The sequence below is a fragment of the Oncorhynchus mykiss genome, chromosome 28, assembly GCF_013265735.2.
Source record: "Oncorhynchus mykiss isolate Arlee chromosome 28, USDA_OmykA_1.1, whole genome shotgun sequence".
NCBI classification, from domain to species: domain Eukaryota; kingdom Metazoa; phylum Chordata; class Actinopteri; order Salmoniformes; family Salmonidae; genus Oncorhynchus; species Oncorhynchus mykiss.
Window position 1 is genome coordinate 6,121,841 of NC_048592.1, and position 72,089 is coordinate 6,193,929.

Sequence of the window (72,089 nt, forward strand, 5' to 3'; positions counted from 1 at the left end):
GGCTCAAGAACATCACTGTCACAGGAAGGGTGGGCTCAGGAACATAACTGTCTCGGGAAGGGTGGGCTCAAGAACATCACTGTCTCAGGAGGGGTGGGCTCAAGAACATCACTGTCTCTGAGGGGTGGGCTCAAGAGCATCACTGTCTCAGGAGGTTGGGCTCAAGAACATCACTGTCTCAGGAGTGGTGTGCTCAAGAACATCACTGTCTCATGAGGGGTGGGCTCAAGAACATCACTGTCTCAGGAGTGGTGTGCTCAAGAACATCACTGTCTCAGGAGGGTTGGGCTCAAGAACATCACTGACTCAGGAAGGGTGGGCTCAAGAACATCACTGTCACAGGAGGGGTGGGCTCAAGAACATCACTGTCACAGTAAGGGTGGGCTCAAGAACATCACTGTCACAGGAGGGTTGGGCTCAAGAACATCACTGTCTCAGGAAGGGTGGGCTCAAGAACATCACCGTCTCAAGAAGGGTTTGCTCAAGAACATCACTGTCACATGAAGGGTGGGCTCAAGAACATCACTGTCTCAGGAAGGGTGGGCTCAAGAACATCACTGTCTCATGAGGGGTGGGCTCAAGAACATCACTGTCACAGGAGGGGTGGGCTCAAGAACATCACTGTCAAAGGAAGGGTGTGCTCAAGAACATCACTGTCTCAGGAAGGGTTTGCTCAAGAACATCACTGTCACAGGAAGGGTGGGCTCATAGCAGGTTTCTATGGTATCTTATCAGCATAGCAGGTATCTACGGTACCTCATAAGCATAGCAGGTATCTACGGTACCTCATAAGCATAGCAGGTATCTATGGTACCTTATCAGCATAGCAGTTATCTATTGTACATCACAGCATAGTAGGCACTTGTGCAATAATCACTTTCCTTTCAACAGTCTTCCAACGACCTCTCACCACCACCAACTGAAGTCCCATCATCGGATCCCCATTCTCCCAGCATAGGGCAACCTGTCATCAACATCTGGCTCTGAGGAGCATTCCTCAGAGACGAGGTCTATGTCACGACTCCCACCGAAGGTGGCTCCAATGCCTGTTCGGGTGGTGCTCTGTGGTCGTCGTCGCCGGTCTACTAGCCGCCACCGATCCCTTTTTCCTGCCTGTTCGGGCGGTGCTCGGCGGTCGTCGTCGCCGGTCTACTTGCCGCCACCGATCCCTTTTTCCTGCCTGTTCGGGCGGTGCTCTGCGGTCGTCGTCGCCGGGCTACTAGCCACCACCGATCCCTTTTTCCTGCCTGTTCGGGCGGTGCTCGGCGGTCGTCGTCGCCGGGCAACTAGCCACCACCGATCCCTTTTTCCTGCCTGTTCGGGCGGTGCTCGGCGGTCGTCGTCGCCGGGCTACTAGCCGCCACCGATCCCTTTTTCCTTTTCTGTTAGTTTAGTGTTATTAGTTGCACCTGTTCCTTTTGTGTTTCTTGATTTTTGTTCTATTTAACACTGTTAGGCCCGCTTAGGTTTGTGCGGGATTTTTTGTGTTCTCTGTCGGTTGTGGATGTGTTTTTATTGTTCTCCAGATCGTTTGCCCTGTGTTTGAGCTGGTCAGTGTTTATGCGCCCTGTATTTGGCGTGACCGTTTTGTGCCAGAGAAATAAATCTACAAATCACTGAACCCTCTGCTCTCTGCGCCTGACTCCTACCCACCCCTCCTAGTAACCTGTAACAGCCAAACTATTCAATAAATTCCATATTGTAATCTGTCTCTGCTGTCATTCAGTTAAGCATGCACTCGGTTGAATTGTCTATTACTTATAATTCATGGGAAAAGATTACATTTTGTGGCAAGCTGTGACATACTGTGCTGCCAACTCCCTCTCTCTCTCCCTCTCTCTCTCTCTCTCTCTCTCTCTCTCTCTCTCTCTCTCTCTCTCTCGCTCTCTCTCTCGCTCTCTCTCTCTGTAGAGGAAGCAGGAAGCTGTCAGGAATGTCAGAGGGGGAATTGCTGAGTATCCCAGTGGTTGACAATGCCAGGAAGAAGCGTCAGAGGAACCCTCGCGATGAGAAACTCACCTCTATACCAGACAGCTTATTCTTCAAACACCTGAACACAGGAGACAAGCACACCACGTGGACCCACTGCAGGGGGTTAGTACACACACAAACACACACACACAAACACATTGGGGCTGGGCAAGATGGCCAAAATATATCACAATATTTTTCTTATTTTTTGGCAGTATTGTGGTATTTTACCGTATTTAAATGTTCTGAATATTAAAAGTTCTAAATATGTTTAATGAGTAGTGACTGACCTTAGAATGGCAACTTCTTAATTCTAAGGGATTTTACAGTTTTTCATGATTGATAAGACACTTTTAATGAAACTGGGGTCCACTTGATCTCCATCATAACCTAATGAGCACAACAGTATTATATTTTGCAAAACTGTAAGTCACTTCTCATTGCTTTCATACACACATTTTAGCAAAACAGTAAATACAACTCTCTACAAAATACGCAACACTCAGTTGAGTAAATCATGCCAAAGAAAATTAAACATTTGGTCACAGCTGAAACAAAAAACTCTCATGAATCTGAACCTCGTCTGCACATGTGCCTAACTTCTTTGCACAATTGTTCAATCAGCAATCAGTCCTTATTCATGCATAAAGAGGTCACCTCTGTTGCTGTTTGCAAGAATGTACCAAGTAAAAGGCAGAGGGCAAGGACAAATGAGAGGTAAGAGAGGCCCATAGAGGAAAATAGCTCAGCTCTCAGTTAAAATGGGAAAAGATCAAATAAGCCATTTGTTTCTGGATATTCATGATCTTGAGTGACATTGTTTCTGCATTGGTCATCTTCTGTAAAAATCATTTTAGGAAAAAATAATTAAGCCCATGCTGTGATATTATGTTTGCTTGCCTTTTATGGAGCATACTAATTTATAATTAAAGTATCAACAAATGGCACAGACATTGCTAGGGGTATATTGATAGTTGATTTGTGTCATGTATTTCATGTTTTGATGGAGGATGTTGATTTGTGTCATGTATTTCATGTTATGATGGAGGGAGTTGATTTGTGTCATGTATATCGTGTTTTGATGGGGGTAGTTGATTTGTGTCATGTATTTCATGTTTTGATGGAGGATGTTGATTTGTGTCATGTATTTCATGTTTTGATGGAGGTAGTTGATTTGTGTCATGTATTTCATGTTTTGATGGAGGATGTTGATTTGTGTCATGTATGTCATGTTGTGATGGAGGGAGTTGATTTGTGTCATGTATTTCATGTTTTGATGGAGGTAGTTGATTTGTGTCATGTATTTAATGTTTTGATGGAGGATGTTGATTTGTGTCATGTATTTCATGTTTTGATGGGGGTAGTTGATTTGTGTCATGTATATCATGTTTTGATGGGGTAGTTCATTTGTGTCATGTATTTCATGTTTTGATGGAGGATGTTGATTTGTGTCATGTATTTCATGTTTTGATGGAGGTAGTTGATTTGTGTCATGTATTTCATGTTTTGATGGAGGAAGTCAATTTGTGTCATGTATTTCATGTTTTGATGGAGGATGTTGATTTGTGTCATGTATTTCATGTTTTGATGGATGGAGTTGATTTGTGTCATGTATTTCATTTTTTGATGGAGGATGTTGATTTGTGTCATGTATAGCATGTTTTGATGGGGGTAGTTGCTTTGTCTCATGTATTTCATGTTTTGATGGAGGATGTTGATATGTGTCATGTATTTCATGTTTTGATGGAGGTAGTTGATTTGTGTCATGTATTTCATGTTTTGATGGATGTAGTTGATTTGTGTCATGTATTTCATGTTTAGATGGAGGATGTTGATTTGTGTCATGTATGTCATGTTGTGATGGAGGGAGTTGATTTGTGTCATGTATTTCATGTTTTGTTGGAGGATGTTCATATGTGTCATGTATTTCATGTTTTGATGGGGGTAGTTGATTTGTGTCATGTATATCATGTTTTGATGGGGGTAGTTGCTTTGTCTGATGTATTTCATGTTTTGATGGAGGATGTTGATTTGTGTCATGTATTTCATGTTTTGATGGAGGATGTTGATTTGTGTCATGTATTTCATGTTTTGATGGAGGTAGTTGATTTGTGTCATGTATTTCATGTTTTGATGGGGGTAGTTGATTTGTGTCATGTATTTCATGTTTTGATGGGGGTAGTTGATTTGTGTCATGTATATCATGTTTTGATGGGGGTAGTTGCTTTGTCTCACGTATTTCATGTTTTGATGGAGGATGTTGATTTGTGTCATGTATTTCATGTTTTGATGGAGGTAGTTGATTTGTGTCATGTATATCATGTTTTGATGGGGGTAGTTGCTTTGTCTCACGTATTTCATGTTTTGATGGAGGATGTTGATTTGTGTCATGTATTTCATGTTTTGATGGGGGTAGTTGATTTGTGTCATGTATATCATGTTTTGATGGGGGTAGTTGCTTTGTCTCACGTATTTCATGTTTTGATGGAGGATGTTGATTTGTGTCATGTATTTCATGTTTTGATGGAGGTAGTTGATTTGTGTCATGTATTTCATGTTTTGATGGAGGGAGTTGATTTGTGTCATGTATTTCATGTGTTGATGGAGGATGTTGATTTGTGTCATGTATTTCATGTTTTGATGGAGGATGTTGATTTGTGTCATGTATTTCATGTTTTGATGGAGGATGTTGATTTGTGTCATGTATATTATGTTTTGGTGGAGGATGTTGATTTGTGTCATGTATTTCATGTTTTGATGGAGGTAGTTGATTTGTGTCATGTATTTCATGTTTTGATGGAGGGAATTGATTTGTGTCATGTATTTCATTTTTTGATGGGGGTAGTTGATTTGTGTCATGTATATCACGTTTTGATGGGGTAGTTAATTTGTGTCATGTATTTCATGTTTTGATGGAGGTAGTTGATTTGTGTCATGTATTTCATGTTTTGATGGAGGATGTTGATTTGTGTCATGTATTTCATGTTTTGATGGAGGGAGTTGATTTGTGTCATGTATTTCATGTTTTGATGGAGGTAGTTGATTTGTGTCATGTATTTCATGTTTTGATGGAGGATGTTGATTTGTGTCATGTATTTCATGTTTTGATGGAGGGAGTTGATTTGTGTCATGTATTTCATGTTTTGATGGAGGTAGTTTATTTGTGTCATGTATTTCATGTTTTGATGGAGGATGTTGATTTGTGTCATGTATTTCATGTTTTGATGGAGGTAGTTGATTTGTGTAATGTATTTCATTTTTTGATGGGGGTAGTTGATTTGTGTCATGTATATCACGTTTTGATGGGGTAGTTAATTTGTGTCATGTATTTCATGTTTTGATGGAGGATGTTGATTTGTGTCATGTATTTCATGTTTTGATGGAGGGAGTTGATTTGTGTCATGTATTTCATGTTTTGATGGAGGTAGTTTATTTGTGTCATGTATTTCATGTTTTGATGGAGGGAGTTGATTTCTGTCATGTATTTCATTTTTTGATGGAGGATGTTGATTTGTGTCATGTATTTCATGTTTTGATGGAGGATGTTCATATGTGTCATGTATATTATGTTTTGATGGGGGTAGTTGCTTTGTCTCATGTATTTCATGTTTTGATGGAGGATGTTGATTTGTGTCATGTATTTCATGTTTTGATGGAGGGAGTTGATTTGTGTCATGTATTTCATGTTTTGATGGAGGTAGTTGATTTGTGTCATGTATTTCATGTTTTGATGGAGGTAGTTGATTTGTGTCATGTATTTCATGTTTTGATGGAGGGAGTTGATTTGTGTAATGTATTTCATGTTTTGATGGAGGTAGTTGATTTGTGTCATGTATTTCATGTTTTGATGGAGGTAGTTGATTTGTGTCATGTATTTCATGTTTTGATGTAGGATGTTGATTTGTGTCATGTATTTCATGTTTTGATGGAGGATGTTGATTTGTGTCATGTATTTCATGTTTTGATGGGGGTAGTTGATTTGTGTCATGTATATCATGTTTTGATGGGGGTAGTTGCTTTGTCTCATGTATTTCATGTTTTGATGGAGGATGTTGATTTGTGTCATGTATTTCATGTTTTGATGGAGGTAGTTGATTTGTGTCATGTATTTCATGTTTTGATGGAGGAAGTCAATTTGTGTCATGTATTTCATGTTTTGATGGAGGATGTTGATTTGTGTCATGTATTTCATGTTTTGAAGGATGGAGTTGATTTGTGTCATGTATTTCATGTTTTGATGGAGGGAGTTGATTTGTGTCATGTATTTCATGTTTTGATGGAGGATGTTGATATGTGTCATGTATTTCATGTTTTGATGGGGGTAGTTGATTTGTGTCATGTATATCCTGTTTTGATGGGGGTAGTTGCTTTCTCTCATGCATTTCATGTTTTGATGGAGGATGTTGATTTGAGTCATGTATTTCATGTTTTGATGGAGGGAGTTGATTTGTGTCATGTATTTCATGTTTTGATGGAGGTAGTTGATTTGTGTCATGTATTTCATGTTTTGATGAAGGTAGTTGATTTGTGTCATGTATTTCATGTTTTGATGGAGGATGTTGATTTGTGTCATGTATTTCATGTTTTGATGGAGGGAATTGATTTGTGTCATGTATTTCATGTTTTGATGGAGGATGTTCATATGTGTCATGTATTGCATGTTTTGATGGGGGTAGTTGATTTGTGTCATGTATAGCATGTTTTGATGGGGGTAGTTGCTTTGTCTCATGTATTTCATGTTTTGATGGAGGATGTTGATATGTGTCATGTATTTCATGTTTTGATGGGGTTAGTTGATTTTTGTCATGTATATCCTGTTTTGATGGGGGTAGTTGCTTTGTCTCATGCATTTCATGTTTTGATGGAGTATGTTGATTTGTGTCATGTATTTCCTGTTTTGATGGAGGTAGTTAATTTGTGTCATGTATTTCATGTTTTGATGGAGGATGTTGATTTGTGTCATGTATTTCATGATTTGATGGATGGAGTAGATTTGTGTCATGTATTTCATGTTTTGATGGAGGATGTTGATGTGTGTCATGTATTTCATGTTTTGATGGGGGTAGTTGATTTGTGTCATGTATATCATGTTTTGATGGGGGTAGTTGATTTGTGTCATGTATATCATGTTTTGATCGGGGTAGTTGATATGTGTCATGTATTTCATGTTTTGATGGATGTAGTTGATTTGTGTCATTTATTTCATGTTTTGATGGAGGTAGTTGATTTGTGTCATGTATTTCATGTTTTGATGGAGGGAGTTGATTTGTGTCATGTATTTCATGTTTTGATGGAGGGAGTTGATTTGTGTCATGTATTTCATGTTTTGATGGAGGATGTTGATATGTGTCATGTATTTCATGTTTTGATGGAGGGAGTTGATTTGTGTCATGTATTTCATGTTTTGATGGAGGATGTTGATTTGTGTCATGTATTTCATGTTTTGATGGAGGATGTTGATTTGTGTCATCAATCAAATTTCAATCAAATTTATTTTATATAGCCCTTCGTACATCAGCTGATATCTCAAAGTGCTGTACAGAAACCCAGCCTAAAACCCCAAACAGCAAGCAATGCAGGTGAAGAAGCACATGTTTTGATGGGGGTAGTTGATTTGTGTCATGTATTTCATGTTTTGATGGAGGTAGTTGATTTGTGTCATGTATTTCATGATTTGATGGAGGATGTTGATTTGTGTCATGTATTCATGATTTGATGGATGGAGTAGATTTGTGTCATGTATTTCATGTTTTGATGGAGGATGTTGATGTGTGTCATGTATTTCATGTTTTGATGGGGGTAGTTGATTTGTGTCATGTATATCATGTTTTGATGGGGGTAGTTGATTTGTGTCATGTATTTCATTTTTTGATGGAGGGAGTTGATTTGTGTCATGTATTTCATGTTTTGATGGATGTAGTTGATTTGTGTCATTTATTTCATGTTTTGATGGAGGTAGTTGATTTGTGTCATGTATTTCATGTTTTGATGGAGGGAGTTGATTTGTGTCATGTGTTTCATGTTTTGATGGAGGGAGTTGATTTGTGTCATGTATTTCATGTTTTGATGGAGGATGTTGATTTGTGTCATGTATTTCATGTTTTGATGGAGGATGTTGATTTGTGTCATGTATTTCATGTTTTGATGGAGGTAGTTGATTTGTGTCATGTATTTCATGATTTGATGGAGGATGTTGATTTGTGTCATGTATTCATGATTTGATGGATGGAGTAGATTTGTGTCATGTATTTCATGTTTTGATGGAGGATGTTGATGTGTGTCATGTATTTCATGTTTTGATGGGGGTAGTTGATTTGTGTCATGTATATCATGTTTTGATGGGGGTAGTTGATTTGTCTCATGTATTTCATGTTTTGATGGAGGATGTTGATTTGTGTCATGTATTTCATGTTTTGATGGAGGGAGTTGATTTGTGTCATGTATTTCATGTTTTGATGGAGGTAGTTGATTTGTGTCATGTATTTCATGTTTTGATGGAGGATGTTGATTTGTGTCATGTATTTCATGTTTTGATGGAGGGAGTTGATTTGTGTCACGTATTTCATGTTTTGATGGAGGTAGTTGATTTGTGTCATGTATTTCATGTTTTGATGGAGGGAGTTGATTTGTGTCATGTATTTCATGATTTGATGGAGGTAGTTGATTTGTGTCATGTATTTCATGTTTTGATGGATTATGTTGATATATGTCATGTATTTCATGTTTTGATGGAGGTAGTTGATTTGTGTCATGTATTTCATGTTTTGATGGATGATGTTGATTTGTGTCATGTATTTCATGTTTTGATGGATGGAGTTGATTTGTGTCATGTATTTCATGTTTTGATGGAGGATGTTGATATGTGTCATGTATTTCATGTTTTGATGGAGGTAGTTGATTTGTGTCATGTATTTCATGTTTTGATGGAGGATGTTGATTTGTGTCATGTATTTCATGTTTTGATGGAGGATGTTGATTTGTGTCATGTATTTCATGTTTTGATGGGGGTAGTTGATTTGTGTCATGTATATCATGTTTTGATGGGGGTAGTTGCTTTGTCTCATGTATTTCATGTTTTGATGGAGGATGTTGATTTGTGTCATGTATTTCATGTTTTGATGGAGGTAGTTGATTTGTGTCATGTATTTCATGTTTTGATGGAGGAAGTCAATTTGTGTCATGTATTTCATGTTTTGATGGAGGATGTTGATTTGTGTCATGTATTTCATGTTTTGATGGAGGATGTTGATTTGAGTCATGTATTTCATGTTTTGATGGGGGTAGTTGATTTGTGTCATGTATATCCTGTTTTGATGGGGGTAGTTGCTTTCTCTCATGCATTTCATGTTTTGATGGAGGATGTTGATTTGAGTCATGTATTTCATGTTTTGATGGAGGGAGTTGATTTGTGTCATGTATTTCATGTTTTGATGGAGGTAGTTGATTTGTGTCATGTATTTCATGTTTTGATGAAGGTAGTTGATTTGTGTCATGTATTTCATGTTTTGATGGAGGATGTTGATTTGTGTCATGTATTTCATGTTTTGATGGAGGGAATTGATTTGTGTCATGTATTTCATGTTTTGATGGAGGATGTTCATATGTGTCATGTATTTCATGTTTTGATGGGGGTAGTTGATTTGTGTCATGTATAGCATGTTTTGATGGGGGTAGTTGCTTTGTCTCATGTATTTCATGTTTTGATGGAGGATGTTGATATGTGTCATGTATTTCATGTTTTGATGGGGTTAGTTGATTTTTGTCATGTATATCCTGTTTTGATGGGGGTAGTTGCTTTGTCTCATGCATTTCATGTTTTGATGGAGGATGTTGATTTGTGTCATGTATTTCCTGTTTTGATGGAGGTAGTTAATTTGTGTCATGTATTTCATGATTTGATGGAGGATGTTGATTTGTGTCATGTATTCATGATTTGATGGATGGAGTAGATTTGTGTCATGTATTTCATGTTTTGATGGAGGATGTTGATGTGTGTCATGTATTTCATGTTTTGATGGGGGTAGTTGATTTGTGTCATGTATATCATGTTTTGATGGGGGTAGTTGATTTGTCTCATGTATTTCATGTTTTGATGGAGGATGTTGATTTGTGTCATGTATTTCATGTTTTGATGGAGGGAGTTGATTTGTGTCATGTGTTTCATGTTTTGATGGAGGTAGTTGATTTGTGTCATGTATTTCATGTTTTGATGGAGGATGTTGATTTGTGTCATGTATTTCATGTTTTGATGGAGGGAGTTGATTTGTGTCACGTATTTCATGTTTTGATGGAGGTAGTTGATTTGTGTCATGTATTTCATGTTTTGATGGAGGGAGTTGATTTGTGTCATGTATTTCATGATTTGATGGAGGTAGTTGATTTGTGTCATGTATTTCATGTTTTGATGGATTATGTTGATATATGTCATGTATTTCATGTTTTGATGGAGGTAGTTGATTTGTGTCATGTATTTCATGTTTTGATGGATGATGTTGATTTGTGTCATGTATTTCATGTTTTGATGGATGGAGTTGATTTGTGTCATGTATTTCATGTTTTGATGGAGGATGTTGATATGTGTCATGTATTTCATGTTTTGATGGAGGTAGTTGATTTGTGTCATGTATTTCATGTTTTGATGGAGGATGTTGATTTGTGTCATGTATTTCATGTTTTGATGGAGGATGTTGATTTGTGTCATGTATTTCATGTTTTGATGGGGGTAGTTGCTTTGTCTCATGTATTTCATGTTTTGATGGAGGATGTTGATTTGTGTCATGTATTTCATGTTTTGATGGAGGTAGTTGATTTGTGTCATGTATTTCATGTTTTGATGGAGGAAGTCAATTTGTGTCATGTATTTCATGTTTTGATGGAGGATGTTGATTTGTGTCATGTATTTCATGTTTTGATGGAGGATGTTGATTTGAGTCATGTATTTCATGTTTTGATGGGGGTAGTTGATTTGTGTCATGTATATCCTGTTTTGATGGGGGTAGTTGCTTTCTCTCATGCATTTCATGTTTTGATGGAGGATGTTGATTTGAGTCATGTATTTCATGTTTTGATGGAGGCAGTTGATTTGTGTCATGTATTTCATGTTTTGATGGAGGTAGTTGGTTTGTGTCATGTATTTCATGTTTTGATGAAGGTAGTTGATTTGTGTCATGTATTTCATGTTTTGATGGAGGATGTTGATTTGTGTCATGTATTTCATGTTTTGATGGAGGGAATTGATTTGTGTCATGTATTTCATGTTTTGATGGAGGATGTTCATATGTGTCATGTATTTCATGTTTTGATGGGGGTAGTTGATTTGTCTCATGTATTTCATGTTTTGATGGAGGATGTTGATATGTGTCATGTATTTCATGTTTTGATGGGGTTAGTTGATTTTTGTCATGTATATCCTGTTTTGATGGGGGTAGTTGCTTTGTCTCATGCATTTCATGTTTTGATGGAGGATGTTGATTTGTGTCATGTATTTCCTGTTTTGATGGAGGTAGTTAATTTGTGTCATGTATTTCATGTTTTGATGGAGGATGTTGATTTGTGTCATGTATTTCATGTTTTGATGGAGGATGTTGATTTGTGTCATTTATTTCATGTTTTGATGGAGGTAGTTGATTTGTGTCATGTATTTCATGTTTTGATGGAGGGAGTTGATTTGTGTCATGTATTTCATGATTTGATGGAGGATGTTGATTTGTGTCATGTATTCATGATTTGATGGATGGAGTAGATTTGTGTCATGTATTTCATGTTTTGATGGAGGATGTTGATGTGTGTCATGTATTTCATGTTTTGATGGGGGTAGTTGATTTGTGTCATGTATATCATGTTTTGATGGGGGTAGTTGATTTGTGTCATGTATATCATGTTTTGATCGGGGTAGTTCATATGTGTCGTGTATTTCATGTTTTGATGGATGTAGTTGATTTGTGTCATTTATTTCATGTTTTGATGGAGGTAGTTGATTTGTGTCATGTATTTCATGTTTTGATGGAGGGAGTTGATTTGTGTCATGTATTTCATGTTTTGATGGAGGATGTTGATTTGTGTCATGTATTTCATGTTTTGATGGAGGTAGTTAATTTGTGTCATGTATTTCATGTTTTGATGGAGGGAGTTGATTTGTGTCATGTATTTCATGTTTTGATGGAGGGAGTTGATTTGTGTCATGTATTTCATGTTTTGATGGAGGATGTTGATTTGTGTCATGTATTTCATGTTTTGATGGAGGATGTTGATTTGTGTCATGTATTCATGATTTGATGGATGGAGTAGATTTGTGTCATGTATTTCATGTTTTGATGGAGGGAGTTGATTTGTGTCATGTATTTCATGTTTTGATGGAGGATGTTGATATGTGTCATGTATTTCATGTTTTGATGGAGGGAGTTGATTTGTGTCATGTATTTCATGTTTTGATGGAGGGAATTGATTTGTGTCATGTATTTCATGTTTTGATGGAGGATGTTCATATGTGTCATGTATTTCATGTTTTGATGGGGGTAGTTGATTTGTGTCATGTATAGCATGTTTTGATGGGGGTAGTTGCTTTGTCTCATGTATTTCATGTTTTGATGGAGGATGTTGATATGTGTCATGTATTTCATGTTTTGATGGGGTTAGTTGATTTTTGTCATGTATATCCTGTTTTGATGGGGGTAGTTGCTTTGTCTCATGCATTTCATGTTTTGATGGAGGATGTTGATTTGTGTCATGTATTTCCTGTTTTGATGGAGGTAGTTAATTTGTGTCATGTATTTCATGTTTTGATGGAGGATGTTGATTTGTGTCATGTATTTCATGTTTTGATGGAGGATGTTGATTTGTGTCATTTATTTCATGTTTTGATGGAGGTAGTTGATTTGTGTCATGTATTTCATGTTTTGATGGAGGGAGTTGATTTGTGTCATGTATTTCATGATTTGATGGAGGATGTTGATTTGTGTCATGTATTCATGATTTGATGGATGGAGTAGATTTGTGTCATGTATTTCATGTTTTGATGGAGGATGTTCATATGTGTCATGTATTTCATGTTTTGATGGGGGTAGTTGATTTGTGTCATGTATAGCATGTTTTGATGGGGGTAGTTGCTTTGTCTCATGTATTTCATGTTTTGATGGAGGATGTTGATATGTGTCATGTATTTCATGTTTTGATGGGGTTAGTTGATTTTTGTCATGTATATCCTGTTTTGATGGGGGTAGTTGCTTTGTCTCATGCATTTCATGTTTTGATGGAGGATGTTGATTTGTGTCATGTATTTCCTGTTTTGATGGAGGTAGTTAATTTGTGTCATGTATTTCATGTTTTGATGGAGGATGTTGATTTGTGTCATGTATTTCATGTTTTGATGGAGGATGTTGATTTGTGTCATGTATTTCATGTTTTGATGGAGGATGTTGATGTGTGTCATGTATTCATGATTTGATGGATGGAGTAGATTTGTGTCATGTATTTCATGTTTTGATGGAGGATGTTGATGTGTGTCATGTATTTCATGTTTTGATGGGGGTAGTTGATTTGTGTCATGTATATCATGTTTTGATGGGGGTAGTTGATTTGTGTCATGTATATCATGTTTTGATCGGGGTAGTTGATATGTGTCATGTATTTCATGTTTTGATGGATGTAGTTGATTTGTGTCATTTATTTCATGTTTTGATGGAGGTAGTTGATTTGTGTCATGTATTTCATGTTTTGATGGAGGATGTTGATATGTGTCATGTATTTCATGTTTTGATGGAGGGAGTTGATTTGTGTCATGTATTTCATGTTTTGATGGAGGATGTTGATTTGTGTCATGTATTTCATGTTTTGATGGAGGATGTTGATTTGTGTCATGTATTCATGATTTGATGGATGGAGTAGATTTGTGTCATGTATTTCATGTTTTGATGGAGGATGTTGATGTGTGTCATGTATTTCATGTTTTGATGGGGGTAGTTGATTTGTGTCATGTATATCATGTTTTGATGGGGGTAGTTGATTTGTCTCATGTATTTCATGTTTTGATGGAGGATGTTGATTTGTGTCATGTATTTCATGTTTTGATGGAGGGAGTTGATTTGTGTCATGTATTTCATGTTTTGATGGAGGTAGTTGATTTGTGTCATGTATTTCATGTTTTGATGGAGGATGTTGATTTGTGTCATGTATTTCATGTTTTGATGGAGGGAGTTGATTTGTGTCACGTATTTCATGTTTTGATGGAGGTAGTTGATTTGTGTCATGTATTTCATGTTTTGATGGAGGGAGTTGATTTGTGTCATGTATTTCATGTTTTGATGGAGGGAGTTGATTTGTGTCATGTATTTCATATTTTGATGGAGGGAGTTGATTTGTGTCATGTATTTCATGTTTTGATGGAGGGAGTTGATTTGTGTCATGTATTTCATGTTTTGATGGAGGTAGTTGATTTGTGTCATGTATTTCATGTTTTGATGGATTATGTTGATATATGTCATGTATTTCATGTTTTGATGGAGGTAGTTGATTTGTGTCATGTATTTCATGTTTTGATGGAGGATGTTGATATGTGTCATGTATTTCATGTTTTGATGGGGTAGTTGATTTGTGTCATGTATATCATGTTTTGATGGGGGTAGTTGATTTGTTTCATGTATTTCATGTTTTGATGGAGGATGTTGATTTGTGTCATGTATTTCATGTTTTGATGGAGGATGTTGATTTGTGTCATGTATTTCATGTTTTTATGGAGGGAGTTGATTTGTGTCATGTATTTCATGTTTTGATGGACGTTGTTTATTTGAGTTAAGTATTTCATGTTTTGATGGAGGGAGTTGATTTGTCTCATGTATTTCATGTTTTGATGGATGTAGTTGATTTGTGTCATGTATTTCATGTTTAGATGGAGGGAGTTGATTTCTGTCATGTATTTCATTTTTTGATGGAGGATGTTGATTTGTGTCATGTATTTCATGTTTTGATGGAGGATGTTGATTTGTGTCATGTATTTCATGTTTTGATGGAGGGAGTTGATTTGTGTCATGTATATCCTGTTTTGATGGAGGGAGTTGATTTGTGTCATGTATTTCATGTTTTGATGGAGGGAGTTGATTTGTGTCATGTATTTCATGTTTTGATGGAGGTAGTTGATTTGTGTCATGTATTTCATGTTTTGATGGAGGATGTTGATTTGTGTCATGTATTTCATGTTTTGATGGAGGGAGTTGATTTGTGTCATGTATTTCATGTTTTGATGGAGGATGTTGATTTGTGTCATGTATTTCATGTTTTGATGGAGGGAGTTGATTTTTGTCATGTATTTCATGTTTTGATGGAGGGAGTTGATTTGTGTCATGTATTTCATGTTTTGATGGAGGGAGTTGATTTGTGTCATGTATTTCATGTTTTGATGGAGGATGTTGACTTGTGTCATGTATTTCATGTTTTGATGGAGGGAGTTGATTTTTGTCATGTATTTCATGTTTTGATGGAGGGAGTTGATTTGTGTCATGTATTTCATGTTTTGATGGAGGTAGTTGATTTGTGTCATGTATTTCATGTTTTGATGGAGGTAGTTGATTTGTGTCATGTATTTCATGTTTTGATGGAGGATGTTGATTTGTGCCTTGTATTTCATGTTTTGATGGAGGTATTTGATGGACATGAGGCTTAGCCACGTAACACACCACTTAGACCTACTGACTTAAAAGCTTGTGTCTAGTTTGACTGTTATGAACCAACCTATATGCTATGGTAGGGACTGGTCAGCTGCTATCAAATGCTATCAGATGGTATCAAAGGTTTCCAGTAAGCACTTTTCCTGGTATGTGTATTTGTGCTGATATTCTCTCCATCTCTCCCCTCTCAGGTGTCTGACTCAGTGAGTGGACAGACGGTGGTGGATCCTAAAGGTTACCTCACTGACCTCAACTCTATGATCCCCACACACGAAGGAGACATCAGGGGAGTAGCCCCGGAGAATAAGCACACACACACACATTTGGACACACATTTGTTGCGTATCTGTATCTCTGTCTGTATTGTTGACTGTCTTTTTGTGTGTGTTTGTGTGTGTGTATTGACATTAAGAAGCCCCCACCCCCCACCACCACCACCTGGATCACCTTGGCCAGGCTAGAGGAGGAGACTGGTAAACTACAGATGACCAGGAACCTCATCATGAAGGGCATCAATATGTGTCCCAAGGTAACATGCGCACGCACACAATGTATAGTAGCTTTTTGAAATACACTTCTGACTTCCCATGGTGTGTATCTGTATATTTTGGTTGGTGTATGAGATGAAATGAGGCCTTCAGTTTCTCCACCAGTCAGTGTCAGCGTTGGTCTGGTTAGATCTACAGACATTAGGGGTGGGCTGGCCTGACTACCCTGCGTTAGATTATCGGTCTAAACTGCTTTACCTCATTGGTGGTGTGACTAATTGATGTGAATCAGCAGCATTGTCAAGAGTGAACCTCCAAGTAAGCATTTCATTGTAATGTGTACCATGTGTATCATGTGCATATGACAAATAAACATGACTTGTGTGTGAGATTAATGTGTGTGTTTTGTCCCCAGAGTGAGGATGTGTGGCTGGAGTCTGCCAGGCTGGAGCTAGGAGACACAGCCAAGGCCGTGGTGGCCTAGGCGTTGTGTCACCTCCCCACGTCTGTACGCATCTACATCAGAGCTGCTGTGCTGGAGACCGATGTCAGGGCCAAGAAACGTGTCCTCAGGAAGGGTGAGTGACTGTCTGTGCCCTGTCAAAGCTACAATGATGCAAACCAGTTTCTCACACCTGTCCAGAGAGATCACTCCAGATTCAAGTCAAATTTGGCATTAAAACCACTGGAGGCAACAATAAAAAACAACTCATGATGAGTGCCCAGATTGAACCAATGGTCTGTGGAGCAGGAGCCTGCTTCTTAGACCACTGCAGCATCCGTGAGTTATCAAGGCGAGTCTTAATAAATAGCTCAACTTAAGCCAATGAACTTCAGCCCCCCGTCATTTGAGTGACCGCTAGCTAGATGAACACACAGCAGAGCAAGAGAACGATGACGTGATGCACATATATGCACAAAATATGCAATTTTCAGGGACTCATGAGCACTGCTTTCAGAACTACAGGCTAAAAAGTATACAAAAGTACCAGAGAATCTCTTAACCCATTCTGAATGAACAACTTTACAACCGTAAAGTACCAGAGAATATCTTAACCCATTCTGAATGAATGACTTTACAACCGTAAAGTACCAGAGAATCTCTTAACCCATTCTGAATTAATGACTTTACACCCGTAAAGTACCAGATAATCTCTTAACCCATTCTGAATTAACGACTTTACAACCGTAAAGTACCAGAGAATCTCTCAACCCATTCTGAATGAACGACTTTACAACCGTAAAGTACCAGAGAATCTCTTAACCCATTCTGAATGAACGACTGTACAACCGTAAAGTACCAGAGAATCTCTCAACCCATTCTGAATAAATGACTTTACAACCGTAAAGTTCCGGAGCTCGTGAGGGATGTGTACAGGACTTCGCCATTAGGGTCAACAGTGAGCACTATTACCATCAAGTACTGTATTCTTGGGTTTTGCTCGGGTGTTGTGGATGGGGATGGCTGATGGGCGTAAGCTATGAGCTCCGGCCCCGAGGGTGTCTGTGTTCAATCCCAGTAATAGGCACTTGATTTTGTAACTTTGAAATATGTCGTTTGGAGAAAGGTGGAAAAGCGTCTAATTCTGCAGTGCGACTGAGAGCTTCTTGTCTGCTGTTGAGCTTGGACTATCGATAGAAGGAAAGGAAGACTGAGAGAAGAGGGAAATAAATAGTTCCACAAACCATCGCTCCAGTTCAATTCGTTTCTTATCCCAAATGACACTTGTAGTGTTTGACGCCCCCCCCCCCCCCCCCCCCCCCCCATGTACACCCCGTCATGGTGTCAATGCCGTGTAAGCCCTGATCCATTACACAGTGCAGTTCCCAGCAGCATTCCTCTGTGACAGAGATGGATGTTATGCATAATATGAAAGTGTTAGCAGCCTACATACATGTCTGGGCTTCCCTCTTTCTGTCTGACTGTATTTCACCAAAGAAAGAAAAAAGCCTTCTGTATTTCTCCATCACAGTGTGCCTCTCCAGGCTATTAGGCAATGTGTTGATATTAGCATGGCAATTGCCATGATTACATTACGAAATAAAGTGTTTCTGCAGCGATGTGTGTCAAGTCAAGTACAGGGAGTAGGCACTGCAGAGCTGAAATAAACACTGACTTGATCCAGCTTTAAAGAGACAAGGTCATATCATAATGTCCCCCAGGACAGTCTATTTAAAGGTCTACCCACTCATAAATCAGAGATTATTGAAGAGATCCATCTTTAAATGGTAGAGGAGCCCTGGTCGTGTTTTGTAAGAAGACTGGGGACATAGTGTATCCATATAGATCTGTAGTTTTATTTTATAGGCCTCTTCACTCAAGTGGCACTTGCATTCCACTGGCCTGCCTGTTTGGCACAGGATACACATGGTACACAGTACATGTGTAACAGCTCTGGAGAATGTATCTGTGGAAGACTGCTGTGGAGCTGTGGCTGGCGAGGTTGGAATGTATGAGAACGCTAGACGTGTCGTGAACAGACGTGTCGTGAACAAGGCCCAGGATAAACATCCCTATGGACTGTCACATATGGATCACTGCCGCCAAGTTGGAGGAGGCCAAAGAGAACACTCAAATGGTGGAGAAGAGAACAGTGTATAGTGGTGAGAATCTAGAGCAGGAAACACAGGTGTGCTCCAAAGTTCTGTGTGGTCCACTTCCAGCTCTTGGTATTTTCCTGTGACCCACTGAATAAACCAAACAGTCTTGAGCAGCCATAATCCAAAAGCATTCTGCTGCAACCCAGCATTTTCAAAACCTCTAATTCTCTTCACCTTTTACCCAAATGTTTTCTGCGTTGCCCTTGACTCCACTATGTAAAATGATACTACGGCCACTCCCTCTCTTCAGAGGTGCTGGCATGCCAGAGTAATATGGCACAATTGTTTCCTCTATCTTATTTTATCTCTGCAGCACATAACAAGCAGCAGCAGACTGCACTTAAACACTGACCTGCGTGTGTGTGTGCAGGTCAGTGACTGATGTCTTACTGATCTCTGTGCAGTTCAGTGCAATTCACCTCAACTTGCACTTACTGTTTCACAACTAGGCCTTTGACCGCAATTATCTCTCTAATTCCTTTCCTTTTTTCACTTCTGACTTTCCTCTTTTCCCTCTGACTTTTCATGGCTCTAAAGTAAAGTGGATGTACAGTGGCCATCTACTGTTCTCTGGCACAGGGATGGGAGTTACAGTTTATTGGAGAGCACTGGGGGAAACATTAAGCACAGGGAGATGGCACTGCAGAGCAAGATCAAACACTGGCTTGATCCATCTCAAAAGAGAAAAGATCATGTCATAATTTCCCCCAGCACAGCGTCTACCCACCCATAAATCAGAGATGATTTAATGCTTGTGATTGTAAGAGGATGGGGACATGATGTTTCCACATGATTCGTTCTGTTGTTTTGTAGGCCTCTTCACTCAAGTGGCTCCACCATTCCACTGGCCTGCAAGACTGTACTAGGCACGGGTCACAAGTTCTCTCTCTTCTTCACTAGGCTCAACAGTGAGCACTATTACCATCAGCTAATGTATTCTTGGGTTGAGTGTGACAAGGCAGGCAACGTGCCAGGCGGTGATCCGGGTATCGGCATCGAGGAGGAGAGCTGTAAACACACCTGGATGGAGGATGCAGAGAGCGTAAGAATGATGACCATATACCTGCAACCTCTCACTACCCAAATGTACCAAATGCCCAATACTCAGATTACATTAGGAACATTTGGTATATCCACAGTTTGATACATTATTTGTAATTCGTTTTTATTTCAGTGTCTCCCACGGGGTGTTGGTGTGTGTAATGTGACTGTTGTTGTGTTTCAGTGTGTGTCCCATGGGTACTGGAGTGTGCCCGTGCCATCTATGCCCACCCCCTGCAGATGTTCCTCAGAAAAATGAGTGTGTGGCTCAGGTCATCTTACTTCGAAAATAACCATGGCACCAGGTGTGTGTGTGTGTGTGTGTGTGTGTGTGTGTGTGTGTGTGTGTGTGCGCGCGCGGGCGTGTGTGTGTGTGTGTGTGTGTGTGTGTGTGTGTGTGTGTGTGTGTGTGTGTGTGTGTGTGTGTGTGTGTGTGTGTGTGTGTGTGTGTCTGTGTGTGTGTGTCTGTGTGTGTGAAAGCAGAAGTTGAATCAAATGACTACGTGCATTGTAAACTAGAATATTTCAGAGTGGATATCTTCACTGTGGCAATTTTTCATTGGCAGGTGACTCAATAGAAGCCAATTAATTTGATTGGTCGCTTTTCTAGGAGTCCGTCTTGTCTTAATGTATAATAGTGATTATATTCACCCTCTTAATGATCCCATTTGGTTAGTTGTGATCAATCACTTTTCAAGCCTCTCTTTCCTCTCATACTCTCTCAATTACTTATTATTAAATCTCTCCCTCTTCCCCCTTTCGTCACTCCTCCCTCTATCTTTCCCCACATCTCCCTCTCATTTCACTTCCTTTCTATCTCTCCATACCTCACCCTCTTACTTCTCCTCCATCCCTCCCCATCCCAGAGAGTCTCTGGAGGCTGCAGAGGGTGGTGGCTCACTGTCCCAAAGCTGACGTCCTGTGGCTGTTGGGGACCAAGTCCAAGTGGCTGGCTGAGAACGTGCCTGCTGCTTGCAGCATTCTGGCTCTGGCCTTCCAGGTGAGAGAGGAACAATGAGCTTGCTAGCTTGAGTAAACATGCTTATTCCAATGTTATCTTTCTTTCTTAACAATAGGGTACACAGCAAAGTGCAAACCAAGATTTGATACAAGCAAAACACCTTTCTCCCTTTGTGTCCAGGCTAACCCTAACAGTGAAGAGATATGGTTGGCTGCTGTGAAGCTGGAGTCTGAGAATAATGAAAATGAAGCCTGTCGGCTATTGGCCAAGGATGTAGCAGTGCTCCTACTTCCAGGGTGAGTGTGGGTGGATGTGGTTGGGTGTGTGATGGAAGATATAAAATATGGTGTGTGCATATTCACATGTGTGAGAGATGACAGGGATTTGAGTTGAGTTGGGGGGGAATGTCCTGCTACTACACTGTATGTAACTATAACCTTTAACTGTTAGCCTTAGCCAAGACTCCACTATTGATACAGCAAGGTTAATCAGAGTGAGTCCCCTTAGTCATCCATCTTAGTTTGCACAACATCAGTGGCGGTGGGGAGTTAAAGAAGAGATTGAGGGCCCCAAGGGGATAATTTGGCTTGTCAGAAGGGCCCACTGGGAGATATAAATAATATACTGTAGGCCTATAACCGCATACACAGTTTTCTCAGTCATTTACTATAAAAGGTCAATTTCAATCTGGAAGCTGGTGGCTGTGTTAGGTGTGTAGGGGTTGCCTCTTAGTCAGGCAGAACAGCAGGAATTGGTAAGGGTGAGATGGACCTGACCTCAGAGAGGAAGTATTATATGAAGTTAATGGGGCGTTATACAGTAGCAGTCTTCTCCATACACCCATGCCCAGACTTGCTAGATTCATAACTAGATAGGAAACCACCATAGTGCTGTCTGTTACCAGGAAATCGATCAATGCCCTTGTTTGGCAAGAAAAACTGAGATTCGCTGCTGTAGTCAGCAGAAACTGTCAAGGACTGATGCTATGCCTGAGGATGTTAGCACTTGCAACTTTGAAACATGCCATTAACCTTTTTGGGATAGGGGGCAGCATTTTCACTTTTGGATGAATAGCGTGCCCTTAGTGAACTTCCTCCTACTCTGTCCCAGATGCTAATATATGCATACTATTAGTAGTATTGGATAGAAAACACTCTGAAGTTTCTAAAACTGTTTGAATGATATCTATGAGTATAACAGAACTCATATGGCTGGCGAAAACCTGAGAAAAATCCAACCAGGAAGTGGGACATCTGAGGTTTGTAGTTTTTCAAAGCTTGGCCTACACATTAAGATATGGATGAGGTTGCACTTCCTATGGCTTCCACTAGATGTCAACCGTCTTTTGAAACTTGAATGAGGATTCTACTATAAAGGAGGGGCTCATGAGACCTCTGAGTCAGTGGTCTGGCAGAGAGCCTTGGTCTCATGACGCGCGTTCCCAACAGAGTTACCTCGTGTTCCAGTGCCTTTTCTGAAGACAGAGGAATTCTCCGGTTGGAATATTATTGATGTTTTATGTTAAAAACATCCTAACGATTGATTCCATACATCGTTTGACATGTTTCTATAGGACTGTAACGGAACTTTTCGAGTTTTTGTCTGGATGAAATGCTCACGCCTCATGAAGATGGATTACTGGGCTGAACACGCTAACAACAAGTGGATATTTGGACATAAATGATGGAACGTTATGGAACAAATCAGTAATTATTGTTGAACTGGGATTCCTGGGAGTGCCTTCTGATGAAGATCATTAAAGGTAAGGGAATATTTATGGTGTTATTTCTAACTTCTGTTGACACCAAAATGTATATTTCTCTGGCTGGATTGGGCTTTAAGCGTGGTACTATGCTTTCTCCGTAAAGTTTTTTTGAAATCTGACACAGCGGTTTCATTAAGGAGAAGTCTATCTTTAATTCTGTGAATAACAAAGTCACCAGATGTTTTGGAATCAAAACATTACTGCACGTAACGCGCCAATGTAAACTGAGATTTTGGATATAAATAAGCACATTATCGAACAAAACATACATATATTGTGTAACATGATGTCCTATGAGTGTCATCTGATGAAGATCATCAAAGGTTAGTGATTAATTTTAGCTATATTTCTGCTTATTGTGACTCCTATCTTAGGCTGGAAAAAATGGCTGTGTGTTTTTTCGACTTGGCTATGACCTAACATATGTTGTGCTTTAGCTGTAAAGCATTTTTGAAATCGGACACGATGGGTAGATTAAGATGTTTATCTTTCATTTGCTGTAATGGACTTGTTAATGTGTGAAAGTTACATATTTCTAAAATATATTTTGGCATTTTGCGCTGCCTTTTCAGCGGATTGTTGTCGAGGGGTTCCACGCGAGAAAGGTTCATTACTTTTTTTTAAATGGTTGTCTTTACACTGCCTACTTTTTTTAATGTTATTTCTTTGCATGCTTTTATTCATAATGAAATGTTTTTTCTGAGGATGAGTGTTCTAATGTCATGACTAAGATGAAAAGTGAATGTAAAGTGTGTGTGTGTTTGTCCCTATGTTGGTGTTTATGAAGTGAGGCTGGAGTGGGTGTTGGGGAACATCAAAGCATATACCGAGGCTCTGAAACACTAAGGAGGAGCAGTCTGAGCACAATGAGAAGGCCAGGGAGGCCTACAACCAGGGAGAGAGAAGGGGAGAGAAGGCCAGGGAGGCCTACAGACAGTGGGAGAGGAGGGGAGAGAAGGCCAGAGAGGCCTACAACCAGGGGGAGAGGAGGGGAGAGAAGGCCAGAGAGGCCTACAACCAGGGGGAGAGGAGGGGGGAGAAGGGGAGAGAAGGCCAGAGAGGCCTACAACCAGGGGGAGAGGAGGGGAGAGAAGGCCAGGGAGGCCTACAGCCAGGGGGAGAGGTGGGGAGAGAAAGCCAGGGAGGCCTACAACTAGGTGGAGAGGAGGGGAGAGAAGGGGAAAGAGGCCTACAGCCAGGGGGAGAGGAGGGGAGAGAAGGCCAGAGAGGCCTACAACCAGGGGGAGAGGAGGGGAGAGAAGGCCATAGAGGCCTACAACCAGGGGGAGAGGAGGGGGAGAGAAGGCCAGAGAGGCCTACAACCAGGGGGAGAGGAGGGGGAGAGTAGGCCAGAGGGGCCTACAACCAGAGGGAGAGGAGGGGGAGAGTAGGCCAAAGAGGCCTACAACCAGGGGGAGAGGAGGGGGAGAGTAGGCCAGAGAGGCCTACAACCAGGGGGAGAGGAGGGGAGAGAAGGCCAGAGAGGCCAGATTACTCGTTGGTTATTACTGCATTGTCGGAACTAGAAGCACAAGCATTTCGCTACACTCGCACTAACATCTGCTAACCATGTGTATGTGACAAATAAAATGTGATTTGATTTGATTTGAAATTAGAGAATAAAAAGCTCTCTAAGGTCAGGGCGTGACAAGATTCTATGAACGTGATGACAACAGTAGAGCAACAACATAGAAAAAGAACATCCTAATGAGAAACAAGAAGAAAAAGCAGAAACGTTTCTTGAATGGCAAATTCGGAAACTTTGTCAGAAGTTAGAGGGAATATTCTCAGATAAAAATGTCCTACTATGAATTCTGCAAAATACATCCTTTTTGGGTTGTCATGCCAACAGTCCAGGATAGGGACACATGCCTCTGCAAAACCCACGCCAACCTCCATTTAATGGCGGACAAACTGCAGTATCACAAAGTAATCAGCTACAGCAACATTGAGAACCTTACTGTGTCTTTGTGCTGTGAGAAACTGGAGAAAGAGTGCATGTACACAGAGTGCTCCCTTTGCCAAGCAAAAGAGCTTCAAACATCTGTCTTTGATGCTGGTGGTTTGAGTGGAAAAACAAAGCTGAAGAGAGGGAGAATACAAACAAAGAGGTAAACATGGAGAAGTTCACTGTACATTTGACAGTAAATGAAAAGGTGTGTGGCACACTGCAGATTCTACTGGAGGACTTCTGCAAAAGATTGAAAGAGTAGTTGGGGAAAAACGTGTACAACATTCGACACCAATACTCCAAACTGAGAGAATTAAAAGAGAATCTGGGGAAAGTGGAGATCATTGTGCATATTGACTTTGAGGAGAACTACCTGTGTAGCTATCCAGGCAGTTCACTTTGATTATTCTCACAAGGAGGTGACCCTCCACACCTGTGTTGGAAATACCACAAATGACACAGCTTCACTTTGCTCACTGCGTTCTTTTATGCGGCATTCTGAAATCTGGGCCCATCGTTCAAAAACACTGGCCTACTTCTTTGAGCTCTGCCCATCGGCTAGATTTGGAATCTTCCTTTGTCTTATATTAGTTAAATGTTTAACTGTTGTTCAAAATAGCACTCTATTGTCCCTCAAATCACTCTGATATCAATGCAAATGTAATGGAAAATCTAATTAAACACTTCATGAGAGCCCATGAGTTCATGTTGTGCAACATTTAGTCAATGCAAATGCAGAGAGTTTTGATGGCCTCTATTAAAAAGAGGAGGATCCCATCAGCTTTCTGTAGACTGGGCCTACTATTTATCAACTGTCCTAATATTAAGTACATTGCTTTGCTTTGCAACAGGAGTATAACCTACTTGGCTGGCATGAAAATGAACCACAGGAAAAGCGTCCTCCATTCGCTATTTAAGTGCATAGTTGACACATCTTTTTCCCAGTTGCATGATAATGGTAATGGTCCAATTGACGTCAAAACTAATTTCACACTAAGTTCACACTCGTTCAAGGGTTTTTCTTTATTGTTACTATTTTCTACATTGTAGAATAATAGTGAAGACATCAAAACAATGAAATAACACACGTGGAATGAAGTAGTAACCAAAAAAGTGTTAAACAAATCAAAATATATTTTAGATTATACCAAAGTAGATACCCTTTTCCTTGATGATACTCAGCTTGTGCAGTAAGGGAAGGAATAGCACATGCCTGTTTTTGCGACTTTTTCAAATCATAGTTGCACACCTCATGTAGGCTAGCCCATAGTATATATGTTTTCTTAAGGTTTGTATCACAACCAAAGTGGCCAAATAATTCCTATAAATGAAGCACATTAATCCGCTTTATAACCACTTTAGAGCCTAACTGGCATACATACTGTAGGCAGTTTCAAGTTTCGGGAAGATCATTTCAGCATAAATATGCATTGCATGCATAATCGCATTTGCCTTCACTTTTGAGTGTTTTCCACCTAATTGATTACATTTTGAAACATTCACGCTTATAGCCTACTGCCGTGTGCGCATTGCTGCGCTTATAACGTTAAGAAATAGCCTAATAGTTTATCAACATTTTAAGCTAAACTGTCCAGAGTATGTTTGGAGTATTTATTAGTAAGTTTTGTACTATGGTGGATTGACATAGGCTAGTGCTTTAGCACAGCCACTCAAGCTCACAGACCAATGCAACATGGGTCAACTTCGAGCACCTCTATCTCCTGAATGTTAGAAACAGAGGTAAACGCACATAGTTGTCTGTCATTTCAGCTGCTCAGACGATCCCGCAGGTGAAGAAGCCGGATGTGGAGGTCCTGGCTTGGTTACACGTGGTCTGTTGTCACAGTGGTGGGAAAAATACCTAATTGTCATAATTGAGTAAAAGTAAAGATACCTTAATAGAAAATGACTCAAGTAAAAGTGAAAGTCACCTAGTAAAATACTACTTGAGTAGTATTTTAAATATTCTTAAGTATCAAAAGTAAATGTAATTGCTAAACTATACTTAAGTATCAAACGTAAAAGGGAAAATAATTTCAAAATCCTTGTTTATTGTTTTTTTTACAGATAGCCAGACACAATTTACAAATGAAGCATTTGTGTTTACTGAGTCTGCCAGATCAAAGGCAGTAGGGATGACCAGGGATGTTCTCTTAATAAGGGCGTGAATTTAACAATTTCCCTACCCTGCCAAGCATTCAAAATGTAATGAATACTTTTTGGGTGTCAGGGAAAATGTATGCAGTGAAAAGTGCATTATATTCTTTAGGAATATAGTAAAGTAAAAGTTGACAAAAACTAAACTAAACTATTTTTTTAATGTATTTTTAATTTAAGTACAAATTCTTATTTTACAAAGAAGGCCTACTCTGGCCAAACCCTAACCCGGACTACGCTGGGCCAATTGTGCGCCTCCCTATGAGACTCCCGATCACGGCTGGTTGTGATACAGCCCGGGATCGAACCAGGGTCTGTAGTGACGCCTCTAGCACTGAAATGCTGTGCCTTATCCTCAATCAAGCAAATGTATTGATAAAGCCCTTCTTACATCAGCTGATGTCACAAAGTTCTGTACAGAAACCCAGTCTACAACTCCAAACAGCAGGCATTGCAGCTGAAACACAGTGGTTAGGAAAAACTACCTAGAAAGTCCAGAATCTAGGAAGAAACCTAGAGAGGAACCAGGCTATGAGGGGTGACCAGTCCTCTTCTGGCCATGCCGGGTGGAGATTATAACAGAACATGGCCAAGATGTTTAAATGTTCATAGATGACCAGCAGGGTCAAATAATAATAATCATAGTCAGCACCTCAGGAGAAATGTCAGTTGGCTTTTCATAGCCGATCATTCAGAGTATCTCTACTGCTCCTGCTGTCTCTGGAGAGTTGAAAACAGCATGTCTGGGACAGGTAGTACATCCAATAAACAGGTCAGGGTTCCATAGCCGCAGGCAGAACAGTTGAAACTGGAGCAGCAGCACAACCAGGTGGACTGGGAACAACAAGGAGTCATCAGGCCAGGTAGTCCTGAGGCATGGTCCTAGGGTTCAGGTCCTCCGAGAAAAGAGAGAGAGAGAGAGAGAGAGAGAGAGAGAAAGCGAATTAGAGAGCGCATACTTAAATTCACACAGGACACCGGATAAGACAGGAGAAATACTCCTTAGACTGCTGTGTCACTCGGGAGCACTTAAGTAGTACTTTCAAGTATTTTTACTGAAGTGCTTTACACTACTGTGCAGTTGTGAGGCTGGTTGGATGTACTGCCAAATTCTCTAAAATGATGTTGGAGGCGGCTTATGTTAGAGAAATGAACATTCAATTCTCTGTCAACAGCTATGTTGGGCATTCCCGCAGTCAGCATTTCAATTCCACGCTCCCTCAAAACTTGAGACATCTGTGGCAAAACTGCACATTTTAGAGTGGCCTCTTATTGTCCCACAAGGTGGGGACATGCTGTTTAAACAGCTTCTTGATATAGTATGCCACACCTGTCAGGTGGATGGATGGGTTATCTTGGCAAATGATAAATGCTAACAGGGACGTAAACAATTGTGTGCTCAAAATGAGAGAAATAAGCTTATTTGTTTGTGTGGAAAATTTCTGGGATCTTTTATTTCAGCTCATGAAAAATGGGTCTAACACTTATCGCCTGCCAAATCAGTTCTGTTATACTCACAGACACTATTTTAACAGTTTTGGAAACTTTAGAGTCTTTTCTATCCAAATCTACCAGTTATATGCATATCATATCTTCTGGGCCCGAGTAGCAGGCCGATTAATTTGGGCATGCTTTTCTTCCAAAATTCCGAATGCTGCCCCCTACCCTAGTATAAATGATTTATTAAATCATTATTTCCTAAAGTTCTTGTCTCGTCTCTCGTCATCATTTTACCACTGATAGCTAGTTACATACCAATGATTGGTTTAGCATAGCAATATTGTAAATACTGTAGAATGAATAGAATGAACAACCAGGTCAAAAACAACCCAATAGAACTAATGACTAGCCTGTTTGGCTGAGAACTATCAACTGGCTTTTGTCCGGACTATATCGTCTGCTAGAAGGATGAAATAAAATGAACTTACTCATTCAAATAAATGTAATAATGAAAATATGTCATTGTCTGTGTTGTCATAATTGTCCTTCAAGAGGCTAAATACAGTATATGTCACCGGAGAAAGCATCCGAGCCAGCGAAACAGCGCCCCTCTGTCTCTGTATGTGTATCAATCTGATGTGGTCTGGTCATAAAGAGTATGACATTGTTGTCACCTGGAGCATTGAATGCATTGGAGCATTTGGCCTCCCTTGATAAAAGAAAAGTATAAAATATTAGCCAGTCAATGTTGCGGTAAACTGAGTAAACCAAAAAAAGTGTAAAGGGAAGCCAGTTTGGATTTGGCTTCACTCCTATCACAAAGAAATACGTCATTGACAGAAACAACTTGAATTGTTGCATGTCGTTGTGTATTTGTCCTCCGGTGGCTAACATTGGCCCTTTCCGAAATTAGCCATGGATGAAAATATATATATTATATTTGAGATTCTTTAAAGTAGCCACCCTTTGCCTTGATGACAGCTTTGCACACTCTTGGCATTCTCTCAATCATCTTCATGAGACAGTCACCTGGAATGCATTTCAACAGGTGTGCCTTGTGTGATAGAAAAATTACATATTTACCTGGTTATTTTACATTAATGGTTAACAATTGATATTTAACTAATAGTAACACATTTCTGTCCTGCTAGCCACCCTTTACCTTGATGACAGCTTTGCACACTCTTGGCATTCCCTCAAACAAATTCACCTGTAATGCTTAGCCGACAGTCTTGCAGGGTTTCCCACATATCCTGAGCACTTGTTAGTTGCTTTTCCTTAACTCTATGGTCAAACTGAACCCAAACCCAAACCATTTCAGTTGGGTTGAGGTCAGGTGATTGTGGAGGCCAGGTAATCTGATGCAGCACTCCATCACTCTCCTTCTTTGTCAAATACCCTAACACAGACTGGAGGTGTGTGTTGGGTCATTGTCTTGTTGAAAAACAAATGATAGTCCCACTAAGGGCAAACCTGTGCTGTGTTAGCCATGCTGGTTAAGTGTGCCTTGAATTCTAAACAAATAATTGACAGTGTCATCAGCAAAGCACACCCACACCATCACACCTCCTCCCTCATGCTTCATTGTGGGAACCACACATGCAGAGATCATCTGTTCACCTACTTTGCTTCTCACAAAGACACAGCGGTTGGATCCAAAGGACAGATTTCCACCGTTCTAATGTCCATTGCTCATGTTTCTTGGCCCAAGCAAGTCTCTTCTTCTTATTGGTGTCCTTTAGTAGTGGTTTCTTTGCAGCAATTCGACCATGAAGGCCTGATTCACGCAATCTCCTCTGAAAAGTTGATGTTGAGGTGTGTCTGTTACTTGAACTCTGTGAAGCATTTATTTGGGCTGCAATTTCTGAGGCTGTTAACTATCTAATGAACTTATCCTCTGCATTAGAGGTAACTCTGGGTCTTCCTTTCCTCAGGCGCTCCTCATGAGAGCCAGTTTCATGATAGCGCTTGATGGTTTTTGTGACTGCATTTGAAGAAACTTTCAAAGTTCTTGAAATTTTCCGTACTGACTGACATTCATGTCTTAAAGTAATGATGGACTGTTGCTTCTTTTTGCTTATTTGAGCTGTTCTTGCCATAATATGGATCTATTTTTTTTTACCAAATAGGGCTATCTTCTGTACAGCACCCCTACCTTGTCACAACACAACTGATTGGCTGAAACGCATTAAGAAAGAAAGAAATTCCACAAATGAACTTTTAAAAAGGCACACCTCTTAATTGAAATGCGTTCCGGGAGAGAGAATGCCAAGAGTGTGCAAAGCTGTTATCAAGGCAAGGAAAGAGTAGCTACTTTGAAGAATCTCAAATATATTTTGACTTAACACTTTTTTGGTTACTACATGTGTTATTTCCTAGTTTTGATGTCTTCACTATTATTCTACAATGTAGACAGTTGTAATAATAAAGAAAAACCCTGGATTGAGTAGGTGTGCTCAAACTTTTGACTGGTACTGTATATCACAGTCCAAAGGCATATGAGCTAACAGGTTAAATATGTACAATATTTACAGAGCTCTAGGGCTGGTAATTGCCAGGGACCTCATGATGCGGTATTATCACGATACTTGGGTGCTGATGTGACGTATTGGGATTTTCATGATTCTACATGTATTGTCATTGGATGTTGGAAACATATTGCTCACCATATGTCTGCTGCAGAGAGACAATAGAGAGTCCTTAGAAAATGATTTTGGATCTGTCATGGAAATAAGCGTTGAAAACAAATTGGCTCACTATTTATAACGAAGATGGAGAACAAGCTATGCAGGTACAGCCAACCAGAGCAAAACTATTACTGCGAAATTGTCAACATTATACGATATATTGTAAAAAATGTAACTGCATCGATTTGTTTCGTTTTTTTTCATCACTAAGCTTTAGGCGACCTCACGGCACCATGGCAACCACGGACATGCTCCTTCAAGCAGACTACAGTATGTGTGTGTTGTCAGGTTGGAGTTTGTGAGACTGGAGTTCAGGACATGGCTGAAGAACATCGCCAACACACTGATGGCTAAAGCCATACAGGAGTGCCCCAGCAGGTAACATGTTATGGAGAGCAATTCTCTGTCATTTTAGTCTGCTAGATCCAATCAGTATTAATGCAAGTTAGCTTGGTCACTGTTTGAGTGAAATGTATTTTTTAATATACAGTGCCTTGCGAAAGTATTCGGCCCCCTTGAACTTTGCGACCTTTTGCCACATTTCAGGCTTCAAACATAAAGATATAAAACTGTATTTTTATGTGAAGAATCAACAACAAGTGGGACACAATCATGAAGTGGAACGACATTTATTGGATATTTCAAACTTTTTTAACAAATCAAAAACTGAAAAATTGCAAAATGATTCAGCCCCTACTTTCAGTGCAGCAAACTCTCTCCAGAAGTTCAGTGAGGATCTCTGAATGATCCAATGTTGACCTAAATGACTAATGATGATAAATACAATCCACCTGTGTGTAATCAAGTCTCCGTATAAATGCACCTGCACTGTGATAGTCTCAGAGGTCCGTTAAAAGCGCAGAGAGCATCATGAAGAACAAGGAACACACCAGGCAGGTCCGAGATACTGTTGTGAAGAAGTTTAAAGCCGGATTTGGATACAAAAAGTATTTGTAAGCAGACAACCCAAAATAATAATTATGGCAAAGTTATGTAAATAAAGGGAATATAATGAACAATAACTTCAACAGAATTCCTTTGTGTTTACTCTAACTCTGCTCTGTTTAGTTTAGTCAGATATCAGAAGGTTGAAGTTGTTTGTATTGTATTTTATTCATTCTCTCTCTCTCTGTCTCTCTCTGTCTCTGTCTCTGTGTGTGGTAGGTATATTGTGGGCTGAGGCAGTGTTTTTTGAGGGCCGGCCACAGAGGAAGACGAAGAGTGTTGATGCTCTGAAGTGTGAACACATCCTGCTCGACGTTGCCAAAATCTCCCCTTCTCTTGCCTCTACTTTTCACTGTTATACTTATGACATCCTTCCCCTTTTGTACTATCTCAGTAGGTCAAACTCTCCCCCTCTCAGCTTTCATTCCTTCAGTAGGTCAAACTCTCCCCCTCTGCTTTCATTCCTTCAGTAGGTCAAACTCTCCCCCTCTCTGCTTTCATTCCTTCAGGAGGACAAACTCCCCCTCTCTGCTTTCATTCCTTCAGGAGGACAAACTCTCCCTCTCTCTGCTTTCATTCCTTCAGTAGGTCAAACTCTCCCTCTCTCTGCTTTCATTCCTTCAGTAGGTCAAACTCTCCCTCTCTCTGCTTTCATTCCTTCAGTAGGTCAAACTCTCCCTCTCTCTGCTTTCATTCCTTCAGTAGGTCAAACTCTCCCTCTCTCTGCTTTCATTCCTTCAGTGGGACAAACTCCTCCTTGCTTTATCCTTACCAGGGTTGGGATCAATTCCATTTAAATTCCAGTCAATTCAGGAAGCAATTCCACATTTTCCTAATTGAGAAGTATTGGATAGAATTGGAACTGAATTGACTGGAATGGAAATGGAGTTGACCCCAACCCTGATCCTTACTATTACCAACTCCCTCCTTCCTTGTTTTCAATCTACCAGTACAACACATGCCCACTATCTCTTCTCTCTCAACATCTTAGTCAGAATTTGATGAGTAAACAGCCCATGTGTGTGTGGGGGGGTTCTGGAGCGAGTGTAAGCTTACTAAGGCCAGAGTGGTTCCTGAGGACAGTGAAGATTGACCTGGGAGACACCTGGGCCCTCTTCTACAGTTTGAGATGCAACACGGCACCGAGGTGGGTGACTTTGATGTGTGTGCGTGTGTGGTGTTTGTGTGGTGTGTGTGAAAATGAGAATGAGCTTGCATGTGCTGAGTTTAATTGCATGTGTTTGGCGGGCTCTGTGTTGCGTGTCTCACCTCTACTCTCTATCTCTGTCCCCTGTAGGAGCAGCAGGAGGAAGTACATAAGCGCTGTGAGAACACTGAGCCGTGTCACCGGGAGCTGTGGTGTGCTGAGTCCAAACAGGTCCTCCACTGGCTAAAGAAGATAGGAGAGATCCTCACACAGGTCGCCTTCTGAGGCATAGGCTGGACAGACGGAAACTGTGTTTCTGACTCATGTCCCTCTGTCCAATAACCACGGACACACACCCCAAGTTCTCTCATCTTTTAAAGTCGTAGAGAGTAGCAGTCTATTTGGACACACACACGTGCCTGGCGTGACGAGAGTTGACAATGGTTCACGAGCAGTACAGAATATTTGCAATGTTTACAGCATGTGAAAGCACGTTGGGAAAAGGAGGAGAAAAACTGGGCATTTTGTTGAACTTTATTTTTATTGAATTGTGAAATGTCATGTCCTCCATTGAATCAGAAAATGCTGCTATATATATTTTTGAATGCCTTTTAAAGACTGTTTATCCCCGTGGGTATGCTTAGAGCAGAAAAGGTTACCCGATACCAGCTCTGTTAAGACATTTGTTAATATGACAATTTGACCATGGTGTTTTTTTAATCCTCTGTAAATCAAAGTTTAATTTGCTCGATCGAGGTGTACGCCAAACATAGGTAGTAGGGCTGGAATTGCCAGGGACCTCACAATAAAATATTATAACGAAACTTAGGTGCCTATACAACATGCATTGCGGATCTCACGATTCTATATGTATTGTGATTTGATGTTCCACATGTATTGCGCATTATGTCTGCTGCAGAGAGACAAAGAGACAGAGCATGAGAAAACGTCAGGGATTATTACTAATGGATACGATAAGAAAGACTCTGAATACAAGTAAGTCAGCTGGAGCTTCACATTTACTCACGCTAGTCAGTACAAGAATAACATCGAGCAACACTGTGCATGACCAAGGGTGCTCGGTTCTTAAAGGGGACATCAGGACATAACATCCCATCTCTTATACAATAAGTTATTTTTACCAAACCACAACTGAAACATTTCCCAGAACTTGCTGTAGTTATTTTGCATCTTTGATTTGAACTTGAACAGTCTTGGTTTTTGTGTTTGTCTATAAATCCAGCCGGTCTGGTGGCGCCTTGGATTGTCTGGAGGCTCCTGCACATCCTCATTGTGTGCTTGCTCCATTATAGCTTCTGCTATAGCAGCACATTCATCCACACATTCTTTCAGCCTAAGGTCTCTGTACTGCCCCACTGTCCTCTACAGTTCCCTTTGTGTCACTCTCAGGATCTCTCTGTGCCTGTTCTCTCTTGATTGTTGTGCCTTTTTCCGTGGAATGCATTTGGTTAATGTAACGCCGCCACATTATGTCAGGGCTTGAATCTGGTAAGTCCTGGGTCCCTGCTTGTGCATGTACAGTCCCTCTTGTCCTTTAACCTCCCTTTCTGTAGTATCGCACCATCACGTCCTGTCCAAGAAACAAGGCGTATCGCTGTAACCTGTCATTGCCGGAATGACTTTTTTTGGACTAAAATGGAAAGCAACAGCTGGTGATCCGTAAACCAGAGTGAAACGCTTCCCATATAAGTATGCATGGAAGTTATTGACACCCCACACTCGCACCAGTACATTATTCAATGTCTGTGATGCAAAGGCCACTGGCCTCTCAGACCCATCTTTCAGTGTGTTTGAAAGCCCCTAAGCCATACGGGGTCGCATCACAAGTCAACTTCCCTGGCAGTTCAGGGTCGTAATGCATCAGGACCTGTTCAGATTTGATGAGCCATTTTGCCTCCATTTTCACACTGTTCTGTCCACTGATATGTCATATTCTTTTGCAGGAGCTGACTGGGGGGCTAGAGTGCTGCTGAAAGGTTTGGGAGGAATCTCCTGTAGTAATTGGTCAGTCCAGTGAAAGGTCTCACTTCTGTCACATTTTGCGGTCGTCGTTGTGTCTGTACCACTGCATCAATTTTGTCCTGTGTTTTGTGCAGTCGATTTCATGTCCAGAGAATGCTATCTTGTTTTTTTATTGAAGTGTTTACCACCAGCTAGTGCAGCAAAGATGCCATCCAGACGTGGTAGGGGGTATTGGTCCACACGCAACATTGAATTCACAGTTACCTTGAAGTCCCCACACATTCTAACAGACCCGTCTTTCTTCACAATAGGAACAATGGGTGCTGCCCATTTGCTTCTGTCCACTTTCGTCAGGATCCCACTCAATTTCCGCTTCCACCTTTGGTCTCAGGGAGTATGGAACCGATCTAGCTTTGCGTAATATTGGGGATGCATTATCTCTCAGTACGAGTTTGGCTGTGATGCCTTTTACTGTTCCCATCAGATCAGCGAAAACAATGTTGTATATGTGTTTGGTCTGTGCCTTTCTCTTTAGGCAAGGAGGTGTGGAGCATTTTCAAGTCACGTCAGTTCAGCTAGAATGGGGGGCTGTTCCAGGCATCAGATACAGCTGTAACTGCTGTGTTTGCTCCCAATATCGCACACTGACCTGCAACGCCCCCATTGGGCTCAATCTATCTCCTGAGTATGTCTTCAGCAACACATTTGTTTTCTTCAGCTTGATAGCCTTGAAGTGCTCAGGGGTTTGCCTTCGATTTCTGGTGTCACCCATATTATGCTACTGCTGGGAGAAGTCACTGTGTTTAACTCCATTGTACCAATTAACCGTTGATCTGAATCACTGCCACTGTTCTCTGCTAGTGCGTTCACAGACCCTTTCATTTTCTCAGTTTTCCTGTTGTGACTGCATTTTGCTCTGCATGCTCTTTGAATGTGACCCCGTCTATTGAATTTGTGACAAATTCCGTCTTTGAAACAGCAGTCCTCTGCTTTGTGACCATCTCTGTCACACCTGTGGTATTTTCCAGCCACACGGGGGCACTGTCTGCTGCGTGAACTTGTGCAGGGAAGTTTGTGAAGAGGTCAGTATTTATTTTACTTTGCAACTCTATTGCATCTTTGGTCACCATTTCCATAGCCACAGCAATTTCAACAGCCTTTTCAAATGTGAGATCTGATTCTGTGAATAAACATTTCTGAATGTATTCATGTTTTAGTCCACAGTAGAATCTATCCCTTACTTATGGTGTCATTTAGGTTCTCTACAAACCCCAAACTACAAACAGTTTCTTCAACTCTGCTACATACAGTACCAGTCAAAGGTTTGGACACACCTACCTATTCAAGGGTTTTTCTTTATTTTCACTATTATCTACATTGTAGAATAATAGTGAAGACATCAAACTATGAAATAACACATATGGAATAATGTAGGTGCCAAAAAATTGTTAAACAAATCAAAATTGATTTTATATTTGGGATTCTTCAATGTAGCCACCCTATGCCTTGATGACAGCTTTGCACACTCTTGGCATTCTCTCAACCATCTTCATGAGACAGTCACCTGGAATGCATTTCAACAGGTGTGCCTTGTGTGATAGAAAAATTACATATTTACCTGGTTATTTTACATTAATGGTTAACAATTGATATTTAACTAATAGTAACACATTTCTGTCCTGCTAGCCACCCTTTGCCTTGATGACAGCTTTGCACACTGTTGGCATTCTGTCACCAGCTTCACCTGGAATGTTTGTCCAACAGTCTTGAAGGAGTTCCCACATATGCTGAGCACCTGTTGGCTGCTTTCCCTTCACTCTGCAGTCCAACTCACTCCAAACCATCTAATTTGGATTGAGGTTGGGTGATTGTGGAGGCCAGGTCATCTGATGCAGCACTCCATCACTTTCCTTCTTGGTCAAATAGTCCTTACACATCCTGGAAGTGTTTTGGGTCATTGTTCTGTTGAAAAACAAATTATAGTCCCACTAACCACAAACCATGGCGTATCGCTGCAGAATGCTGTGGTAGCCAAGCTGGTTAACTGTTTCCTGAATTCTAAACAAATAACTGACAGTGTCACCAGTAAAGCTCCCCCACACCATCACACCTCATCCATGCTTCACGGCAGGAACCATACATGCAGAGATCATCTGTTCACCTATTCTGCATCTCAAAAAGACAAGGCAGTTGGAACCACAAATCTCAAATTTGGACTCATCAGACCAAAGGACAAATTTCCACCGGTCGTGGACACTGATCGTGTTTCTTGGCCCAAGCAAGTCTCTTCGTCTTAGCAGTGGTTTCTTTGCAGCAATTAGACCATGATGGCCTGATTAACCCAGTCTCCTCTGAACAGTTGATGTTGAGATGTGTCTGTTACCTGAACTCTGTGAAGCATTTATTTGGGCTGCAATTTCTGAGGCTGAACATATCCTCTGCAGCAGAGGTAACTCTTGGTCTTCCTTTCCTGTGGCGATCCTCACGGGAGCCAATTTCATTATAGTTCTTGATGGTTCTTGCGACTGCACTTCAAGAAACTTTAAAAGTTATTGAAAAATGTCCGGGTTGACTGACCTTCATGTCTTACAGTAATGAAGGACTGTCATTTTTCTTTGCTTATTCGAGCTGTTCTTGCCATGATACGGACTTGGTATTTTACCAAATAGGGTTATCTTCTGTGCACCACCCCTACCTTGTCTGTCACGCCCGGACCGTAGAAAGCGTTGTATGTGTCTATTTTGTTTTGGTCAGGGTGTGATTTGGGTGGGCAGTCTATGTTCTATGTTCTATGATCTTCTATTTCTATGTGTTTGGCCGGGTGTGGTTCTCAATCAGAGGCAGCTGTCTATCGTTGTCTCTGATTGAGAACCATACTTCGGTACCCTTTTCCCCCACCTGTTTTGTGGGAAGTTGACTTTGACTTTGTTCAGGGTACATAGCCCAAAGCTTCACGGTTTGGTTTTGTTCTTTGTTTTGTCGGCATAATTTTTAATAAAGAGAAAATGTACACTTACCATGCTGCACCTTGGTCCAGTCCTTCAGCCAGCCGTGACATTGTCACAACACAACTGATTGGCTCAAATGCATTAAGAAGGAAAGAAATTCCACAAATGAACTTTTAACAAGTGTCGTGGAAATTCAGTAATAAGAGAGATGATTGTCTGAAGAAGTGACCACATCTTAATTTAATATATATTCATTATTGCAATAAGGAGGCAGGCTGACCCCCATCCCTTGAGTGTTGGACCGAGTAACCTAACCTCTACACAAATGCAGAGTACTGTATATAGCTGACACTAACAATGCTCAGTCATGGTTGGTTCAACCCCCCTCATACAGATTGGGGCATCTTATGCCACTCTGGCTCCTGTCATTATCTGCATGTGGGTTGTTGTCTTAATCACACCCTGACTTAGTTTCCCAGATGCAAGGATGATGTTGAGACAATGAGGGATTGTTCTACTCCTAAGCTATCTCTAATAAAACACATTATTGTCCTTGTAATGTAGTCTTTTACCCATTTGTTAGCTCAATCCATCTCTGGTGACCATACACCAAGATTAGCTTGGTGTAGACAGACACTAGCAGGACAGAAATTTCTTAATATAAGTTAAATATCAATTGTTAACCATTAATATCAAATAAACCAGGTAAATACAGTTGAAGTCGGAAGTTTACATACACTTGGTTGGAGTCATTAAAACCTGTTGTGACTAGGGGGCAGTATTTTCATTTTTGGAAAAATAACGTTCCCAAAGTAAACAGGATATTTTGTCAGGACAAGATGCTAGAATATGCATATAATATGACAGCTTCGGATAGAAAACACTCTAAAGTTTCCAAAACTGTAAAAATATTGTCTGTGAGTATAACAGAACTGATATTGCAGGTGAAAGCCTGAGAAAAATCCAATCCGGAACTGACTCATGTTTTGAAAGCTGTGCGTTCCGCTGCGTCCCTATTGAGCAGTGAATGGGCTATCAACCAGATTACTTTTTCTACCTATTCCCCAAGGTGTCTACAGCATTGTGACGTAGTTTTAAGCCTTTATGTTGAAGAATACCCATAAGCGGCTACATTGTGTAAGTGGTCACCTGATGGCTCTCAGAGTGATTCTCGCGAAAAATACAGAGGTAGCCATTTTTCCTTTCGCTCCTACTGAAAAACCAATTGTCCCGGTGGATATATTATCGAATAGATATTTGAAAAACACCTTGAGGATTGATTATAAACAACGTTTGCCATGTTTCTGTCGATATTATGGAGCTAATTTGTAATATTTTTGACCGCAATTTCCAGTCGATTTCTCAGCCAAATGTGAAGAACAAACTGAGCTATTTCGTCTACAAAAATAATATTTTTGTAAAAAAGGAACATTTGCTATCTAACCGGGAGTCTCGTCAGTGAAAACATCCAAAGCTCATCAAAGGTAAACGATTTAATTTGATTGCTTTTCTGATTTTCGTGACCAAGTTACCTGCTGCTAGCTGGACATAATGCTATGCTAGGCTATCGATAAACTTACACAAATGCTTGTCTTGCTTTGTCTGTAAAGCATATTTTGAAAATCTGAGATGACAGGGTGATTAACAAAAGGCTAAGCTGTGTTTCAATATATTTCACGTGATTTTCATGAATAGGAATATTTTCTAGTAATATTTATGTCCGTTGCGTTATGCTAATTAGTGTCAGTCGATGATTACGCTCCCGGATCCGGGATGCGTAGTATCAATAATGAAAACTTGTTTCTCAACCACTCCACAAATGTCTTGTTAACAAACTATAGTTTTGGCAAGTCGGGTTAGGACATCTACTTTGTGCATGACACAAGTAATTTTTCCAACAATAGTTTACAGACAGATTATTTAACTTATAATTCACTGTATCACAATTCCAGTGGGTCAGAAGTTTACATACACTAAGTTGACTGTCCCTTAAAACAGCTTGAAAAATTCCAGAAAATTGTGTCATGACTTTAGAAGCTTCTGATAGGCCAATTGACATAATTTGAGTCAATTGGAGGTGTACCTGTGGATGTATTTCAAGGCCTACCTTCAAACTCAGTGCCTCTTCGCTTGACATCATGGGAAAATCAAAAGAAATCAGCCAAGACCTCAGAAAAAAATTGTAGACCTCCACAAGTCTGTTTCATCCTTGGGAGAAATATCCAAATGCCTGAAGGTACCACATTCATCTGTACAAACAATAGTTTGCAAGTATAAACACCATGGGACCACACAGCCGCCATACCACTTGTCACGCCCTGGTCTTAGGATTTTGTGTTTTCTTTATTATTTTGATCAGGCCAGGGTGTGACATGGGTTATTTTATGTGGTGTGTTTTGTCTAGAGGTTTGTTGTAGGTTATGGGATAGTGGTTAGTAGGGTTGTCTAGAATAGTCTATGGCTGCCTGGAGTGGTTCTCAGAGGCAGGTGTTTATCGTTGTCTCTGATTGGGAACCATATTTAGGCAGCCATATTCTTTGAGTGTTTCGTGGGTGATTGTTCCTGTCTTTGTGTTTGTTACACTAGATAGGGCTGTTTTCGTTTTTTTCACATTTCTTGTTTTGTATATTGTTAATTTATCATCTTCATTAAAGATGTATCACAATAACCACGCTGCGTTTTGGTCCACCTCTCCTTCAACAGAAGAAAGCCGTGACACCACTCAGGAAGGAGACGCATTCTGTCTCCTATAGATTAACGTACTTTGGTGCAAAAAGTGCAAATCATTCCCAGAACAACAGCAAAGGACCCTGTGAAGATGCTGGAGAAAACAGGTAGAAAAGTATCTATATCCACAGTAAAACGAGTCATATATCGACATAATCTGAAAGGCCGCTCAGCAATAAGAACCCACCGCTCAAAAACCGCCATAAAAAAAGCCAGACTACGGTTTGCAACTGCACATGGGGACAAAGATCGTACTTTTTGGAGAAATATCCTCTGGTCTGATGAAACAACAATATAACTATTTGGCCATAATGGCTATGTTTGGATTGCTATGTTTGGAGGAAAAAGGGGGAAGCTTGCAAGCTGAAGAACACCATCCCAACCATGAAGCACGGGGGTGGCAGCATCATTTTGTGGGGGTGCTTTGCTGCAGGAGGGACTTGTGCACTTCACAGAATATATGGCTTCATGAGGCAGGACATTTTTACTATGATTATATGTCAGGAATTGTTAAAAACGGAGTTTAAATGTATTTGGCTAAGGTGTATGTAAACTTCCGACTTCAACTGTATGTAATTTTTCTATCACACTAGGCACATCTGTTGAAATCCATTCCAGATGACTGTCTCATGAAGATGGTTGAGAGAATGCCATGAGTGTGCAAAGCTTTCATCAAGGCAAAGGGTGGCTACTTTGAAGAATCTCAATATATATATTTTGATTTATTGAACACTTTTTTGGTTACTACATGATTCCATATGTGTTATTTCATAGTTTTAATGTCTTCACTATTATTCTACAATGTAGATATCATGACACAAGGTGAGACCCAGATGCAGACAAATGGTCGTGGACAGGAAAAATATCAAAACCAGTTGAGAGTCCAGGAGGTACAGAGTGGCAGGACAGGCTCGAGGTCAAGGCAGGCAGAGTGGTCAGGCAGGCGGGTACAGAGTCCAGAACAGGGTGGCCAACGCGTTGACTTTTTTCATTAAACCGTTTTTAAACAATCACATAGGCGACATACCGTTTGGATACAATGTACGCAGCCCTACCATGAATAACTCCCACCGCTCTTGCTGGCTCCCGAGGACAGGGATTTGCTCGTCTGAAGAGCATCTTACAGAAAACTATAAATGGTAGGTGGCCATTCCCTTCTGACATGGGTGCTGTCTTAGTTTAATGGGAAGCACACTTGGGGATGGGATCCATTCATGTAGATAAAATGTAAAACCAACTAATGTTTTGTTTTTTTCTCCACCCTAATGGTCAAAACCGTGAAGACTAGAAAAAGGAGAATAGCAAATGCAGGATTATGGGAAAACATACATTTAGAACATAAAAGACAAACTGTCACAGAGAGACGGTAAACACAGGGGTAAATACTCTGGGGGAAACAAGCGACACCTGGAGGGGGTGGAGACAATAACAAGGACAGGTGAAACAGTTCAGGGTGTGACAGTAGGGGTGCCACCTGGCATCCTACCTGAGCGCATACCTGGCTGACCCGGGGTGTCGGCGGTAAAAATCTGCGATGAGGGCCTGGTCCATGATGTCTTTAGCAGGGACCCAGCACCTCTCCTCTGGCCCATAACCCTCTCAATCAACCAGGTACTGGAAACCCATGCCCCGTGGTAGAACCCTCAGGAGGCGTCTCACCGTATATACGCTGTCTGGCCATCGATGACCCGGGGGGGAGGGACAACCCAAGGGGGGGCCTGGAAACAGTTAACAAAGGACTGTGAGACACAGGCTTAATCCTCGACACATGGAAGTTAGGGTGAAGAAGGAGGGTACGGGGTAACACAAGATGGACAGCAGGGGGAACTCAGGACTCTGGAGATGGGAAAAGGACCAATTAAACACGGAGACAGCTTGCGGGACTCTACCCGAAGAGATCCCGAGTGGAAAGCCATGCCCTCTGCCCAATGTGGTAGCAGGGAGCTGGGGACCGGTGATGGTCCACTTGTCGACAATACCTGGAGTTGGTCCTGAGAATAGCCACCCTGGCTCTTCTCCAGGTACGTCGACAGAGGCGGAGGGCACGCGGACCTCCTGCTCTTGTTCAGTTAAGGGTGGAGGCTGAAACCCCATGGAGTACTCAAAAGGGGAGACTCCCGTGGCAGAACAGGGAAGTGTGTTCCGGGCATACTCCACCCAGACCAGTTGACGGATCCAGGTAGTGGGGTTGGTTGAGACCAGGCATCTTAACGTGGTCTACAGGTCCTGATTAGCTCGCTGCGACTGGCCGTTTGATTGGGAATGGACCATAGACTGACCGATGCCTTCCAAAACTGAGATGAGAATTGCGGACCCCGGTCGTAAACCATATCCACTGGGAGACCATGGATCCGGAAGACGTCCTGGGCTGTTTCCTTGGCAGAGGGTAGTTTAGGGAAAGGGATGAAATGAGCGGTCTTAGAAAACCCAATCCACCACTGTCAGAATGACTGTGTTGCTATCAGACGGGGGAAGCCCAGTGACAAAATACAGAGAAATATGGGACCAGGGATGATGAGGGACCGGTAGTGGCTGAAGAAGGCCAGAAGGAGCTTGCCGTGGAGTCCTGTTCTGGGCACACACCATGCATGTGGCGACGAAGGCAGAGATGTCAGGAACCATTGTGGGCCACCAGAAACGTTGTCGGAGGAATGCTAGGGTACGGCGAGAACTGGGATGACAGGTTAGCCTGGAGGAATGAGCCCATTCCAGGACCCAGGAGTGGACTGAGTTGGGGACAAACAGCCAGTTACCCGGGCCCCCTTTAGGTCCAGGCTGGGAGTGTTGTGCCTTGTGAACCAGGGTCTCAATACCCCAGTCCACAGTGGCTGCTAGGCATGAGATAGGGAGAATGGTTGCGGGGACCGAGAGTGTGTTGCAGAGGAACTGTATAGGCGAGAGAGAGTGTTAGGCTTCACATTTTTGGACCCTGGGGAGTAGGAAATGGTGAAGTTGAATCTGGTAAACAACAGAGCCCACCGGGCCTGCCTAGAGTTAAGGCGCATGGCTGTACGGAGATATTCCAGATTTTTATGGTCGGTCCAGACCAAGAATGGCTGTTCTGCTCCTTCCAGCCAGTGCCTCCACTCTTCAAACGCCATATTGCCCGCCAAGAGTTCTAGGTTGCCTACGTCGTAGTGTCTCTCTGCAGAATTGAGACGATGGGACAGGAAGGCACAAGGATGAAGCTTTTGGTCCTGGGCAGATGGCCGGGACAGGATGGCCCCCACTCCAACATCAGATGCATCCACATCAACCACAAATTGATGCGACGGGTCCGGATGGATGAGGATGGGTGCTGTTGTGTACCGATGCTTCAGGTCCACAAAGGCTTTGTTGACAGCAGGATACCATTGGAAACGGAACCTTGGGAGAAGTGAGTGCCGAGAGGGGGCCGCCAGGGTGCTGTAACCCCAAATCCTAGGAAATGTTGCAACTGCACCCTGGACGTAAGTTGAAACCAAACCAACACTGCTTTCACCTTTCCAGTATCCATCTCGTCTTTACCCTCAGCAATGACATATCCCAGAAAAGCGTTTGTAGAGTGGTGGAACTCACACTTCTCAGCTTTCACGAAAAGTTGGTTCTCCAGGAGGCGCTGAAGGACCTGCCTGAAGACAAGAACATGTTCTTGGGCAGACCAGGAAAAATCCAGGATGTCGTCAAGGTAGACGAACACAAAACGGTTGAGCATGTCCCGGAGCACATCGTTTACCAAAGCCTGAAAGACAGGGGGGGCATTGTTGAGTCCAAACGGCATGACCTGATACTCATAATGTCCGCTGGCTGTGTTGAAGGCTGTCTTCCACTCACCCCCCTCACGTATCCGAACCAGGTGGTAGGCATTTCGAAGGTCCAACTTGGGAAAAATGGTGTCCCCCTGGAGAGGTTCAAAAGCCGAGGAGAGGAGTGGTAAGGGTTAATGATTTTTTTTACAGTAATGTGATTAAGTCTACAATAGTCAATGCAAGGATGCAGGATCTTGTCCTTCTTCTCTATGAAGAAAAACCCTGCGCTGGCAGGAGATGCAGACAGACGGATGCCTCCAGTAGCCAGAGACTCCTCTATGTATTCCTCCATGGCCTTGGTCTCCGGGCCGGATAGAGAATATAGCGGACCAGGAGGTGGTGTGGTGCCTGGGAGCAGATCAATGGCACAATCATAAGGACAGTGCGGGGATAGGGAAGTTGCACGTGCCTTACTGAAAACTTCAAGTAGGTCATGGTACTCAGTGGGAATGACAGAAACATCCAAAGCCTTGCTGACGTCCCGAGGAAGAAGTCTGGGGGAAGGCTGTGCTGCTTGAGGACAGTGGGAATGGCAAAATGGGCTCCAACCCATGATGGAGCTTGTGGTCCAGTTAATAACAGGGTTATGTTTTTGGAGCCAGAAAACCCCCAACTCAACAGAAACATGGGGAGATGCAATGAGGAGGCCTTTAAGCCTTGGGACAATTGAGACATGGATTGTGTATGTGTGCCATTCAGAGGGTGAATGGGCAAGACAAAAAGATTGAAGTGCTTTTGAGCTGGGTATGGTAGTAAGTGCATGGTTCAACGGTTTGTGCAACCTTCTCTCAGAGCATTTTGTATTATTCTGTACAGTACATTTGAAACCCTCCATTTAGTGTGATACAGCATGTTACGTTTCATATGGTATTTATTAATTTGTGGCTGTCCATCACCTATTTCATATGACATGTTACGAATTATAATTTGTATTATATTTTATGAATTTGTAAAATGTACAATATGTTATGAATTTGCAAAATGCTTGATATGTTAAGAATTTTAGCTAGGTGGCAAATATTAGCTAGGCTAGGGGTTAGGGTTAAGTTTAGGAGTTAGATTAATGGGTTAAGTTTAGAGTCATGTGAATGGTTAGCTAAAAGGGTTAAGGTTAGGGGATGGGTTAGCTGACATACTAACTAGTTGCAAAGTAGCTAAAAAGTAGTAAGTAGTTGAAAAGTTTATAATTAGCCAAAATTGTCCCGACGAGATTCAAACTCACAACCTTTGGGTTGCTAAACTAACCAGCCACCTTCCTTTTGTTGCTTTCTGTCCAAAAATTATTCAGAAAAATGTATCCATGCTTTTTTTACTTCTAGGTTAGACTACTGCAATGCTCTACTTTCCGGCTACACGGATAAAGCACTAAATAAACTTCAGTTAGTGCTAAATACGTCTGCTAGAATCCTGACTAGAACCAAACAATTTGATCATATTACTCCAGTGCTAGCCTCTACACTGGCTTCCTATCAAGGCAAGGGCTGATTTCAAGATTTTACTGCTAACCTCTCTCTCTCTGATTTGGTCCTGCTGTACATACCTACACGTACGCTACGGTCACAAGACGCAGGCCTCCTAATTGTCCCTAGAATTTCTAAGCAAACAGCTGTAGGCAGGGCAATCTCCTACAGAGCTCCATTTTTATGGAATGGTCTGCCTACCCATGTGAGAGACGCAAACTCGGTCTCAACCTTTAAGTCTTTACTGAAGACTCATCTCTTCAGTGGGTCATATGATTGAGTGTAGTCTGGCCCAGGAGTGTGAAGGTGAACGGAAACGCTCTGGAGCAACGAACCGCCCTTGCTGTCTCTGCCTGGCCGGTTCCCCTCTAACCCTATTACAGGGGCTGAGTCACTGGCTTACTGGTGCTCTTTCATGTCGTCCCTAGGAGGGGTGCGTCACTTGAGTGGGTTGAGTCACTGATGTGATCTTCCTGTCTGGGTTGGCGCCCCCCCTTGGGTTGTGCCGTGGCAGAGATCTTTGTGGGCTATACTCTGCCTTGTCTCAGGATGGTAAGTTGGTGGTTGAAGATATCCCTCTAGTGGTGTGGGGGCTGTGCTTTGGCGAAGTGGGTGGGGTTATATCTTTCCTGTTTGGCCCTGTCCAGGGGTATCATCGGATGGGGCCACAGCACAGTGTCTCCTGACCCCTCCTGTCTCAGCCTCCAGTATTTATGCTGCAGTAGTTTATGTGTCGGGGGGCTAGGGTCAGTTTGTTAAATCTGGAGTACTTCTCCTGTCTTATCCGGTGTCCTGTGTGAATTTAAGTATGCTCTCTCTAATTATATCTTTCTCTCTCTCTCTCTGAGGACCTGAGCCCTAGGACCATACCTGGCATAATGACTCCTTGCTGTCCCCAGTCCACCTGGCCGTGCTGCTGCTCCAGTTTCAACTGTTCTGCCTGTGATTATTATTATTTGACCATGCTGGTCATTTATAAACATTTGAACATCTTGACCATGTTCTGTTATAATCTCCACCCGGCACAGCCATAAGAGGACTGGCCACCCCTCATAGCCTGGTTCCTCTCTAGGTTTCTTCCTAGGTTTTGGCCTTTCTAGGGAGATTTTCCTTGCCACCGTGCTTCTACACCTGCATTGCTTGCAGTTTGGGGTTTTAGGCTGGGTTTCTGTACAGCACTTTGAGATATCAGCTGATGTACGAAGGGCTATATGAATACATTTGATTTGATTTGTTGCTGCAACCATCTGTCTTATGTAACCATACCAAATTTAACATATCATACCAAATGGAGTGTCTCGGATTTACTTACAGAATAATATGAAATGCTCTGAGACCAGACTGCAACTGTTTCCCGTATGTATCAAGAATGGTACACCAGTCAACGGACATGCAGCCAACTTGACACAACTGTGGGAAGAGTGTGGAGTCGACATGGGCCAGCATCCCTGTGGAACGCTTTTGACACATTGTGGAGTCCAAACCCTGAAGAATTGCGATGTTCTGAGGGCAAAAGGGGAAGCAACTCAATATTGGGAAGGTGTTCCTAATGTTTCGTATATTCAGTGTACGTTCACAATACAATCCTTTGACTTGAATTCAACAGTTTGAATACAACAGTGTCAGCATTATTCTATTATTACGCATGACACGTTGCCCAAATTATTTCGAGGTCTCTAAAGTGTCCATACCCCATTGATTGGGGTACATCTTACCTAAACCTGTCCACATTGATACCATGTGCAAATAGTTTCTCTCCAACGAAACCGAAAGAAAGTGAAAATGTGATTGATCGCGGAAGTTTTTCTCGACTTGATGGGACTGGAGTTTGGTGAAATCCTAAGCCCACCGCCAGCAACCCATGACGGAGAGGGAAACTAAAGACGCCAACGGGGATTCAGCAATGTTGGTAACCACGCATCTTCGGGAAAACCACGGCACATCCTGGGTCCGCTTGCCAACGCTTTGACTTTTTCATAAAACCATATTTAAACAACCACATAGGCGACTTACCGTTTGGATACAATGTACGCAGCCCTACCATGAATAACTCCCACCGCTCTTGCTGGCCCCCGAGGACAGGGATTTGCTCGTCTGAAGAACATCTTATAGAAAATGATAAATGGTAGGTGGCCATTCCCTTCTGACATATGATGCATACCTGCGTAACGATGGGTGCTGTCTTAGTTTAATGGGAAGCACACTTGGGGATGAGATCCATTCATAGCCCACCCAATCTACCTACCTCATCCCCATATTGTTTTTTATTTACTTTTCTGCTCTTTTGCACACCAGTATCTCTACTTGCACATCACCATCTGCTCATCTATTACTCCAGTGTTAATCTGTTAAATTGTAATTACTTCGCTACTATGGCCTATTTATTGCCTTACCTCCTCACGCCATTTGCACACACTGTATATACACTTTCCTTTTTTCTATTGTGTTATTGACTGTACGTTTGTTTATTCCATGTGTAACTCTGTGTTGTTTGTGTCACACTGCGTTGCTTTATCTTGGTCAGGTCGCAGTTGTAAATGAGAACTTGTTCTCAACTGGCCTGCCTGGTTAAATAAAGGTGCTTTTTTTTTACGTAGATACAATGTAAAACCAACTAATGTTTCGTTTTTTCTCCACCCTAAACTGTTTAATTTTGTACTGTTGATCATGATTAAATACAGATGTATTGTGCACGGGTTAGTCACTCTCGTGCGCCCAATAATAACATGTGTCGGGCGCACGAGAGTGAGTAAACTGTGCGTAATAAGTATAAGTCTATATTTAAACATGATCAACAGTTCAAAATGAAACAGTTTAGGGTGGAGAAAAACCCTAATCATTATGTTGTTTTTACATTTTATTTACATGAATGGACCCCATCCCCAACTGTGCTATACATTAAACTAAGACGTGAATTAAAACAAGCTAACTGCCATGTATGTCCTAACTCATGCACTACTAAATGTTTCAGTGTGTGAACGGGCCTGTGCTCCGTAGCGTCGTGGTGTTTCTGCTGTTGGGTGTCTCCTACACTAAGCACAGGTGCAACTATTCGGAGATACTCGGCTCATACAGAGAACTCATCTTCGTTGAACTTCAGAATTTGGTATGTGGGCCTTCACAACGTCAAAGTGTGTTAGTTTACTGTTCATAAAATCAAACTGGATTAATCTCACACTTAACCATTAGTTCAGTTTAATCTATATTCATTTGTTCTACCTTTAATAATGTCCCTGGAAAATGTCAGGTGCAAAATTTACAAGTGAGTAAGACTTATTCAATAACATAATAACACAAGACTATAATTTGAGGCACCATATAATAGTATGCAGTTGGCACCCTCGCTCCACTCGGAGAAGTGGGCGTGTCTGTACAGTGAATACTTGTTTTTGACTGCCCTCCACTGGTTTGCCTTGTGAACGGTATATTATTTTATTGTCTAACAGTTTGTTTGCTTTATTGGAACAGAATCTGACTGGCAATTTTGACACATCCAAAGAGAGGGACCGTTGTCCCTCAGGAAAGGTAGTGTGTGTGTGTGTGTGTGTGTGTGTGTGTGTGTGTGTGTGTGTGTGTGTGTGTGTGTGTGTGTGTGTGTGTGTGTGTGTGTGTGTGTGTGTGTGTGTGTGTGTGTGTGTGTGTGTGTGTGTGTGTGTGCGCGCGTGCACGTTTGTGTGTGTGTGTGTGTGTGTGCGTGAAAGAGAGACCATCTATACTGAATGGGACCCTCAAGTTTCAGCACCATGGACAGGGGATGTCCCTATGGTCTTGCCTTATACTGCAATGAGAACTTGATTTGGTTGTTTGATTTGCTTAATGAATGACTGATTGAAGGTATACAATAAAATGTGTGTCTGATGATAACACAAGCATTAAACATGTATCTCCTATGTGTATCTATTATTTATCTATTACTGTTTTCCTATGCTTGTTAATGACAGGTGCAGCACGTTTTGCGCTCCATCCATGGTATGACTCAGCAGTTCATGTGCCAGGGCCGCAGGCAGGGCATTAGACAACAGGGGGACATGGAGAAACCAGTGGAGATGATGGAACAGCTGATCAGACAGAACTGCAAACACACTAACCTGGTGAGGTCACTCTTAAACACAGGACTTTTTGTCACTTACATTTTCATTTTTTATAATCATAATAAACATGAATGAGGTATTATCAGTCAGTGACGATGTAATGACATGAGATCTTCAGTGTTTTGCTTTCTTTTAGGTGAGAGGACAGAAGAGAGCCGCCCCGTGTGTGACTTCCCAGAGAACGAAGGGAAAGAAGAAGAAGAGGATTAGACTCGTCAGGGCATTGATAAACTGTTGGCAGAAGCTGCAGAGTGTGTACTTGCCCACAAAATGAATGGGAAATACTATGTTTTTCTTTTTCCCAATCGTTTAAAAAAAAAAGCATGTATGGATTGTGTTTAGTTTGGTTCTCATGTTGTATAGTAGAACCATATTTGTACGTCAGGGATGGTGCTCTCTGTTTATGACCTTTCTTCTTAGTCTGTAGTTCCTCATCTATAAACTACAGATCATCTGAATTAAAGGTAGACTCAGCGATATGATGTAGATGCAGAAAGTAAACAGCATTGTAGGTCAAATTCCACAACAACGTAGAGCAGTGAAACGCAAGGCTCAAATCCTATACTGTTTTGGTGACCTGGCAACCACACTGTGAACAGCTGAACACATGCACAGATATTGCAGAAATGCTGCATCTCGCTCATCTCAATATCTCCGGTGCTGCTCGAGGCACTGACATTTTGCTGACTCTACCTTTAATAATGGTTGTTAGAGGACGGTATACAATGCAATTCAAATATTTACTTGTAATACTTTGTGCACACACATAAAAAATATATTATCCAGAGATTGCGATCCCTTTCCTTAAACATATATTTGGTTCTATAAAATTAATCAGTTATTCAAGCTGCCCACAGCTAATAAAGGTTTCTCAAACTGCACCAATTGTTTTTTATTCCTTTAATTATCAATACATAGGCTATTACTAGATATCAACTGTTCTGTTCTCTTTTGGTGTGAAATTGTTATCAAAATGGACAAAAAACTGCTACAGCAGGTGGCGGCATGAACATTACATGTGTGGGAACTCCATTATACCGAAGACAAAGAGGAGGAAGAAAAAAGACGAAGAATTGTTTAGATTTTTGATTTGATTTATTAATAACGGATGTCAATGGCGTCAGCTAGTCTTACTGGGGTTCGACACATAATGAAAAAGACATAACAGAAAAAAACACTAACATGTAGTGCATCAGTTAGACATACAGTTGAATTCGAACGTTTACAGACACTTAGGTTGGAGTCATTAAAATTCGCTTTTCAACCACTCCACACATTTCTTATTAACAAACTATAGTTTTGGTAAGACGGTTAGGACATCTACTTTGTGCATGACACAAGTCATTTTTCAAACATTTGTTTACAGACAGATTATTTCACTTATAATTGTCACGACTTCTGCCGAAGTCGTTGCCTCTCCTTGTTCGGGCGGTGCTCGGCGTTCGACGTCACCGGTCTTCTAGCCATCATTGATCCTTTTTTCATTTTCCAGTGGTTTTGTCTTGTCTTCCCACACACCTGTTTTCAATCCCATTCATTACCTGTTGTGTATTTAACCCTCTGTTTCCCCTCATGTCTTTGTCAGAGATTTTTTTTATTGTCAGTGTAGTATGATTGTTGTATAGGTGCGCGTCGTGTCCTCGTACGCATGTTTATGTACATTTAGTGTTATGGAGCATACTCCGTGGACTTTATTAAAAGACTCAATTTTACACTCCATTTGACTCTCCTGCGCCTGACTTCCCTGCCACCTATTACACCTATGCATGACAATAATTCACTGTATCACAATTCCAGTGGGTCAGGAGTTTACATACACTAACTTGACTGTGCCTTTAAACCTCTTGGAAAATTATAGAAAATGATGCCATGGCTTTAGAAGCTTCTGATAGGCTAATTGACATTATTTGAGTCAATTGGAGGTGTACCTGTGGATGTATTTCAAGGCCTACCTTCAAACTGCCTGATTCTTTTAATTTTCCCATGATGTCAAGTGAAGATCAAATCAAAGTGTGTTTGTCGCCGAATATAACAGTGAAATGCTGACTTACAGGCTCTAACCAATAGTGCAAACATGGTATTAGGTGAACTATAGGTAGGTAAAGAAATTAAACAACAGTTAAAAGACAGGATATAGAAGTAGCGAGGCAACATACAGACACCAGCTAGTCAGGCTGATTGAGGTAGCCTGTACATGGTTAAAGTGACTATGCATATATGATGAACAGAGAGTAGCAGTAGCATGAAAGAGGGGTTGGTGGGTGATGGGTGGGACACAAAGCAGATAGCCCGGTTAGCCAATGTGTGGGAGCACTGGTTGTTCGGCCCAATTGAGGTAGTATGTGCATGAATGTATAGTTAAAGTGACTATGCATATATGATAAACAGAGAGTAGCAGCAGTGTAAAAAGAGGGGTTGGGGGGAGCACACAATGCAAAAAGTCTGGGTGGCCATTTCATTACCTGTTCAGGTGTCTTATGGCTTGGGGGTAAAAACTGTTGAGAAGCCTTTTTGTCCTAGACTTGGCACTCCGGTACCTGTTGCCATGCAATAGTAGACAGAACAGTCTATGACTGGGGTGGCTGGAGTCTTTGACAATATTTAGGGCCTTCCTCTGACACCGCCTGGTGTAGAGGTCCTCCTTTTCCTGTAGTCAACAATAATCTCCTTAGTCTTGGTTACGTTGAGGGATAGGTTGTTATTCTGACACCACCTGGCCAGGTCTCTACTTCCTCCCTATAGGCTGTCTCGTCGTTGTCGGTGATCAGTCCTTCCACTGTTGTGTCGTCTGCAAACGTAATGATGATGTTGGAGTCGTGCCTGGCCATGCAGTCGTGGGTGAACAGGAAGTACAGGAGGGGACTGAGCATGCACCCCTGGGGAGCTCCCTTGCTGAGGGTCAGCGTGGCAGATGTGTTGATACCTACCCTCAACCCCTGGGGCGGCCCGTCAGGAAGTCCAGGATCCAGTTGCAGAGAGAGGTGTTTAGTCCCAGGATCCTTAGCTTATTGATGAGCTTTGACGGCACTATGGTGTTGAACGCTGAGTTGTAGTCAACGAATAGCATTCTCACATAAGTGTTCCTTTTATCCAGGTGGGAAAGAGCAGTGTGGAGTGCAATAGAGATTGCATCATCTGTGGATCTGTTTGGGCGGTATGCAAATTGGAGTGGGTCTAGGGTTTCTGTGATAATGATGTTGATGTGAGCCATTACTAGCCTTTCAAAGCACTTCATGGCTATGGAGTGCTACGGGTCTGTAGTCATTTAGGCAGATTGCCTTTGTGTTCTTGGGCACGGGGTCTGCTTGAAACATGTTGGTATTACAGACTCAATCAGGGACATGTTGAAAATGTCATTGAAGACACCTGCCAGTTGGTCAGCACATGTCCGGAGCACACGTCCTGGTAATCCGTCTGGCCCTGCATCCTTGTGTATGTTGACCTGTTTAAAGGTCTTACTCACGTCTGCTACGGAGAGCTTGATCACACAGTCGTCCGGAACAGCTGATGCTCTCATGCATGCCTCAGTGTTGCTTGCCTCGAAGCGAGCATAGAAGTGATTTAGCTCGCGTGGTAGGCTCTTGTCACTGGGCAGCTCGTGGCTGTGCTTCCCTTTGTAGTCTGTAATAGTTTGCAAGCCCTGCCAAATAAGACGTGCATCGGAGCCTGTGTAGTATGATTCAATCTTAGCCCTGTATTGACTCTTTGCATGTTTGATGGTTCGTCGCAGGGCATAGCAGGACTTCTTGTAAGCTTCCGGGTTAGAGTCCCTCACCTTGAAAGCGGCAGCTCTACCCATTAGCTCAGTGCGAATGTTCCCTGTAATCCATGGATTCTGGTTGGTGTATGTACGTATAGTCACTGTGGGGACGACGTCCTCGATGCACTTATTGATAAAGCCAGTGACTGATGTGGTGTACTCCTCAATGTCATCGGAAGAATCCCGGAACAGGTTCCAGTCTATGATAGCAAAGCAGTCCTGTAGTATAGACTGAGTCACTGGTGCTTCCTGCTTTAATTCTTTTTAAGCAGGAATCAGGAGGATAGAGTTGTGGTCGGATTTACCAAATGGAGGGCGAGGGAGAGCTTTGTACGTGTTTCTGTGTGTGGAGTACAGGTGATCTAGAATTGTTTTTTCTCTGGTTGCACATTTAACATGTTGATAAAAATTTGGTAGAACGGATTTAAGTTTCCCTGCATTAACGTCTCCGGCCACTAGGAGCGCTGCCTCTGGGTGAGTGGTTTCCTGTTTGCTTATTTCCTTATACAGCTGACTGAGTGCGGTCTTAGTGCCAGCATCTGTCTGTTGTGGAAAATAAACAGCCACAAAAAGTATAGCTGAGAACTCTCTAGGCAAGTAGTGTGGCCTGCAATTTATCACAATATACTCTTCTTCAGGCAAGCAAAATCAAGACTTCCTTAGATTTAGTGCACCAGCTGTTGTTTACAAATATGCACAGACCCCCCCCCCCCCCTGAATATCTATGTCGTCATTCAGCCATGATTCCATGAAACATAGGATATTACAGTTTTTGATGTCCCTTTGGTAGGATATTCGTGATCGTACCTTGTCTAATTTATTCTCCAATGATTGCACGTTGGCGATTAGTATTGACGGTAATGACAGCTTACCCAGTCACCTTCTCCGGGTCCTGACCAGGCATCCGGCTCTTTGTCCTCCGTACCTGCGTCGCTTCCTCTTGCAAATAACGGGGATGTCGGCCCTGCTGGGTGTTTGGAGAATGTCTTGTGCGTCTTGTTTGTTGAAGAAAAAATCTTAGTCTAATCCGAGGTGAGTGATCGCTGTCCTGCTATCCAGAAGCCATTTTTTTGCCGTAAGATAAGGTTGCAGAAACATTATGTACAAAATAAGTTAGAAATAACGTGAAGAAAAACACAGAACAATTGGTTGGGTGCCCGTAAAACTGCTGCCATTTCTTCCGGCGACATTTTAACAGAACTTCCAACTTCAACTGTCCATCCAGTTTGATTTCTAATTGCCATATATTTGTAACTGTGCTATTTCACAAAAGTTCTGAACCTATGTACATTTTACAGACCCAGTATGTTTTACATTCGTTATCTTGTTGATATTAGTCCCACCCTTCAGCTCCATTCAACCTCTCCCATCTGTCTCTTAACACCATCCATATTTGGATTTCTATTTGCCATATATTTTTCATCTGTGCTGTGATGCTTCACAAAAGTACTGAACCTTTCTATTCTCATAGTTTCTACAGATTGTAAATTAAAGATACATTTTTTTTGCTAAAATAATTATTATATTATTGATTGATTGACTATGGTATTTCTAATCACCCAGTACTGCTATCTGCAGAGTTAGCTCTAGGTAAATGTTACAATTCTTCAGCCATTCCTGGACCTGAGACCAAAAAACAAGCTACATATGGATCTGATGACCCTATCTCCTCGCAGCAAAATCCGCAGAGCTGGGAGGTTATATATATATATATAACATATATATATAACATTCTATTGGTTCCAAGAATGTTGTATAATAATTTAAATAAAAAAGTCACGTTCTGACCATAGTTCTTTTGTGTTTTCTTAGTTTTAGTGTTGGTCAGGACGTGAGCTGAGTGGACATTCTATGTTTTGTGTTTGTATGTTGGGTTTGTTGTTTGGCCTGATATGGTTCTCAATCAGAGACAGGTGTTTGTCATTGTCTCTGATTGGGAACCATATTTAGGTAGCCTGTTTTGTGTTGGGTTTTGTGGTGGTTGTCTTCTGTCTTTGTATCTATGCACCAGATAGGACTGTTTCGGTTTTCACATTTGTTGTTTTGTATTTTGTAGTGTTCTCATTTATCGTCTATATTAAACATGTTGAACACTAACCACGCTGCATTTTGGTCCTCCTCTTCTTCAACGGAAGAAAACCGTTACAGAACCACCCACCGCAATAGGACCAAGCGGCGTGGAAACAGGCAGCAGCAGGAGAGGCAGCAGCAGCAGCAGGAGAGGCAGCACTATTTAGAGAAATGGACTTGGGAGGAGATCCTAGACGGGAAAGGACCCTGGGCACAGCCAGAAGATTATCGCTGCCCCAAAGAAGAGCTGGAGGCAGCGAAGGCGGAGAGGCGCTGGTATGAGGAGGCAGAACGGCGGCGCGGATGGAAGCCCGAGAGACAGCCCCAAAAATGTATTGGGAGGGGGCACAGGGAGAGTGTGGCAGAGTCAGGAGTCAGACCTGAGCCAACTCCCCCAGTTTACCGTGAGTAGCCAAGGATGGAATCAGAAAAATTGGCGAAGATGAGGTGTGAGTCTGAGAGTGTGATGGAGTTATTGGACAAATTGGAGGAGAGTGAATGGAGGAGAGATTATGAGACATTCGAGGAGTTGTTGGTAAAATTGGAGGAGAGGGAGGAGAGAGAGCTGTTGGTTTGGCGTAGTATGTACGGAATTCACCCTGAGGAGCGTGTTAGCTGTCTGATGCCACATGTGTCAGTGCGCCTCGTCTGTCCAGAGCTGTTAGAGTCTACCGCCTGTCCAGAGCTGCTAGAGTCTACCGCCTGTCCAGAGCTGCTAGAGTCTCCCGCCTGTCCAGAGCTGCTAGAGTCTCCCGCCTGTCCAGAGCTGCTAGAGTCTCCCGCCTGTCCAGAGCTGCTAGAGTCTCCCGCCTGTCCAGAGCTGCAAGAGTCTCCCGCCTGTCCAGAGCTGCTAGAGTCTCCCGCCTGTTCAGGGCTGCTAGAGTCTCCCGCCTGTCCTGTGCTGCCATAGTCTCCCGTCTGTCCTGAGCCGCCAGAGCCGCCAGTGTGCAAGGAGCCGCCAGAGCCGCCAGTCTGCAAGGAGCCGCCAGAGCCGCCAGTCTGCAAGGAGCCGCCAGAGCCGCCAGTCTGCCAGGAGCCGCCAGAGCCACCAGTCTGCCAGGAGCCGCCAGAGCCGCCAGTCAGCCAGGCGCCGCCAGAGCCGGCAGTTGTCAATTTTTTGGTCCTTAAATCCCGCTAACGGGATCGATATGACAACTACCAGTGAAAATAGAGGGCGCCAAATTCAAACCACAGAAATCTCATAATTACAATTCCTAAAACATACATGTGTTTTATATAATTTTAAAGTTAATCTTGGTATTAATCCTGCCAAAGTGTCCGATTTCAAATAGGCTTTTCAGCGAAAGCACTACAAACGATTATGTTAGGTCTCCACCAAACCACAATAAGCACAGACATTTTCCAGCGAAATACAGCATTCACAAAAAGCAGAAATAGAGATAAAATGCATCACTAACCTTGAATTATCTTCATCAGATGACACTCATAGGACTTCATGTTACACAACACATGCATGTTTTGTTTGATAAAGCTCATATTTATATAAAAAAATCAGAGTTTACATTGGTGTATTAGATTCACTGGAGTTTATATATAAATGCCTGGAATATTTACATTTTTTGAGAATATCATATACAGTGGGTTAAAGTTATGTATAGTAACCCTAGGTTTAAAAAGTAAATAATGGCTTCATCTCAGAAAGTTTGAAATTGACAAGAGGAGTAAAACAAGTTGTCCACTATAGGCATATCTATTTATTATCATTGAAATGTTAGCTGTTAAAATTAAATCCAACAATAATTATAACTTCTTGATCCTACTTGAGACGCAGATGTCTCAACTAGGCACCTGGAAATGCAAATGCACTACGCTAAATGCTAAATGTACTCGTTAAAACTCAAACGTTCATCAAAATGCAAGGACAATAAATCCACAGCGGAGGCCTACTCCCCACTAAACAACGAGACAGACATGGCGGGAGGCACATGCAACAACGTGACACTTACAGAACTTACCCGGGCTTTGGGGGAGCTACGTGTTGCTATAGCTGAGGATCTTAAGGCCACTATTGCTGAACTGGACACCAAAATCGAGAGCATCATTCGAACGGTCGCTTCGTATGGCCAGAGTATTGTGGACCTTGAGAAAGCTTCTGAATTCAACGCTGGTAGGATCGACGAGTTAGAGAAGCTATGCACGTCATTGCAGGATAGTGTGCAGAGGCTTTCTGTGAAAGTGGTGGACCTGGAGGGCCGATCCAGACGTAATAAACTGTCTCTCACAGGCAGTAAACACCTTCAGTGGTGATATTTACACACACAATACACACACACCAGTGCAGGCTCCTCAGAGTACCATCCTCCTCAGTGAATTTCATAAAAATTCAAATAGTTAAACATCAAAATAGTTTACTTTTTTGATAAAACTACTAAATACTGTATATTCCCATTTCACCAAATAACTGATTAAAACATACTGTTTTGGAATGACAGTCTAAAGTAGCCTCAACAGCACCCTCTATGGTAGCACCATGGTGTAGCCAGAGGACAGCTATTTTCCTTCCTCTGGGTACATTGACTTCAATACAAAACCTAGGAAACTCATGGTTCTCAACCCCTTCCATTGACTTACACAGTAATTATGACAACTTCCAGGGGACTTCTTCCAAACTATCAGAGCTCTTGCAGTATGAACTCACATGTTGTCCATCCAATCAAAGGATCAGATAATTAAATTACTACTGAAAGTAGCTTACCTTGACTCTTCCAAGTCAAGGTAAGCTTTCAGTTTTATTAACACTCAGAGCAAACAGTGCATTCGGAAAGTATTCAGACCCCTTGACTTTTTTCACATTTTGTTACATTACAGCCTTATTCTCAAATGGTTTAAATACATTTCCCCCCTCAATCTAAACACAATACCCCACAATTATAAAGCAAAAACAGGTTTTCAGCAGCAGGGATTGCGAGACTAGTCAGGAAAAAAATACCAATCTGAAATATCACATTTACATAAGTATTCAGACCTTTTAATCAGTACTTTGTTGAAGCACCTTTGGCAGCGATTACAGCCTTGAGTCTTCTTGGGTATGATGCTACAAGCTTGGCACACCTGTATTAGGGGAGTTTGTCCCATTCATCTCTGCAGATCCTCTCAAGCTCTGTCAGCGTTGCTGCACAGCTATTTTCAGGTCTCTCAGAGATGTTCGAGGACATTCAGAGACTTATCCCGAAGCTACTCCTGCATTGTCTTGGCTGTGTGCTTATGGTCGATGTCCTGTTGGAAGGTTAACCTTTGCCCCAGTCTGAAGTCCTGAGCGTTCTCGAGCAGGTTTTCATCAATGATCTCTATGTACTTTGCTCCTTTCATCTTTCCTTCGATCCTGACTAGTCTCTCAATCCCTGTCACTGAAAAACAACCCCACAGCATGATGCTGCCACCAACATGCTTCACCTTAGGGGTAGTGCCAGGTTTCCTCCAGATGTGACACTTGGTTCAATCTTGGTTTCATCAGACCAGAGAATCTTGTTTCTCATTAGAGTCTTTCGATGCCTGTTGGCAAGCTCCAAGTGGGATGCCATGTACCTTTTACTTAAATAGACAGGTTTGTTTGTTAAAATAAAATAAAATCTTATTGGTCACATGCACATTTTTAGCAGACTTTATTGCAGGTGTAGTGAAATGCTTGTGTTCCTAGCTCCAACAGTGCAGTAATATCTGACAATAGAGTTGAAGTCGGAAGATTATATACACCTTGGCCAAAAACATTTAAAACTCAGTTTTTCACAATTCCTGACATTTAATCCTAGTAAATAATCCCTGTTTTAGGTCAGTTAGGATCACCACTTTATTTTAAGAATGTGAAATGTCAGAATAATCGTAGAGAGAATGATATATTTATTTCAGCTTTTATTTCTGTCATCACATTACCAGAGGGTAATGGTAGCATTGCTTTTACATTGTTTAACTTGGGTCAAACGTTTTGGGTATCCTTCCACAACTTTCCCACAATAAGTTGGGTGAATTTTGTCCCATTCCTCCTGACAGAGCTGGTGTAACGGAGTCAGGTTTGTAGGCCTCCTTGCTCACACACACGTTTTCAGTTCTGCCCACAAATGTTCTATAGGATTGAGGTCAGAGCTTTGTGATGGCCACTCCAATACCTTGACAATGTTGTCCTCGTGCCATTTTACCACAAATTTGGAGGTATGCTTGTGGTCATTGTCCATTTGGAAGAGTCATTTGCTACCAAGTTTTAACTTCCTGACTGACGTCTTGAGATGTTGCTTCAATATATCCACATTATTGTCCTTCCTCGTAATGCCATCTATTTTGTGAAGTGCACCAGTCCCTCCTGCAGCAAACCACCCCCACAACATGATGCTGCCACCCCCGTGCTTCACGGTTGGGATGGTGTTCTTCGGCTTCCAAGCCTCCCCCTTTTTCCTCCAAACATAACAACGGTCATTGTGGCCAAACAGTTCTATTTTTGTTTCATCAGACGAGGACATTTCTCCAAAAAGTACGATCGTTTTCCCCATGTGCAGTTGCAAACCGCAGTCTGGCTTTTTTATGGTGATTTTGGAGCAGTAGCTTCTTCCTTGCTGATCAATGGAAACAGTACACACCTGAGCTCAATTTCGAGTCTCATAGCAGATGGTCTGAATACTTACAGTACCAGTCTAAAAAAAAATGTTCTACATTGTAGACTAATACTGAAGACATCAAAACTAGGAATTAACACATATGGAACCATGTGTAGTAACCAAAAAAAGTGTTAAACAAATCAAAATATATTTGAGATTCTTCAAAGTAACCACCATTTGCCTTGATGACAGCTTTGCACACTCTTGGCATTCTCTCAACCAGCTTCATGAGATAGTCACCTGGAATGCATTTCAATTAAAAGGTGTGCCTTATTAAAAGTTCATTTGTAGAATTTATTTCCTTCTTAAAGTGTTTGAGCCAATCAGTTGTGTTGTGACAAGGTAGGGGTGGTATACAGAAGTTAATCCTATTTGGTAAAAAGAACATATGTCCATATTATGGCAAGAACAGCTCAAATAAGCAAAGAGAAATGACTGTAAATCATTACTTTAACCTCTAATGACTCCCCATCCAGTGAACGGGAGCGTTGTCATCATCTGACACTAATTAGCATAATGCAACAGACATAAATATTACTAGAAAATATTCCTATTCATGAAAATCACAAGTGAAATATATTGACACAGCTTAGCCTTTTGTTAATCACCCTGTTATCTCAGATTTTCAAAATATGCTTTACAGCCAAAGCTAGACAAGCATTTGTGTAAGTTTATAGATAGCCTAGCATAGCATTTTGTACTGCTAGCAGCAGGTAACTTGGTCACGGATATCAGAAAAGCAATCAAATTAAATCGTTTACCTTTGATGAGCTTTGGATGTTTTCACTCACGAGACTCCCGGTTAGATAGCAAATGTTCCTTTTTTCCAAAAATATTATTTTTGTAGTCGAAATAGCTCTGTTTGTTCTTCACGTTTGGCTGAGAAATCGCGCGGAAATTGCAGTCACGAAAACGGCAAAAAATATTTCAAATTAGCTCCATAATATCGACAGAAACATGGCAAACGTTGTTTATAATCAATCCTCAAGGTGTTTTTAAAATATCTATTCGATAATATATCCATCGGGACAATTCGTTTTTCAGTAGGACCGATTGGAGTAATGGCTACTTCTGTATTTTACGCGAGAATCTCTCTGGGAGCATCAGGTGACCACTTGCGAAACATAGCCGCCTACGGGTATTCTTCAACATAAATGCGTAAAACTAAGTCACAATGCTGTAGACACTTTCGGGAATACGGAGAAAGAGTAATCTGGTTGATAGCCCATTCACTGCTCAATAGGGACGCATTGGAAGGCAGCGCTTTCAAAACATGAGGCACTTCCGGATTGGATTTTTCTCAGGCTTTCGCCTGCAACATCAGTTCTGTTATACTCACAGACAATATTTTTACAGTTTTGGAAACTTTAGAGTGTTTTCTATCCTAAGCTGTCAATTACATGCATATCCTAGCATCTTGTCCTGATGAAATATCCCGTTTACTACGGGAACGTTTTTTTTTCCAAAAATGAAAATACTGCCCCCTAGTCACAAAAGGTTAACCTCTCTGGGATATGTGGGACGGTAGCGTCCCACTTGTCCAAAAGCCAGTGAAAATGCAGAGCGCCAAATTCAAATAAATTACTCTAAAAATCTAACTTTCATGAAATGACACATGCAAGATAACAAATTAAAGCTACACTTGTTGTGAATCCAGCCAACATGTCAGATTTCAAAAAGGCTTTTTGGCAAAAGCAAACAATGCTATTATCTGAGGATAGCACCCCAGTAAACGAAGAGAGAGAAGCATATTTCAACCCTGCAGGCACGACACAAAACGTAGAAATTAAAATATAATTAATGCCTTGCCTTTGATGAGCTTCTTTTGTTGGCACTCCAATATGTCCTATAAACATCACAAATGGTCCTTTTGTTCGATTAATTCCGTCGATATATATCCAAAATGTCCATTTATTTGGCGCGTTTGATCCAGAAAAACACCGGTTCCAACTTACGCAATGTGACTACAAAATATCTCAAAAGTTACCTTTAAACTTTTCCAAAACATTTCAAACTACTTTTGTAATACAACTTTAGGTATTTTCTAATGTAAATAATCGATCAACTTTAAGACGGGATGATCTGTGTTCAATACAGGAAGAAAACAAACTGAAGCATGTTTTCTGGTCTCTATCTAACAGTACACTTCAAGTTACCCTCGTTCTGGATGGCCGTACTTCTTCATTACACAAAGGAAAAACCTCAAGCAATTTCTAAAGACTGGTGACATCCAGTGTAAGTGGTAGGAACTGCAATAAGGTCCCTTAGAAATCTGGATTCCCTATGACACCACATTGAAAAGAGAGTGACCTCAAAGAAAAACAAATCTGAATGGGTTGTCCTTGGGGTTTCACCTGCTAAATAAGTTCTGTTATACTCACAGACATGATTCAAACAGTTTTAGAAACTTCAGAGTGTTTTCTATCCAGATATACTACTACTATAATATATCATATCATATCTTCTGGGGATGAGTAGCAGGCAGTTGAATTTGGGCATGCTTTTCATCCAAAATTCCGAATGCTGCCCCCTACTCTAGTGAAGTTCACCCAACCCCTTAGCTTGAATAGCTTTAGGTTGGTTGTTTTTAAGATCATCTTCAAAATCTCCAAGGACGGTGCCTCTCCGATCATCACCCTCCCTTGCTTGGGCAAGCGACATTTAAGGTACACTTGGATGTGACGATGTAAAACGTAATTCAAGGGCTGATGGTTTAGGGCCGAGGGCTGTAGATTTTGAGTTTGAAATGCATTCCATACCATATCGTCTTGCACACTCTTGCCTGCATCTAGCTGATCTGGGTATAATCATTAATCCAAACAGTTGCAAAACATGCCATTTTGCAAATTAAACATGAATTACAATTGGACAAAATTAAGGTAGGTTCCTCCCCGTTTTGTTCCTTTTAACCTCTATATGATCGGTGTCCACCCCCCCCCCCCCGCAGGGCAGTTGAGCTAAAGTAGGCTAATGTGATTAGCATGAGGTTGTAAGTAACAACGAAATGCCAGGACATAGCATAGACATATCTGATATGGGCAGAAAGCTTAAATTCTTGTTAATCTAACTACACTGTTCAATTTACAGTAACTATTACAGTGAAAAAATACCATGCTATTGTTTGAGGAGAGTGCAATGGTTCATTGTATCAGTCCAAAACTTTGCACATACACTGATGCCATCTAGTGGCCAAAATCTAAATTGTGCCTGGGCTGGAATAATACATTATGGCCTTTCTCTTGTGTTTCAAAGACGATGGTACAAAAAGAAAAAACATTTTGTCTGTATTATCGTTTACCAGATCTAATGTATTATATTCTCCTAAATTAATTTCACATTTCCACAAACTTCAAAGTGTTTCCTTTCAAATGGTATCAAGAAAATGCATATCTTTGCTTCACGTCCTGAGCTTCAGGCAGTTAGATTTGGGTATGTCATTTTAGGCGAAAGTTGAAAAATTAAGGGTTTGATCATTAAGAGTTTTTAACAAGCAATTTGCAACATAGTTGTAGGAATGAATACACTCCTGATTATCCACACACATAGTTCACTTTCATAACAGCCGAATACAGCATCATCACTTTGCTCATTGTATAATTTCTTCTCGCATCTACGCCAAGAATGTCATTCTGACCATCTTAAATGTTGTAATTTCAATAACTTAATTTCAATAAAAACCTTGAACCCACATGGGTTCCCAACCTTGAACCCACACGCTCATGGGGTATCTTTGTTAGAACTATGAGACAAAAAGCATTTGCGTTGAAACACAGTAAAAATGTATTTCTATAACCACAAAACAAATAAAAGTTCCCAAACTGCAAGACATTTGGTCAATGATGAAATATCAGTAGCCTTAACATCAGTATAGGTGCCAAGCTTGTGAACAGTGAAAATCAACACAAAAGCAATAATGGCATTTGAATGACTATAAGTGTCTATATGAAAGTGGTCAAAAGTAGTCTCTTATTGTCACTTATTGGACACAATATATGTGGCCTCGCTTGCGCTTACAATATGGTGTGCGTCTTCTCGCAGCAGTTTGATCTCATTTAGCTGTTATCCTTTGTCCTAAACTTTGTTTGATCTCATTTAGCTGTTATCCTTTGTCCTAAACTTTGTCACTTTCACTTGATTGCAACACTTCCCACAGAAAAGTAGCTTGCATCTGAAACAGGTGTCATGGTTCTGTTCCATCTGCCAGTTTCTCCTCCCCGCAAGCTGACTGCAATTTGGCTCGCTCAATGGCTCACATGGGATCTTTGTTGCTGCCTTGGCCCTCATTTGTCTCTCACGTAGCCCGTGTGCCAAACTCATGATGAAGTATCTCCTGCTCTGTGCTCATGGGTGTTGTTCATGCACTGCTTGGACAACACGTGTGCGTTGATAGCAGCCAAGTCAAGCATGTTGTAGAACACAGCAACAGGCCAGAAGCGAGTTCCTCCTTTCAACTAGTGGCATCTGAGCCTAAACATTATCCGACACTCGCTCACCTGCTACCCGAAATGGACCGTTTCAGAATAATAATAATCAGTGTTAATGTTACGTTACCCAGTTTCTGTGGTGTTTGTGTATGTATTTCAGGAAATGGCTTCCTGGATTCCCCCAAGCATATTGGAGGTCTTATCCCGCCCTCTCATTAAGGGATACAGCTGTCTTCAATTGCAGACTCCTTCTCCAGCTGTATAAAAGCCAGTGTTCCTTTGCTTATTGAAATGTCCTGTATTGTTTGTTCCTCAGAAACAGCATCTGGGTATGCCCCAGTATCATTTGTTGCTCAGGGAGAGCTTCTTTGATGTTCTTTGTTAGTTGTTGCTCAGACAGTTTTTGTGAAGTATTTTTTTTAGCCGGTCCTGCGGAGGCATGTTTATGTCAAAAGGACTGTTTTGATTATTGAAACTGTTTGTATTATTCTGTTTCATTTGTTCCCAGGGGGGAAGGGGAAGGCACCTTGGGAGTGCTTAGGCAAGAGGCCTGCGGGCATACATATAGCCCTAGTATGTACTCTGTCTATGCACTCTAGGTAAGACCTGGGCGCACCATCCCCTGTATTTTGGTTAGCACGCCAGGTGGCGTTAAGAATAGATCAGTTGTGGGTAGGCAGGTAAGGTAGGAGAGGGGACTCTAATTTTTACTTTCTTTGCTTTGGTTCCGTCCAGCCCTTTTCCCCAAATTACCGTGTGAAGGAATAAATTCCCTGTTAACAGTAAAATTCTCTTCCTCTGTCATCCTTATCCGGCACCTACAATCACATACCTCTTTCACTCCGTGGGGACTTGAGAGTAGCAGGGTGTTATGTTCCCTCCAAGAAGCGTAACAGTTAATATACACAATCACAAGTAAATCCATTAATATTTTGTTTCAGCAAGGTCATAAAAAACATGATTCAAGACAATTTATTTGAAAATAACAGAATAGCATGTTTTGAATTGTATATATCTGTGCTTAGTAGCTAAGGATATGGCTATGCAATGCCAATCTACGGCAGCTCCATGCCAGTGACATCAAATTGCCCTACCACAGTCAACACACTATTTTACAGTAAAAATGTATGGCGCACCCCAAGTGTTATTCTAGGAATACGTCATATTTGGAATGCTGGCCATGCTGGCTACAAGCATTTTGCTACACTCACAATAACATCTGATAACCATGTGTATGTGACCAATACAATTTGAATTGATTTGATTTTTAGTGTGCCTTCAAAACTAAATAAATCACTGACAGTGTCACCAGCAAAGCACCCCCATACCATCACACCACTTCCTCCATGCTTCACGGTGGGAACCACACATGCGGAGATCATCCGTTCACCTACTCTGAGCATTATAAAGATTTGGCGGTTGGAACCAAAAAGGTCAAATTTGGACTCCAGACAAAGGACAGATTTCGACCCGTCCAATGTCCATTGCTCGTGTTTCTTGGCCCAAGCAAGTCTCTTCTTATTATTGGTGTCCTTTTAGTAGTGGATTCTTTGCAGCAATTTGACCATGAAGGCCTGATTCACACAGTCTCTTCTGAACAGTTGAGTTTGAGATGTGTCTGTTACTTGAACTCTGTGAAGCATTTATTTGGGCTGCAATTTCTGAGACTGGTAACTCTAATAAACATATCCTCTGCAGCAGAGGTAACTCTGGGTCTTCCTTTCCTGTGGCGGTCATCATGAAAGCCAGTTTCATCGCTTGATGGTTTTTGCGACTGCACTTGAAGAAACTTTCTAAGTTCTGGAAATTTTCCGTGTTGACTGACTTTCATCTCTTAACAAGATGTTTATCTTTCATTTGGCTACATATCCCAGAGAGGCTAAAGCAGAGAAAAAGCGAACTTAGGGAGAAGGCTTCTAATGTTAACCCAACAGAAGGCTTCGAATGTTAACATGCACAACAGAAGGCTTCTAATGTTAACATGCACAACAGAAGGCTTTTACAGTTGCAAAAGTCAACAAATGAGAGTGCCTGGGGACACACAGAGCCTGGGTTAACCTCTACATCACCAGAGAAACAGAAGAGGAGTAGGATGAGGGTACGGCTAAAGACTATAAGAACTGGTCGTCTAGTGCTTTGGGAACAGAGAATAAAAGGAGCAGATTTCTGGGTATGGTATGATAGATTCAGGGCATAGCGTATAGACAAAGGTATGGTAGGGTGCGAGTACAGCGGGGGTAAACCTAGGCATTGATTGACGAGGAGAGAAGTTGCATCTCTGGAGGCAACAGTTAAGCTAGGTGCGGTCTGCGCATGTGTGGGGTTGGGACAAGGGGGCTATCTGAGGCATGGACTAGGGGCTCAGCAGTAAAATAAAACAATGAGAGCTGCCCTAAACAACAGTATACAAGGCATATTGACACTAGAGAAAGGCATAAAGCAATCACAGGTGTTGATTGGGAGGGCTAAGACAACAATGGGTAAACAGCTAGGGCAACAACAATAGGTAAATGGCGATGAATGGGCAGAGGGTCAGTTAGCTACACACAGGGCCTGAGTTGGAGGCTGGGGCTGACAGATAAACAAAATGAGGTACCGTGTTAATGAACAGTCCAGCAGGCATCAGCTGTGCAGCCGAGTGATCATAGGGTCCAATGAACCGCAATAGATGAAACAGGGAGCCATTCGGTAGTCGATTACATTGCTAGGCGAGTGGGAGACAAAGGGTTCAGGAAGCTAGCGGGCCGGGGCTAGCAGATGGATCATCAACATCCACGACGCAGAGGCCGGTTGAGAGCACATCGGCTGAATTACGTTAGTAGACCAGCAGACCAGTCGTGATGGATTGGCGGGGCTTGCGGCAGGTGATGTAGTGGAAAAAAGCAGTCCGATATGCTCAGGGCTGATATGGCGCTGTGCAGACTGGCAGGTTTTATCTGGGAAAAAGTGTTTGGAGTCTGAGTGAGCTAAAGATAAAGACCGCTAGCAGAGGCTAAGAATGACTAATTAGCTAGTAGCTAAATAGCTGGCTAGCTTCTGATGGAGGTTCATGTTATAAGGAATAAAAAAAAATAGCAGATCCGTACCACACTGGTTGAGGCGGGTTGCAGGAAGGTATATTGAATTTGAAAATGGAAAAAAGAGATTGAAATATAATGAAATGTATACAAAAAAACAATAAAGACAATGGGACGAAAACAAACTCGTCTTACTGCTACGCCATCTTGGAAGCAATGTGACTACAATTTGCAGTGAATTGTGGGTCATATCGCCCCAGCAAGTTACCAAAGTTGTTCACTCGCTCCCTCAAGCTAAATTGAGGGATAAGGGGGCAATGTTAGCGAATTGGACCTCCACTTGAAATGGCAATCAAACTGCATCCGGTTTCGACGCACATCATTTTTTGTCATCCCCTCTAATGTTAGACACACACACACACACACACACACACACACACACACACACACACACACACACACACACACACACACACACAGGCAGTAACTATGCAGTAAGCTGTCAACTGTAAGGAGATGCCAGACCAGGTAAGGTAAGAGACCTTGTGAAAGGAAGGAAGAACAGAATGTCTCCCCTTTTCCCCCCATTTCTCCTATTCTAGCCCTCTCTCCCCCTGTCTCTCATCCACAGGTGATTGATGGGCGAGGTTTTCTTTGGTCTCCGGGTGCATGAAACTTTTGTTTCCTTTCAACTTCTACACTTCTAAATACGTTTCTCTCATTGCAAATCTACTGTATGCTCCATCTCTGGCCCACACTACTCAATATGACAAGCTAAAATCAAAACATCCAGTCTCATTTTCGCACTGGGCATCTAATGAAACCACACGCTCGGCACACTGTTCCGGCCGAGCGTCTGTGTTTGTCTTCCTGCAGTGCTGCAGACGGGAAGCTGTGAGAGCAGAAATCATTATGGCGCAGGGTAGGTTTTCGCTCTTCGCTCTCCAGGCAACTCCAACCCCAGGACCTTCTCGGATAGACCACGCTGTCTATCTCGGACCAATGGAGCCTTCAGATCTTGATATAGCCCTACCTGACAACACACACACACATACATACTGAAGACAAATATAAATGCAACCTGCAACCATTTCAAATATTTTAGAGTTTATAGTTTATAGTTCATGAACTATAGTTTATAGTTCATATAAGGAAATCAGTTGATTAATTTATTTCAATCAGGCCCTAATTTACAGATTTCATGACTGGGAATACAGATATGCATCACAGATGCCTTTAAAAAAAAAGTAAGGGCATGGATCAGAAAACCTGTATCTGGTTTGACCACCATTTCCCTCAGACAGCGCGACTCATCTCCTTCACATAGAGATGACCAGGCTGTGGAATGTTGTCCCACTCCTCTTCAATGGCTGTGCAAAGTTGCTGGATATTGCCGGGAACTGGAACACACTTCTGTACACGTAGTGCCAGAGCAGCCATCCAGAGAATCCCAAACATGCTCAATGGGTGACATGTCTGGTGAGTATGCAGGCCATGGAAGAACTGGGACATGTTCAGCTTCCAGGAATTGTGTACAGATCCTTGCGACATGGAGCCGTGCATTATGCTGAAACATGAGGTGATGTCAGCTGATGAATGACAATGGGCCTCATCACGGTATCTCTGAGCATTCAAATTGCCATCGATAAAATGTAATTGTGTTTGTTGTCTGTAGCTTATGCCGGTCCATACCATAACCCCACCTGCACATTGGGGCACTCTATTCACAACGTTGACATCAGCAAACCACTCGCCCACATGACGCCAATACCTGGTCTGCGGTTGTGTGGCAGGTTGAACATACTGCCATATTCTTTAAAACGACGTTGGAGGCGACTTGTGGTAGAGAAATTAACAATACATTCTCTGGCATCAGCTCTGGTGGACATTCCAGCAGTCAACATGCCAATTGCACGCTCCCTCAAAACATCTGTGGCATTGTGTTGTGTGACAAAACTGCACATTTTAGAGTGGCCTTTTCTTGATCATGCTGTTTAATCAGGTTCTTGATATGCCACACCTGTCAGGTGGATGGATTATCTTGACAAAATACAGATTCTCACTAACATGGGATGTAAACAAATGTGTACAACATTTGGGAGAAATAAGCATTTTGTGCGTATGGAACATTTCTGGGATTGTTTATTATAGCTCATGAAACACCAAAACTTTACATGTTGCATTTATATTTTTGTTCAGTGTAGTATAGACACACAAAGACATGCACGCATAAATGAAAATACACACACACATCCATAATGGTAACCCAATACAATCAGCGGTTCATAAAGTCCATTATCTAAAGTGCTGTACTGCTGAGCTGAAGACCAGTGCTCTGTGCTTGTCAAAGCTACACAGTGGGGGAGGTCATACCTATTTAACATTTTGGAACGTTCTTTAACTGTAGAATTGTTCAGAAAGCTTTAAGAATTAGCTGCAACCACATTCATCTGCTCTGATCTTGAGGTACCAGTCTGTGGGCTGGTATTCTACACATAGAAATAGGTCCTCCCTCTCGATAAATATTAGGAAGCAGATTATTCAGCTGAAATTCCTATCAGTCCTAGACTGTGGCAACATCATCTAATTTATATGAACACAGCTGCTACATCATTAATGTTGTTAGATGTAGCATGTCATAGCCCACTGCCCTTTAGTACAGGGGAACATCTAATGTATATGAACACAGCTGCTACATCATTAATGTTGTTAGATGTAGCATGTCATAGCCCACTGCCCTTTAGTACAGGGGAACATCTAATGCATCTAACGCAGCTACTACATCATTAATGTTGTTAGATGTAGCATGTCATAGCCCACTGCCCTTTAGTACAGGGGAACATCTAATGTATATGAACACAGCTGCAACTTCATTAATGTTGTTAGATGTAGCATGTCATAGAGCACTGCCCTTTAATACAGGGGAACATCTAATGTATATGAACACAGCTGCTACTTCATTAATGTTGTTAGATGTAGCATGTCATAGCCCACTGCCCTTTAGTACAGGGGAACATCCAATGTATATGAACGCAGCTGCTACTTCAATAATGTTGTTAGATGTAGCATGTGTCGTGGAAATTTCCTCTATTTACCAAATCATGGGAGCAAACCACACACAAGTCAGAGTTAGTTATCAAAGTCCATCTTCAATTATATGAGCTCTATCACAACCCTGTGACTCTCAGAGAAATCAATTCAGTGTCTATCAATGAATTCTCTGAGAGCCCCTTACACATTGCAACTGAGATCCTTTAATAGCAAAGAACACACATAGTCAGACAGCAAAGACATAATACATCGTTCAGCTTTGTCTCCTTACTCAAACCCCAGAACCATAAAACAATCCTCCATATCAACAGGCATATATCAAATTGTCATTTAGATACAACCAACTCTAAATACAACCAATCCTATCCTGACAAAATCACAGAGATACAGTGACTGGCACACAGACATTGTGGAGCCAAGAGATACACGCTTGACCTCTCCCCTCTCTCTAGCCCAAAAAACTTAGTCTTGACATAGAACAGATACTGCAAACCCTGCCACAGTATTATACAAAAATAACATTCTTGATGAGAAGTAATTTACAAACATATGATGAATATAAAACATCTTTCATATGTTACCAACAAATTCTGATTATTCCACGACACATGTCATAGCCCACTGCCCTTTAGTACAGGGGAACATCTAATGTATATGAACACAGCTGCTACTTCATTAATGTTGTTAGATGTAGCATGTCATAGCCCACTGCCCTTTAGTACAGAGTAACATCTAATGTATATGAACACAGCTGCTACTTCATTAATGTCGTTAGATGCAGCATGTCATAGAGCACTGCGCTTTAGTACAGGGGAACATCTAATGTATATGAACACAGCTGCTACATCATTAATGTCGTTAGATGCAGCATGTCATAGCCCACTGCGCTTTAGTACAGGGGAACATCTAATGCATATGAACACAGCTGCTTCATCATTAATGTTGTTAGATGTAGCATGTCAAAGAGCACTGCACTTTAGTACAGAGGAACATCTAATGTATATGAACACAGCTGCTACATCATTAATGTTGTTAGATGTAGCTTGTCAAAGAGCACTGCACTTTAGTACAGGGGAACATCTAATGTATATGAACACAGCTGCTACATCATTAATGTTGTTAGATGTAGCATGTCATAGCCCATTGCCCTTTAGTATAGGGGAACATCTAATGTAGTGGGGCAAAAAAGTATTTAGTCAGCCACCAATTGTGCATGTTCTCCCACTTAAAAAGATGAGAGAGGCCTGTAATTTTCATCATAGGCACACTTCAACTATGACAGACAAAATGCTGGATAAAAACAGAGAAAATCACATTGTAGGATTTTTTATGAATTTATTTGCAAATAATG

General features: G+C 41.5%; 1 pseudogene; it reads left to right on the forward strand.

Moving 5' to 3' along the window:
* The first annotated feature begins 1,933 nt into the window (after nt 1-1,933).
* LOC110509204 lies at nt 1,934-33,567 on the forward strand (annotated as a pseudogene).
* The last annotated feature ends 38,522 nt before the right edge of the window (nt 33,568-72,089 follow it).